Source organism: Lactuca saligna, chromosome 5 (assembly GCF_052625555.1).
Source record: "Lactuca saligna cultivar CGN05327 chromosome 5, ASM5262555v1, whole genome shotgun sequence".
NCBI lineage: Eukaryota > Viridiplantae > Streptophyta > Magnoliopsida > Asterales > Asteraceae > Lactuca > Lactuca saligna.
In genome coordinates, this window is record NC_136421.1 from 263,375,361 (window position 1) to 263,447,449 (window position 72,089).

At 36.7% G+C, this 72,089-nt stretch overlaps 2 protein-coding genes across 7 annotated transcripts; one reads left to right on the forward strand and one right to left on the reverse strand.

The window, feature by feature from the left end:
• Positions 1–19,653: 19,653 nt before the first annotated feature.
• LOC145047663 (serine/arginine-rich splicing factor SR30-like) lies at positions 19,654–23,156 on the forward strand. Of its 4 annotated transcripts, none has more exons than XR_013682320.1 (14): positions 19,654–19,698; positions 20,324–20,433; positions 20,525–20,590; positions 20,707–20,781; positions 20,872–20,971; positions 21,058–21,104; positions 21,195–21,252; positions 21,324–21,373; positions 21,466–21,522; positions 21,656–21,768; positions 21,961–22,014; positions 22,278–22,364; positions 22,605–22,638; positions 22,804–22,866. XR_013682320.1 is itself a non-coding variant. In XM_078995996.1 (14 exons), the coding sequence occupies exons 2-14, from the start codon at positions 20,350–20,352 to the stop codon at positions 22,972–22,974; spliced, it is 816 nt and encodes a 271-aa protein (XP_078852122.1). In that variant the 5' UTR covers positions 19,654–19,698; positions 20,324–20,349; the 3' UTR covers positions 22,975–23,156. The 4 variants fall into 4 exon arrangements, 3 of the variants coding, with proteins under 3 accessions (XP_078852122.1, XP_078852124.1, XP_078852123.1); XM_078995996.1 differs by lacking the exon at positions 22,278–22,364 and adding an exon at positions 22,960–23,156; XM_078995997.1 differs by lacking the exons at positions 19,654–19,698; positions 22,278–22,364 and adding exons at positions 19,731–19,867; positions 22,960–23,156.
• A 1,818-nt stretch (positions 23,157–24,974) lies between these two features.
• On the reverse strand, positions 24,975–29,628 carry LOC145047664 (sucrose nonfermenting 4-like protein). Of its 3 annotated transcripts, none has more exons than XM_078996000.1 (12): positions 29,525–29,628; positions 28,421–28,594; positions 28,195–28,302; positions 28,036–28,095; positions 27,192–27,281; positions 26,929–27,063; positions 26,621–26,756; positions 26,356–26,529; positions 26,175–26,238; positions 26,006–26,075; positions 25,557–25,674; positions 24,975–25,329 (listed from the first exon to the last, which is right to left on the reverse strand). In XM_078996000.1, exons 2-12 carry the CDS (start codon positions 28,502–28,504, stop codon positions 25,238–25,240), a joined length of 1,131 nt encoding a protein of 376 aa, XP_078852126.1. In that variant the 5' UTR covers positions 28,505–28,594; positions 29,525–29,628; the 3' UTR covers positions 24,975–25,237. The 3 variants fall into 3 exon arrangements, with proteins under 3 accessions (XP_078852126.1, XP_078852125.1, XP_078852127.1); XM_078995999.1 differs by having other exon boundaries at positions 29,328–29,593; XM_078996001.1 differs by lacking the exon at positions 29,525–29,628 and adding an exon at positions 29,075–29,272.
• Between the last annotated feature and the right edge of the window lie 42,461 nt (positions 29,629–72,089).

A 72,089-nucleotide genomic window follows, 5' to 3' on the forward strand; every position in this document is an offset into this window, starting at 1 on the left:
GAGAGCGACAAAGCAACAGAGGATAGAGCGAGATATATCTTGAACTCTTAAGCTTCATCCATGTATGTATATTCCTATACCAAAAGCAAGACAAGGGCATGATGAATATTTATTGGATATATTCTATTATACCCGCATATGCCTTGACAGTTTAAACATTTTAAATGTTAATAACTTGATTTTTTTGAGACCTTTAATCCATAAATTGGTTATTGAAAATGGTTGTTTACAAAATAATAAGAATTCATTATTCTTGAGACTATTTCAACTAGACCATCTAAGTGGTGTTTCATAAGATGACTTTCCTCATGGTACGAAATCATCCACAACAATGTAACGTCCCAAAAACCATGGCGAAATTTTTCAAATTTAAAGAGAGAAATAGAAGCCATTTTCATAAAAGTCAAACAACATAAAGACAATTGTTTCATAAAACGGAATCAATCAAAGTATAATTGATGGGTTTTCTATGTTATAAAACAAATCATGTGGCGGAAAAACACTTAAACCCTTAAGTTCATATGCAACCTAGAAATGATCTATGTTTTCTCTATTGATAGTAATAAACTATGAACATCAAGAAACCTAAGAGAGAGGCTATGAAAATCAAAATCAACATAAAAATTAGGGTTGCGTACCTTTTTATTATTATAGAAAATGATAAAATCAAATCATCTTGAAGTTCCTTTGGAAAACAAGCACCAAAAGGATGATGCCCTAATGACTCACGCCCAAAACCAGAAACCCTAGAATGAGGAGGAGAGAGGAGATATGAGGGGAATTTCGTTCATATGCCTTTAGGTAATGTGGTGAATGAAAATAGCAAGCCAATGAGTTGTATTTATAGTTTAATTAACTTGCAGGAAAAAAAACATTTGAATTAATTAAATAATAGATTTAATCCTAATTCATATCATTTTCTTATATACAACCAGGAGACTTCCAGAAACCCTAGAAAACCCTCTAGAACCGTTCACACCATTGAGAGTTCTAAATTTGTTTCTTTTATTCAACTATTGAACAATTACAATTCACCTCTTACACCTTCAGTTAAATCCAATTACTCCCGAATTAATTTCAAATTAATTTTGATTAATAATTAATCAATTTTAATTAATTTCACATTAATTTATTAATCATATAAATTAACAATTATTTAATAATTGATCTCATATTAATTTATTATTCACATAATAAATCAACAAATCAACTTTCTATTTCCAATTAATATATTCATCACATAATATATTAACAAATCATTTTCTTATAATTTCCAATTAGTTTATTAATCTTATAATAATCTAATAAATTATTCATCTCTTTGCTAATATCAATTCTAGCTATTTTTGGTCATGAGGGCAACCCAAAAAAACCTTTGTTTCTAATTCAAGAATATATTAATTTAGTTACTGGATTAGACACCTTAATCCAATTATAACAACATAACATCTCTCAAATCATGAAGTCTTCAGGATAGTATGTACAATCATGCCTTTACTTGCCCCTATCCCCAGAAGTACCGAAAACATTTAAATCAAAAACGGCAAGCAAAGCTTATTGAGTTTCCCAAAATACCCCACACAACAATACACATACAACACATGCACACAAGACCTTCCACATAAGGTTGGACTATCACCATGTGTAACAACCGAAGAAAACATGTCACCATCCACCGTTAGGAATTAGTTTAGACAAATAAATGTAATAGGGCAGCAATGTAAGTACTACATTATATTGATAAATATATTCAAATGCGCCCTTTCATATACTGTGTCATCTTAAGATCTGGTTAATATATTCAGGAAGTACACGGCGGCGTGATTTCAAAAATATAAACTTTGTAAAAATCCGACTTCATATGAAAAATTAATGGTATTCACTAGAAATAAAAACTAACCGCGTAATTAACTTTTACGACATAAAATTAGTACGAAGAGATTGGTTAGGTCTTGGCTAATGCCACAAAAAAGAAAGTCATAATATTCCTCGATGTAAGAACTTTGAGACGAAAAATGTCAAGATCGGAGCCCATACGGGAAAGTTATGATTTTTATAAAATCATTTATGGATACCCCCATTAGGCCAAAAGATGAAAATCAAAATTTGTCAAAACAACCTAAAGGAGAGTTGTAGTACTAGTCGAGAGAATCGAGTAGGTATAAACAGGGTAAAGATCAGAGCTCGCACGTGAGAGATATAAATTTTACAAAATCTTTTATGTGTGCGTGTCATGGCCACCATGTGTGGCGCGCACACTAACATTGGATTCGTGAAGATTGTGGAGGACGTGTGTAACACATGTTCAAGGTATTATTTAATTTATCAATTCTAGGGTTTTATGCATGGACTCGGCGGGTTGGGGAGCTCCAACTCGTCGAGTAGAAGTCATTATGTGGACGCAAATTTTAAATCCTACTCGACGAGGCGGAAGGCCCCGACTCGACGAGTAGGCGCTGTAAAGGAAAACCCTAATTTCTAGGGTTTGCACCCTATTTAAAGGACATAACCCGCCTCTTGTGACCTCCCTTACCACTTCATCAGCCAGAGAAAACCCTAGTTGAACCTTGCACCTCCTTGAGTGAGAGTGAGAGCCTTTGTGAGTAATTTTAGTGTGGTTGTAAAAGATTTTGGAGTTTGAAGAAGAAAGATCAAGGAGAGAAGCAGTATATCCAACATCTACTCTGTATTGGCAACCATCTAGAGGTATAAAGTCATTACCTTGTTCCTTAGTTGCTTAGATCCATTTTCTTTGAAGTAAATGACCATTTTTGGTGCAAAATGGAGTCATACTCGGAGTTGGACTTATCACAAGGAGATGGCTCCAGATATGGACCTCTCTAGGTCCCTAATGGCATAAAGTTGCTCAATTTATCCAGCTTAGGCCCTTTTCCATGCACTAAAACCTTGTAGGAAGCTTAGTTTTGATGTTTTAACCTTGTTAGGCCTTGCATGCATGTAAAGTTTGCAACTTTACGTGGTAAATGCACTATTGGAAGTTTGATTTGAAGTTTGGGACCTTAGATCCCACTGAAAAGGACCGGATATAAGAGGGACTAAAGGAACTCATCGAGTCCCTTAGTTGACTCGACGATTCGGGTAGGGTTTACTCGTTTTCGAGATTCGAAGTGTAGTGAAGGATTAGGGTTTTAGGACTGCATGAACTGTTAGTTTTCTGGACATCTGATGAACTCGATGAAGGGTTTTGAGCACTATAACAACCTTATGGTGCAAATGCAACCCTATATGCTTTGTATCTAAGTTTTTTCTAATTATACAAATCATAGGTAATTGAATAACAAAACTAGTTAGATAACTTACCTCTTGTTGTAGCTTGTTAACTTTGACCTTTAAGAGCCTAGCAACCCAAATGTGATGCCTCAAATGCTTCACAAAACACCACTAACATTGGAGGACTAGAGAGAAATGACTATCTATCACAAAATTGGCTATGACTCTTCTAAAGAACACATGGGGCCGATTTTGGAGTCTAGAGGGCTTTTTTTTTATACTGTGGCAAAACTAGGGCTACATCCATGTAAACCCTAATGCACATGGCCTTTCATATTACTTAGGCTCCATGGGTAAACCTCCATGGACTATCCATGGACTATCATATTGGTTTAGCTCAATCCTAAATAACTATTGACTCACATTATAAGAATCATTGATTTACTAAATCAGTCCCCTTATATTTAATCAGTCTCTTTTGATCACTAAATTAATTCTTGATCAATACTAATTAAATAATATGATTTCATATTAATATATTAGAACTTATAATATATTAATAAATCATAAATAACCTCTTCTTAAAAGTCCATCCTATCAGATTATTCCGGTGAAATGCAACCTAAAGGGACCATGCTATTTTCGGGTCAAGTACATACCAAATATAGTTATGGACTTAGACATCTTATCCAACAGTCTCCCACTAGGATAAGTCTAATAACTACAGTTGCAAGTACGACTTCAGGAACCGACTAGCAATCGTAGCTCTTAAAAGCCTCTGTCAAACTCTGACATACCGTTTAGATAAGGGATCATAGAATCCCCTGTTCTGAGGATATCAGTAGGACAATTACATGGAATGTAGTCATTCTTATTGTCCAACATTTGTTTCCTGATTTCCGATTTGTTTGACATAGAACTTAATCAAACACATCAATTAAGTTCTGGCCCGACTAGCACATAAGTCAAAACAAAATCATCGATGGGCCCAAGATATCGCTTTTAATCCTCCAGGGACTAAAAGGAATAGATAAACTTCAACTCATATGTTTGTACTAACTACTCGTTAAATTGTACACAATATCACGTTTTACAACATCAAGTTAGCGATGCGGTTCCACACTATCAATGTACAATCAACTCATATCTCTTGGTTTGAAGACTACATGATATTATCGTCTCATAATCACTCATTATAAATTCCATGAATTGATTCATGTGATTGTGGGTTTAATCCAATACTTAGACCTTATGAGCACTCATGAATGTTGTAGCAATCCTTTGTTAGTTCTAAACAATTCAGACATCTACAAGCCAAATTCATAACAGTCTTGCCTCAATACTTACTTCCATAGTATGATCGACTATAGATAATTTGACTAATTTAATTATTCTAGAGGTCAAAATATGCAAAATGAAACAATAGTAAATAATTGACACAAGACAGTAACTCTACTTATAAATAAAACACCCTTTATTTAATCATCAAATGTCAATTATAATTTATCTATTACAAGTTTCTAAACATGTATCTAATCATTAAAACTAATATCAGCCTTCAGCCCGATGCGCTTCGCATGTCGCAAGTTCTTAACCCTACTCAGTCCTTTCGTGAGGGGATCTATTGTGTTCCCCTCTAACAATACCCTCTTTGCTACGAGGAGCCCTTCTTTTGTCTGGTGTATTATGATGTGATATTTTCTGTCAATGTTCCTGGATCTGCCATGATCCTTGGTTCCTTGGCTAAGGAAACAGCACTCTACCTGTCACAGAAAATCTCCATATGGTCCTTTATAGCTGGTACAACTCCAAGGTCACCGATGAAGTTCTTTAGCCATATCGCCTCCTTCTCCGCTTCGCTTGCTGCTATGTACTCTGATTCGCGCGTTGAATTAGCTATAGTCTCATGCTTGGAACTTTTCCAAGTGATATCTCCTCCATTTAGGGTAAATACTCATTCCGAATGAGAGCGGAAATTATCTTTGTCGGTCTGAAAGTTAGCGTCACTATACCCCGCCACCCTCAAGTCATCACTCCCACAAAGGGTAAGGACCCAGTCCTTAGTCATCTGTAGGTACTTGAGAATGTTCTTTACCACATTCCAGTGAGCCTTACCAGGACTCCTTAATATTTTCTGACCATGCTCAAAGCGAAAGCCACACCAGGGCGAGTACAATTCATAGCATACATGATCAAGCCAACAGGGGAAGCATATGGTATTCGACTCATCTCAGCTATCCAAGCCTATGTACTCGGACTCTAAGTCTTACTCAGTTTGGTATTGCTTTGGATTGGTAAGTCACCTTTCTTTGGATCGGTACTTTGACTAAGTCCAATTAGTCTTTTACTCCTATCTCTCAATATCCTTATCCCCAGAATATAGACAACTTCTCTGAGGTCCTTCATAGAGAAACACTTCCTAAGCCAAGACTTAACCTCCTGCAAGGTTGGGATGTCATTTCCTATGAGAAGTATGTCATCCACATACAACACCAGAAAGCTAACTATACTCCCATTAGCCTTGATATACACACAAGACTCATCCTCACTTCTCGAAAATACAAACTCTTGGACTTTCTCATTGAAACAAAGATTCCATCTGCGACATGCTTATTTCAATCCATAAATGTATTTCTCAAGCTTACACACTCTGTTAGGGTACTTTGCATTGACAAAATCCTCTGTCTAACTCATGTTTACATCCTCAACCATCTTTTCAATAAAGAAAGCGGTTTTGACATCCATTTGACATATTTCATAATCATGAAATGCAGCTATGGCTAGCATAACCCTAATAGACTTAATATTCGCTACTGGCGAGAAGATCTCATCATAGACAACTCCAAGAGTTTGAGTAAAGCCCTTCACAACCAATCGCACCTTATATGTGTGTACTTTTCCATCCATGTCAGTCTTCTTCTTGAATATCCATTTGCACCCGACTATCTTATGACCCGGTACATTGTCAACCAAGTTCCAAACTTGATTTACATGGACTGAATCTCGTTGTCCATCGCCTCTTTCCATTTAGCAGACTCGAGGCTTGCCATGGCTTCCTTGTAGTTGTTAGGTTCATCCAAATTTACCAATGTGCTATCACTAATAAATGTATCACCTTCATATGTTATATGGAAACCATATAACACAGGTGGAACACTAACTCTACTGGAACGCCTCAGAGGTACAGACTCGTCAATCAACTCAACAGAAGATTCCTCCTCAGGTTGATCGCTTGTGTTTGCGGTTCCTTCACCACTTGACTCTTGAAGCTCTTCAAGTTCAATTTGCCTCCTACTGTCCCCTTGGCATATGAGCTCTCTCTCACGAAAGACTCATCTCCTCGCAACGAAGAAAACATTGTCACTCGGTTTGTAGAAGAGATATCCAAAGGGCTTCTGTGGGTAGCCGATAAAAATACAATGCTCACTGCAAGGTTCGAGCTTATCGTTAGTCTCACATCTTAAAAAAGTCTCGCAGGCCCAAACATTGATGTGTGCTAATGAGGAAACTTTCTTTGTCCACATCTCGTGAGGTGTTTTGACAACCTTTTTAGTTGGGACTAGATTAAGGATATGGACGATAGTCTCTAAGGCATACCCCCAGAATGAGATAAGTAATGAAGCTCGACTCATCATGTAACACCCAAAAATTTAAGCCAAATTTAAACTTTCAAAACACGTCGAATTCATCAAAACATTACAACTTTGTTTTCAAAATACATTTATATCAGAGTTTTCCCAAAAACATAAGGAGCTGTACGATCATGCCTTCGCCTTTCCGCGATCCCCAAAGGTACCTAAAACAATAAAATAAAACTGTAAGCCCGAGAGCTTAGTGAGTTACCCCCAAAATACCGATACACATACAGTCTACATAACCATGTCACACCATAACATATCATAACAAACTGAGCAGAACATCATATAACGGGTCCACAACTTTATAGACTGGAATACCCCTGGGCCCACAATGTGAGTCTGGAATGCCTAGTAGGCCCTTAACTCACATTTGGATTGCCACCGAGCCCTCAGTACGAGTCTGGAATACCTACCGGGCCCTCAGCTCGTATCTGGAATGCCCCCAAGTCCTCAGTATGAGTCTGGAATGCCTATCGGGCCATCAGCTCATAACTGGAATACTCAAGGGTTTGTTGGCTACCGCACGGAGCAGTACAACCTCAACCCATCCCACATAACATATCACATGTAACAAATAATGCACATACAGGAAATCAATTAGTATCACAGGTAGTCCTACAGACCTACCCTCAAGCGTATCAAACTAGCATGCATAACTAACTCATACTCGACATAATACAACTACTAGGATACCATATCCAATGGGCCGGCCTTGGTACCTTAGACCCCTTAGTATAGTGAGGATAACTCACCTCGCAACTGTCGTCGGAAATAAGAAAGCTCAACTCCCGGGTCCAACACGAACTCCACCACCTATATGTACCACACAACCTTTTTCATAAATCTCCCAATCCCAGAAACCAACAGAATTCAACTGGTCAACCCTTAGTCCAAGTCAAAGTCCACAGACAGAGTCAACAGTCTATGTTGACTCGACTCGCCGAGTGCAGGTCACCGACTTGCCGAGTTCTTCCTGAATTCAAGAAGTCGTGAAATCCTTGATTTGCTCGTCGAGGTCCCCTTTTAACTCGTCGAGTTCATATGCGGCCAAGATTGGGAAGAAGCCTTAGCCAACTCACCAAGTTTTCTAACAACTCATCAAGTTCAAGGCAATCTTCAATGAACTCGCCGAGTTGTTCATCCAACTCGCCGAGTTCATGGCTATCTTCAACGGACTCGCCGAGTTCCTCATTCAACTCGCCGAGTCCATGTAGTTCTTAATCCATGCAGATGATTTTTAAGCCATGACAAGGACCCAGATTACAGATCCAAGCTCCTAAGGCATGTTTATCACGTAAAGTTGCAATCTTTACGTACATGCAAAGCTCTAAAGGCCCTAAATGATCAATCTAAGCTCTTTAATGGAGGTTTACACCTTCGGAGAGTCTCATCCTTGTACAAGCTGGGAACTTTATGGATCTAGAGGTCATGGGAAGTCCAGATCTGAAGTTACAACTTCAAATCTTAGCTTAAACATGGAGAGCCCTTCAAAACACCCATCCAAGGGAGGTTCAAAGTGAAAAGAGCTTAAAGAACAACCTAATACCTTCCAGAGAGTGATGACTGATGCAATCACTTAGCTTCCCACGAGTTCATGGCCTTGTTTTTCCTTGCTTCTTCAAATGCTTCTTTTTCCAAGGTTACTCCTTCAACCTTGGACACACCAAAGAACACACACACACACGATTTAGGGTTTGAGAGGGACAAGAAGCAGTAAGGGGAGGCTGGTGGAGGCCAATGATCCTTTAAATAGGGTGTAAAAACCCCCAGAATTTAGGGTTTCATCTGTCAGCTCCTACTCGTCGAGTCCCTTGGTGGACTCGGCGAGTAGGGCAACCAATTCGCCGAGTAGGACATAAGACCAATTATTCTTTAATTAAATTCATACCTGGAATCGGGACGTTACAATTCTCCCCCACTTGAACTAGACTTCATCCTCGAAGTCTGCTGCGGTGAACAGTCCCGGATAATGTTCCCGCATTTCTGCCTCTGCCTCCTATGTCCATTCGGATCCCTTCCGATGCTCCTATTGTACCTTCACCAAACGTATTTCCTTGTTCCTTAGTATCTTCACCTTTTTCTCCAGTATGGCCACAGGCCTCTCCACATAGTTCAGGCGCTCATCGACCTGAATATCATCCAACGACACCACTGCCTCTTGATACATGATGCACTTTCGCAGCTGGGAAACGTGGAAAGTGTTGTGTATCCGACTAAGCTCCTCCGGCAGCTCTAGCCTGTAAGCCACCTTGCCAACCCTGGCAATGATCCTGAACGATGCGATATATCGGGGACCCAATTTTCCCATCTTCCTGAAGCGGATCACGCCCTTCCAGGGCGAGACCTTCAGGAGTACCATGTCCCTCACCTGAAATTCCAACTCGGATCGGCGTTTGTCGGCATAACTCTTATGTCGACTCTGAGCGGTCTGCAAGCGCTGTCTAACTTGCTGGATCTTTTCAGTAGTTTGCAAAACCACCTCCGTACTACCCATCACCCTGTGTCCAACTTCGCCCCAACAGACCGGGGTGCGACATCTCCGCCCGTACAACAGCTCGAATGGTGGGGCGCCTAGACTAGAATGATGGCTGTTGTTGTAGGCAAACTCCGCAAGCGGTAGGTGAGAGTCCCAGCTCCCACCGAAATCAATGACACATGCTCTCAACATGTCCTCGAGGTTCTGAATAGTCCGCTCGCTCTGGTCGTCGGTCTGCGGGTGGAATGTTGTGGTGAAGTGCAACCGCGTGCCCAACTCCATGTGAAACTTTTGCCAGAAGTGGGAGGTAAACCTGACATCCCGATCAGAGATAATGGAGACAGGAACCCCATGGCGAGACACGATCTCCCGAACATACAATTCGGCTAATTTCTCGGCCTATGAGCCCTCTCGTATAGCCAAGAAATGGGCGCTCTTGGTTAATCGATCCACGATGACCCATATAGCATCAAACCCCTTTGCCGTCTTCGACAATCCACTCCCTTCCTAGTCAGACGAGTGAGTGGCACTGCGATCTTGGAGAAGTCCCGTAAAAACCTCCGGTAGTACCCTGCCAATCCCAGAAAGCGCTTAATACCCGAGGGAGATTTCGGAACCTCCCACTGCATAACCGCCTCGATTTTGACCGGATCAACCAAAATCCCTTTCTGGTTAACGAGATGTCCGAGGAACTGGACCTCCCGTAACCAAAACTCACACTTCGAGAACTTGGCGTACAGTCGTTCCCGTTTCAGAACTCCCAACAGTTCCCGCAGATGCTACTCATGCTGCTCTCGGGTCTTAGAATACACCAAGATGTCATCTATAAATACTATGACCGAGCGATCAAGCATCGGTCTACAGACCCGATTCATCAGGTCCATGAACACCGTTGGCGCGTTGGTGAGCCCAAACGGCATCACCATGAACTCGTAATGTCCATAACGAGTTCGGAATGTGGTCTTCTCCACGCCCTCCTCTCTGACCCTGACTTGATGATACCCGGACCTCAATTCTATCTTGGAAAACCAAGATGTACCCTGCAGCTGGTCGAAGAGATCGTCTATCCTCGAGAGTGGGTAACGCTTCTTCACCGTCAACTTATTCAACTCCCGGTAGTCGATACACATCCGGTGCGAACCATCCTTTTTTCGGACGAAAAGTATCGGTGCTCCCCATGGAGAACTGCTAGGTCGAATGAACTGCTTGCCCAACAGTTCCTGCAGCTGCGATGACAGCTCTTGCATCTCTGGCGGTGCCAATCGGTACGACGCCTTAGCAATAGGGGCTGCACCTGGAACCAGGTCGATCCTGAACTCGACCTGCCCTTCCGGAGGTATCCCTGGTAACTCCTCCGGGAATACATCTGCGAACTCCCTGACCACCGGTACGTCGGAAACCAAAATCTGGTCCCTGGCTCGCGTATCTATCACATACGCTAGATAGCCTGTACACCCATGCTGAAGGTATTGTCGTGCCCTGGCAGCTGAACAAAACCCTGAACCCACTCTGGTGCCCTCGCCATATACAATCAGTTCTCCCCCACTTGGGGTTCGAACTACTACACGCTGCCCTTCACAGTCGATCATGGCACCGAATCGACTGAGCCAATCCATGCCTACAATCACGCATACCTCCCCCATGGGAATCAGAATCAAATCTATCGGAAATGACACCCCGAAAATCTCCAAGTCACACCCTCGATAAACTGAAGAAGCAGAAACCCCGTGTTCGTTGGCGATAGACACTCGCAACGGACACTCTAACTCGCCCACTGGTGCACTAAACCCCCTACTAAATATCTGAGATACGAAGGACCGACTCGCCCCCGAGTCAAATAAGACCAAAGCAGGTAAGGAGTTCACTAAAAACGTACCTAACCATAGGTGCAACAGATAAGAATGCAACAAATATAGAAAAAACGAGATAAGGATAGAAACATACCAACAACCACATCTGGTGCTACTCTGGCCTCCTCCGCTGTAAGCTGGAAGGCACGACCCCCAGCCTTTGGAGGCTCTGTCTTGACTGGTCTCCCATCTGTGATCCTCAAAGTAGCCGGTGCTGGAGCCTGCGCCGGCTTGGCGGCGAGTAACGGGCAGTTGGCCTTTAAATGGCCAACCTGATCATAGTGGTAACATAACCTCATACTCTGAACTGGAGCGGCATGGCGACAGTCCCTCGCGTAATGCCCCTCCTTGCCACACTTGTGGCATCCACTACCATCTCGACACACACCAGAATGAACCTTGCCACACTTCCCACATGTGCGGCTCTGCTGACCCCCAGTCCTAGTATCAGCGGTCTTAGACCGCTTCGGCGCCGGCTGAGAATGTGTCGGGGCCTGCCGCTGTTCTCTCAACTGTTGCTCAATCTCCAACTCACGCCGTCTGGCGGCCTCCAGCAACTCTTGTAGAGTATCACATCGCTGGGTAGACACAAACTGATGGATATCCGTCTTGAGCATGCTCAGATAACGGGTCATCTGAGCCTGCTCTGAAGCAAACTTCGGGCAAAACATCACCCTCTCAGTGAACATCCGAGTGATCTCCATCACCGATTCCCCATCCTGTCTCAAACTCAAAACTCCTGTGACAATCGCTCCCAATCAACCCGTGGAATGTAACGGGCATGAAATATATCCCTGAACTGCTCCTAAGTAACAGCAGCTCTCTGTTCATCAGAGTATCACCCAGTCGCAAGTCTCCACCAGTCCTTGGCTCCAGACCTAAGAAGGTTCAGAGCACACCTGACCTTTTGGTCAGCAGGAACACGAGCAGGTAAAGAAACACCCCTCCACATCTGAAATCCATCTCATAGCCTTGATGGGATCCTGCTCCCATCAAAAGTAGGGGGTTTCGTGTTATCGAAGTCCCTGTACTAAAAACCTCTACCAACTCCTCCTCCCGTCGCTGATACAGTTGATGCAGCTGTTGCGGCGGCTGCATAGCACTCATCAAAATACTCCACCATGGCGGTCTTGATCGATCCGAACATCTCCGGTAACTGAGCTCAGAATGTAGCAGCGACCTTATCATGCAGGATTTCCCGAATCCTGGCATCCAACTCCTCAGTACCCATCTGCACCACTAGCTCAGGTGTTGTCAGCCCCTCCTGGCCTCCATCCCCTGATCCTGATCCCGAACCGGATCCAGCCACGAAGCGTCTCGTCATCACCATTCTGAAACATATCACAAGATATTAGATAATTCATATAAATCTTTGGGAGCCAACTCCCTACTAACCATAGGGATTGCAACTTACTTGGCATGCGTATAGGTTATGTGCTCTCAGTAGCATGGGCCCCTACTACCTTCCACACCTACCCATATTCGTCCCAAGTATCCCCACAACACCCTAACAATATGCACAACATGGCGAGCGCTCAACCCTCACTCCTAGAGGGATGCTAAATATCTCATAACTGACCTCCCGGTCTCACTTAATCCCTCCTATCCATGAAACTTCCACCAACCCTGCAGCACTAATGTATGCTAGCCATACATAATGCTGGACCCTATAGACTTTCGAATATCCAATCCTACCCCAAGCTCCCAATCAAACAAGAACAGAACATAAGGCCAAATCAAACATTCTCATGCTATAAGATCTTAATTAGGTACAACTGCGATGCATACATTAGACAACTACAGTAATGATGTCAATCTCACATAAGGAACCCCTAGGCTATCAGGCATCATATCATCAGGCAATTCTATCATGCAATTCCTGAAAATCCCTAGCCTAGTACTAGAATTTTGTTCTAACATATCACGATATCAAATAACTGTATGGTATTTTGGGGTCTACATACTGGCTCCGGCTGATCGTACACCCTGTATCCTCCTTTACTTATTTTGAAAACCATTTAAATCATTTTGAAAATCTTTCCTTGATTTTAGATTGGATTCACACGAATGCTCCTCCAATTCACTCAAACCAAGGCTCTGATACCAACTTGTAACACCCAAAAATTTAAGCCAAATTTAAACTTTCAAAACACGTCGAATTCATCAAAACATTACAACTTTGTTTTCAAAATACATTTATATCAGAGTTTTCCCAAAAACATAACATAATAGGAGGAGCTGTACGATCATGCCTTGGCCTTGCCGCGATCCCCAAAGGTACCTAAAACAATAAACTAAAACTGTAAGCCCGAGAGCTTAGTGAGTTACCCCCAAAATATTGATACACATACAGTCTACATAACCATGTCACACCATAACATATCATAACAAACTGAGCAGAACATCACATAACGGGTCCACAACTTTATAGACTGGAATACCCCTGGGCCCACAATGTGAGTCTGGAATGCCTAGTAGGCCCTTAACTCACATTTGGATTGCCACCGAGCCCTCAGTACGAGTCTGGAATACCTACCGGGCCCTCAGCTCGTATCTGGAATGCCCCCAAGTCCTCAGTATGAGTCTGGAATGCCTATCGGGCCATCAGCTCATAACTGGAATACTCAAGGGTTTGTTGGCTACCGCACGGAGCAGTACAACCTCAACCCATCCCACATAACATATCACATGTAACAAATAATGCACATACAGGAAATCAATTAGTATCACAGGTAGTCCTACAGACCTACCCTCAAGCGTATCAAACTAGCATGCATAACTAACTCATACTCGACATAATACAACTACTAGGATACCATATCCAATGGGCCGGCCTTGGTGCCTTAGACCCCTTAGTATAGTGAGGATAACTCACCTCGCAACTATCGTCGGAAATAAGAAAGCTCAACTCCCGGGTCCAACACGAACTCCACCACCTATATGTACCACACAACCTTTTTCATAAATCTCCCAATCCCAGAAACCAACAGAATTAAACTAGTCAACCCTTAGTCCAAGTTAAAGTCCACAGTCAGAGTCAACAGTATATGTTGACTCGACTCACCGAGTGCATGTCACCGACTTGCCGAGTTCTTCCTGAATTCGAGAAGTCGTGAAATCCTTGATTTGCTCGTCGAGGTCCCCTTTTAACTCGTCGAGTTCATATGCGACCAAGATTTGGAAGAATCCCTAGCCAACTCGCCAAGTTCAAGGCAATCTTCAACGAACTTGTCGAGTTGTTCATCCAACTCGCCGAGTTCATGGCCATCTTCAACTGACTCGCTGAGTTCCTCATTCAACTCGCCGAGTCCATGCAGTTCTTAATCCATGCAGATGCTTTTTAAGCCATGGCAAGGACCCAGATTACAGATCCGAGCTCCTAAGGCATGTTTATCACGTAAAGTTGCAATCTTTACGTACATGCAAATCTCTAAAGTCCTTAAATGATCAATCTAAGCTCTTTAATGGAGGTTTACACCTTGGGAGAGTCTCATCCTTGTACAAGCTGGGAACTTTATGGATCTAGAGGTCAAGGGTAGTCCAGATTTGAAGTTACAACTTCAGATCTTAGCTTAAACATGGAGAGCCCTTCATAACACCCATCCAAGGGAGGTTCAAAGTGAAAAGAGCTTAAAGAACAACCTAATACCTTCCAGAGAGTGATGACTGATGAAATCCCTTAGCTTCCGATGAGCTCCTGGCCTTGTTTTTCCTTGCTTCTTCAAATGCTTCCTTCTCCAAGGTTACGCCTTCAAGCTTAGACACACCAAAGAACACACACACACACGATTTAGGGTTTAAGAGGGACAAGAAGCAGTAAGGGGAGGCTGGTGGAGGCCAATGATCCTTTAAATAGGGTGTAAAACCCCTAGAATTTAGGGTTTCATCTGCCAGCTCCTACTCGCCGAGTCCCTTGGTGGACTCGCCGAGTAGGTCACTAAACACGCGTTCCATTCCCACTGCTACTCGGCGAGTAGGGAAACCAATTCGCCGAGTAGGACATAAGACCAATTATTCTTTAATTAAATTCATACCTGGAATCGGGACGTTACACATCATGGAATGAACCATGTTCAACAAGGTTCAATGCGCCTCTCAGCCATACCATTAAGTTGTGGTATCCTAGGTGGCGTCAATTGTGAAAAAATTCCAAATTCCTTAAGATAGTCAAGGAACTTGATACTAAGATACTCACCACCCCGATCGGATCAGAGCATCTTTATCTTCCTGCCCAACTGATTCTCCACTTCCTGTTTAAACTCTTTGAACTTTTCAAAGGTTTTTTTTTTGACTTATTCTTGATTAAATAGATATATCCATATCTACTGTAATCATCAGTAAAAGTCACATAGAAGCGGTTAACATCCCTTATGGCAGTTCTGAAAGGTCCATACACATTTGTGTGTATGAGATCCAATAAACCCTCACCCCTCTCACAAGTACCGGTGAAGGGTGACTTGATCATTTTTCCAAGTAAACAAGATTCGCAAGTGTCATTCGACTTCAAGTCAAACGACTCCAAGACTCCAGCCTTTTGGAGTTGGCCTATGCGCTTCTTGTTGACATGTCCAAGACGACAATACCACAAGGATGCTTTATCCAAACTATTGGAAGAATCAATATGTAACACATTATTTCCTAAGTTGTCTACAACCATCACAGCTTCATATAAACCATTACAAGGTGATGCTTTAAAATAAAATACAACATTGACTGATACGCAATACCCCTGGCGTTTAGGGCCTCAGCTCTCCCTTGTCGACCATCCATTATCTGCAATGTCGTCGAGACCGGTGCTTACATTGGCCTAATAGCAAGCAGTGTACAGTTGACTTTCATATGGTTCACCTGATTACAATGATAACGAGAATCAGAGGTTATCGGAGACTTGTGTAATAAGAAGTTCCATTGAAACTGAATGGGGAATTTTATAGGGTAACTATTAGGACTTTTATGATAGATGGATGTGAATGTTGATAGAGTAGGTTGGCATCTTTATCAAAAAAAAATGTTATCTATTCTAATCGCTATTGTTGATACATGTTTCCTATTATATATGTTTCTTGCAATTTTGGGGATAGTCGTCTTGAAAAAGAATCTGAAACCAGATAAACGTCAAATTTTCAAGAAACCAAGTGTTGAAGTTGTTCAGAAAATCGATTGCATGCTTTCTTTCCATCTCTTTTTATTATTTCATTTCTTTCGGGTAAAGCAAAAGCTCATTTATACTTTATTTTCAAAAACCAACATTTTCATAAACCATCTTTTTTCATAAAACAAATGGAAAACCAAAATTTTAGAAGCCGAACATTAAAGATGCTCATAAATTTTCATAACCCAAAAGAAAAACATATCCTTAAATCAGATGAACATGTTCAAAAAACAAGCGAGGCTTTAAATGTTGGAGTTGTTTATAAAATCGACCTAATTAACACTCATTCTTGTACCCTAATTTCATCTGTATCTTATCCTTTTGATCGATTGCATAAACTCCAATGATTGGTGTTTTGAGAATGCATAAACATTGTTTTTTGTGAATTATAGAGACCAGCGACAGATGAGGAGCAGTGGGTGAGAGGGAAGAAGAAAAGAACAAGACGCATGAAAGACACACACACATAGGAGGGGGAGGGAGAGAGATACAAGCATATGGTTTAGTGGTGATCGATAAAGGAAAGGAGAATGAGACTGGAGGGTTTTCTTGGGGTTGACAAGAGAGAGAGAGAGAGAGAGAGAGAGAGAGAGAGAAAGAGAAAGAAAGAAGGGGAGATAAAGATAACGATAAAAAGAGGGGGATAAAGATAATGATAAAGAGAATGAGAAGGAGGGGGAGGTATTCTGATGGCCATGGTAGTTGTTGGAGACGATGAGGGAGGAGGTTCAGATCGATGGTAGATAAGTACGATTGAAAGTGTGAGTATAAAGGGGATTAGAGGTTGAAGGTGGATCTTACTTACCTTATAAAATAATAATAATAATAATAATAATAAAAAAAGAGTTAAATAGCTTTTTGGCATGTGATAGAAATAAAATATACAACAAAATGAAGTACCTTCCAAATTAAAAAAAAAAAAAAAAAGTTACAGACACGCAAATTACCAGAACATAGAGATCAATCATTCGTGTAATTTACTAAAAAATTAAAGTAAAAGGTATTTCTTGTTATCGATCGATAAATGGCTCTAATGTAAATAATCGGTAACATGAGGGGTTTTTTTGTGTAAAATCTCTCTCTCTCTCTCTCTCTCTCTATATATATATATATATATATATATATATATATATATATCCCTGAGGTTTGGCTCTATTAATGCAAACGACATCCCTGTTTTTTTTTAGTTAAGCCCAAAAAATCGGTAAATACTTGCAAAATAACCTTGTTCCAGGCTAATGCCGTTTTTTTTTAGCTGTAAGGATTTTTCTGAAAATAAACAACTAGATCTGACTTTTCGTTAATATGGTTAAAGTTTAAGGACTTTTATGAAAAAATTTCTCTTTATATATACTAAAATAATGAAGAAACTCGTATTTATTTACTTAAAAAAAATCAAAATAAAGATACCATATGCATTCTTTTACTAAAAAACTTATTTTTATTTATTGAAAAGCACAAAGATAATTTATATATCATTTTTGGGTTTTTTTTTGTGATTTCTTTAATAAATATCATAATTATATATAATTATTAACATATGTTTTTATAACTATTGTAACTCTTATAACGTTCTTTGCAACTATTTAACCATGTTGACATTTAAATTATGTATCGTATGAAATGCGTTTCTAAGTCACATGCTACTTTCATTGTTGAATATTTAGGTATTTGGTGTAAAAAAAAGTGACTTAGATGTAAAGAATGATAATGGAATGAGTTTTTGCTTTTTTAGATGTGACAAAATTAAGTTTAACTTGTTCTACGGTACATAGTTTAAATGTCAATATGGTTAAATAGTTGCAAAGAGTATTGTAAGAGCTATAATAATTATAAAAGCACATTCTAAAAATGATATATAGTTATGATATTTATTGAAGAAATTACAAAAAAAGAGTGATACATAAGTTATCATTATTGTGTTTTTTAGCAAATAGAAATAAGTTTTTTAGTTAAAATGATGTAGATGGTATCTTTATTTTGAGTTTTTTAATAATAAAAATGAGTTTCTTCATTAATTTAGTATATATAAAAAAATTTAGAAAAATCCTTATAAACTATAAGCCTATTAACGAAATAGTCCTCTATGATTGTTTATTTAAACCAAAATGAAATATAGCAATCATCATCGTGTACAACGATATAAACCAAAATCATGCTCCATATTAGGGCTTTTGCCTACCAAGTTTTGATGGAGAAATCATGCTTAATTTTGTTATAAACTACCAATTTGTAAACAATGGTGATGCCCAATTTCATTTCCAAGTTGCAGGTTTTACCGGAATTCATTGTTTCCGTTGTTAGAAATAGGAAAACACAACAACACTACTTCCAAAAAGACTAAACTCCTGAATTCCTGAATCTATCATCGTCGTATACCACTCAGAAAAGTCGGATTCAAAGTTTTTACACAATGGTGATATTCAAAGCTTTTACATGGTGGTGAGATGGGCTCGAAGCTTTTAAACATCGATGAGGTTAGTTGGAAGCTTTTAAGATGTTAGTTGGAAGCTTTTAAACATCGACGAGGTTGGTTCAAATCCTTTATCTGATAGGAATATGTTGAAGGCAGCAAGGGGCGTACGAAATCGTCGGCCACCACCATATTCAAATTCCAATATGGTTCTCAATCTGGTTTCTCCGCCATCACCATCAGATGTAAACTACGATATGGTTCCCTCTTCTCCCTTCCTCTGGTTCCAAATTCTCCCTTCCCTTCATTTCATCGAAGCCACCACCATGATTTTCTGGAAATAGGTTTTACGATTGTTCTTGATTTTGGTTTAATTTGGTGTTGATTACAAGTTTTGATTTTGATTATCCGGTTTATTTTGTTTTGATTCATCAGATTTTATTCTTGATTTTGGATTTGTTTTCAGGAATCTGACCATGGTTGTCGGTGACTAGTGTTGGATGGTGGTTGTTTTAGCATAGAATGAGGATGAGTTGGTGATAGTTAGTTGTAAATTATTTTAGTGGTGGTAGGTGAGTTTAATCCAGTAATGACATAAATAGTGGTAGTTTAATCATAAATATACAATAATAAATTAAGATACATACATAAATAATAAAATCAATTAGAAAACAAATTAATAATAATATAATAATCTTTTTAGATTAGACAGAGACCGGACGCATAACAAAAACAAATAAAAGATACATTTTGAATTAAAAAATTAAGTTAAAAGCCCAAAAATCACATGGATCATCGTGTAATGACTCTTTCATTTATTATTATTATTATTATTTATTTTTTATTTTTTAACAATATTTTCCCGTTTCTGTATTTATATCAACTTTTTCAAGGTTGTCTTGTTGTCCACCACTTCAAGGAACCCGAACCTTCCACAAGTACGTTTCGTTTATCTGCCACTCCTAGATTTCAGAAGGGATTTCCTTTTGCAATAGTAGCGCAGTCGATCGATTTCGGCCTAAATACCTTTTTAGATCAAATACTCTGCGTCTTTGATTTCCTTACATATTTATATGGATTAATCCGTTAATAGAGTTTGAAAATACGGTAAATCGCTGTTAGGGTTTTGCTTGCTCGATTGCTTTCCTCTTTGGATCATGCATATTACGATTTTGTTAGGTTGTTGATTCCTATGGCCTTTAGAACTAAATTTTATTATTATCATAATTTTTTTGAATATGGCAGTTTTTAATATTTTGTAGAAAATTATATTTGGGTTTTTAACCTCGAGCATCCTTTCTAGGTTCATTCATATGTTGTTGAATTAACTTCTACAGAACTATAATTTTTGGCTACTTTGTAAGGATTCGCTTTGAATATTGTGGTTGAATGATGTAAACTATCCAGACCAGAATTTAAATTAGATCTTTTAAAACTTGACAAGTATCTGTACTTAACTACATCTTAAGTTCATTATTGGTGATATAACTCGTAGTAATTTCCTCCTATATTCGATAGTTTTAATCTTTCAAATTATCTAAAATCAAGTTGTTATTGTATCAGATCATCACATTTTTTTGCTAAAAAACATGGGTCGCTCAAGTCGTACACTCTATGTGGGTAATCTTCCTGGTGATATTCGTGAAAGAGAAATCGAAGATTTGTTTTACAAGGTTCTCTCCGATCTCTCTTTGTAACACATTATTTACTTTGAAACCAAGATCTCTCCAATTTTTTATATTGATTTTATTTTTTTTCATACAGTATGGACCCATTGTTGAAATCGACCTGAAAATTCCTCCTAGACCCCCTGTTTTTGCCTTTGTAGAGGTAAAGTACATATCACATTAACCCATTCTCTTTCATTCTTCTTAAAACGATTATTCAACCATTTCTTTTCATGAATTCATCATCACATTACATCACGCCTTTTTTTTTCATTTCAGTTTGAAGATCCTCGTGATGCTGAAGATGCGATCCGTGGACGTGATGGCTATAAGTTTGATGGTCAACGCTTACGAGTTAGTCAACGAAACCAATCTTAATTCATCAATAACTTAGTTTCAATCATGTTTTTTGATTGGTTTCTTTTGTGTTTACTTGCATTGAAGGTTGAACTTGCACATGGTGGGAGATCTTCATCCTCCATAGATCGCCACAGCAGTGGAGGTGGTAGCCATGGTGGACTATCAAGGCGCACCGCCTATCGTGGTATGTTTATTCTCCTGCTTAGTTTAGTTTTTTGCTTCTTCTAATAATCTATCAAAAACATTTCAATTTTTCCTAATGATTTGCAGTTTATGTGACCGGATTACCATCTTCTGCTTCATGGCAAGATCTGAAGGTTGGTTTGGTTGACATTTTAGGTCAGATAGTTTTGTTCATGTGTTTCCTAACCCTAATTTGATTTTTTTTTTTTAAATTTCATTTTTAGGATCACATGCGTAAAGCTGGTGATGTTTGTTTCTCTCAAGTTTTCCGTGATCGTGATGGTAAGTAAGCTGTACTTGATCTTTCTGTGATTCAGAAAATTATAAATCGAGTCTGATTATAGTTTTTACAGGCATGAGGGGGATTGTGGACTATACAAACTATGATGATATGAAATATGCGGTTTGTTTTCTCTATATATTTGTTTGAGTATAGAGTTGTTTTAAACTTTTAATCTCATGCAGCTCTTTTATACGTGTTATTGTTTGTTGTAGGTAAGGAAGCTTGATGACTCACTTTTCCGGAACCACTTCTCCAAGGCCTACATACGGGTATGAATATGATGTGTAAAAACATTTAAGAAAATTTGTAAAAAGTTAAAGTCGCTATATTTGCAGCAAGTAAAACAACTTATCATGTGGATGCTATGATCAATAAATTGGTGGTTTGGTTTATTGACAACAGGTGGAGGAGTATGATAGAAGACACAATGAGTCTAGGAGCCGAAGCCCAACTCCATATTCTTCAAGAAGCAGAAGTCCAAGTCGCAGCTACACCTCTGACAGCAGAAGCAGAAGGTCTGTGATGATTTTTTGTAACTTACTAGGGCTGAGTTTGTTACACTGAACGCAACTAGGGAGATGAAAAGGGCATTTATGTCTTTTAACTTTTATCCCATTGACATCAGTCCCAGTCCAATTCATACCAAACACAGTACAACCTGTTCTGTTATGTCAGTTCATGTACAGTAACCGATTTTTTTTATGCAGTTATTCTCCTAAGGAGAAATACTCCCGCAGGTCTCGATCTAAATCTGCTTCAAGGTATTTTTGTTCTTTCTTTTTTTAGTGGTTACATATGATCCCATTTCTTTTGTTTTGTCTTCATTTCATATTTAATAATTTCACCATATAGTTGCTAAATAGCTACCACTTTATTTACCAAAACTTTCCCTCCCATATTAGTTACAAAGAGTGCTATGGAAAAGGTGGATGTGGGGTTTGATTGATTGTTAAAGGATTTAAAAGGATGCCCTTGGTTTTGGATGCCATGATTGTGAAGGGTTATCTTGTTTTTTAATTTTTAGATGTGGATTCCACGGCGTTCTTGTGGATTCTTGATGGAATTTTGGGCGCAAACTTCGCTTTTATCCACTAAACTTGATAAGAAAAAGGTAATTAACTGTGGTGGATAACAAGTGGGTGGATCTGGATATTATATGGTGGAAAATATTTATATAGAATAGGGGAATTAGTTTTGATGATGGTGAAAAGTGGTGAACTTTGTGTAACAATCCAAGACCATATGGAAAATATTGTTGTTGAATGTTTTGGATTCTGGATTTGGTGACTAATGAATTGGTTTTTTTTTTTTTTGTTTTTTTTTCTTTTATCTGTTATGGAAAATTTTGCAGATCTCCATCAAGATCGCCTACACCACCATCATCTGTAAGTTTTGGTTTACATGCAAGAAATAGCAACAAACTTCCATTTTGATTTCTTATTATTAAAACAAAGTAGTAAAGTACAATGCTACAATTGAAAGTATGTTGCTATTTCTGTGTTGTTACAAATAGAATCTATGTTTTGATGGTGGATCTAATTATTGAGCAGACTCATCGCCATGGTGGAGATAGGAGCCCAAGTCGAAGCATATCTGGTTCTCGTTCACCATCGGTATATTTATATATAATTAAAAAAAAAAGAATAAAATAAAATTGATGAAAAGGGTATCAGTATGTACTCAATACCATTATTGATTTATGGCAGGTGAGATCTGATTAGAAGTCAAAGGTGCAGGAGAAGATGCTTGAAGATGAAATGATGACGTGGCGTTATTTTGTGTGTTTACTTGCAAAATTAAAAGATGTAAACATATTTAAACTTTAAGAGCCAAATGTGGTTTACTTTGTGTGACGTGTGTTGTATCATGACAATCTACTATGACTAAAAGAGCATCTTGTGTATTAACGTCTACCAAAAAAAGTCCTAAAACAACCATCATGAAACTTGATAAGGCAATCAAGATCCGATTTAATCGGAGTTGAATGGGAATAATATAAAATTAAAATACTATTTAATTACATTATGAGTGCTATGAGTATGAAGATTCCTACCACAAAAGAAAACTTCAAAAAAAAAATGACGTGATTTTCACAGGTGAATTTTACTGTCATAGATCATACATGTGAAATCAATATTTAGTTTTACTATTGAGTTTTTCTTTTTAGTATTTTCTTGTGTATTTCCTTTTAGTATTTTCTTTACTGTCATTGATCATACATGTGAAATTACGATTTAATCGGAGTTGAATGGGAATAATATAAGTTTAAATTGGTTTTTCAACATTCCTATGTGAAAATGATCCACATTTTTAAAAAAGGTCTCTTTCTGGATTTTTGCAATTAAAATTGACTTTTTATAATGGTTAGTTAAAAAGATATTATTTTACCATATTTACAAAGGCTATTTAGTTTTTGAAGTATTTTTATTGATTGATAAATGGGGCACCCGTTATAATTATTTTTCTTCAAAACTTCGGCCATTTAGCCATTTTACAGGCCAAACATTAATTTTGGACGTCTAACCTACTAAATTAATGATTTACTCAGCATCGGTTTAATTTTTACTTAAATCTTAAAAAATGCTTAAGAGGATAAACCGAATTTGTCTTTATTTATTTATTTAAATTCGAGAAACCATAAATTTTGTTTAAATTAAGTAAACCACATTCAATTAGCCATATTTTACTAATTTTTTTTAAGTAAATTTTGTTTTCTAGTGTAATATTATTGTTTTATTAAAAATTAGAATATAATATAATACTCAATAATGATTTTAAATTTTGATTACATTAATTTTAATAAACAATTTGAAAAGATTGATAGATTTTATTGTAATCTTGTTTAAATTAAGTAAACCACATTCAAATGTATACAAGTGGCGACTTAATTTTCAATTAAAATAATATTTGATCATTTTGTAATATTTAAACACTTGTAAAACTATCTTCATATAATTAGCAAGTAATCAATGACCGAGAATGATGATGATGAGGATGTGCTAGTCTATTGAGTTTTCAAAAGTTTAACCGGTTTATAGAGTTGTCAGAAAATTGTATACGTGTTGATTTGATATATGTTTAAAATTTAGAAATTTGAATGTTCAATAGTTTGACTTTGGAGTTGGGAGATGGCAAGGAAGGAAGGGGCCATTTGTATGCTATTTGGAACATCAGGGGGTGTTTTGTAATAGTCATAATCTTCCCCAAACCAGCAAAAAGGAATTGCATAGCTTGTAAACTGTAATTAACACCTAAACTGGAACATGGTTGCATTAACCATATTTGATTGAAAAGGTCCATCTTTCTGAACTTTGTTGAAGGAACAACCATCATTCGACAAGAAGCAATTTGTTACATACATCAAGTTGTTGACGCCTAAATTGGAACCCAAAAAGCAACAAACTTTCAAGAAACATATACAAAGGGCAGCTAAATTTCTTCTTCAGAAGCTCAAAGACCTTCAATTGTGTATAATTTGTTTGCATATGATATGTAAATACAGTAAGCTTGAAATCTATATACTAAAATCCCTATATGTGTTTATCTATATATGTCATGTAAATAGGGGTATTCACATATGTGAAGTTTTCCACATATGGGAGTTACTCTTACTCATACCAGTTTCTTGCGATTTTAGTCCCACTGAGGTCAATCTCAAATATTTTTTGTCGCACCAAGTAAAGTCCAAGTTGAATGCATGCTAAACACAGTATAATGATAGTTCCTGTGTAAGAAATGGGCTTAAATACGTGGGAGTTGAGTTGAGTTGAGAATGATGCCTTACATTGATGTGTGGGCAAAAAAAACAAAAACATTGAGAATCCTCTTGAATTTACAGAAATTTCTTTTTAAACTCTAATACCATAATAAAAGAAAAAAGAAAAAAGAAAAGTTGAGAGCCAAAAAGCTGGAAACTTATACCAACCAAAGAGTCAACATACACATCTTTTAGTTGATATGATATTGAGGGGAGGAGGTGGAGGACTATCCAATCAAAAACCTGAATAAATCAGTTAATGAAATGATGCCCTCTACTCGCTTGCTTCCTGCTTCCACTATAACAAGCCTCCTAACTCCTGCATGCATTATATTATGCCACCCATGCAACTAAATTAACATCAATAACACATCTCATATTTTCATTTATTTGTTTACTAAACAATCCTACTTTCTGTTGCATACAATTTTGTAATTTCACTAGTTTTCATTTATTAAGGCATTGTATTGTAGATGTGAAATTTAGTTTGCAATTGGTAGATTTTTGAAAGTAGAATGTAGCATGAAAAGAAAGCAGATGAATTACCAGGAATAGCGAGCCTATCCATAACTTTATGCAGTGGATCAGATCCCAAACACATGTGACATCTTTGTCCATTAAAAAACCCATACGATGCACTTGCTTCTTGAGTCAGTTGTAATGCCTGTCATATTAAGATATTATGAATATCAACATCATACTCATAGATACATATAAAACAAAGCTTTCTATGACTATTACTGATGATCCGGATGAGGGCATTCATGTCTTTTACACAGACAACAAGAGAGTCAGTCACTGTCTGTCGCACATTGTTCCATGGTCTGTCGTATGTGACAAACAGGGCCCACAAGAGACATGTCAACATTTCCTTGAGTACATGATTTTCCTATTTTGTCATTATCTAAGGCTATTTTTGACATTGATTGATAATAACAATTACAATTTACAACAACTACAAATTGGGAATCAGATGACATGAAAATAAAACATACCTGATGAATGCTGAGTTCATTAAGGTGAATCTGGGCATATGCTCTGTCTTTGGCCAAAGCAGTGATATCACTGTCAAGGTCAAATGCCAAAAAAAAAAAAAAAAACATATTTTTTAGTTTTAACAAAAATACATGTATATTACAGTGAAGTAAGTAGAATTAAATTTACCTTCTGCAATATATATCCAGCAACGAGTCATTCTCATCCACAATAGGAACTGCACTCACTTCCGCTGTTGTGGAAAATAAGTAGTAAATCATAAAAACCAACAACACAAACACAATATCATGTATATTTTAATTTAATCATCACATTATTTATAACATAACTTTTTGTTTTTATTAATTACCTTGAACCAGTAAAGACAAGGCATCACTAAGAGAAGCATTGGCTCTCAACATTGCAAAAGGGCGACCATTTGATTCCCCAATCTTGGGGACCCACGTGCCCAAAGGAATCGAACAGATTGGTTGTTGAAGTATTGGCAATGAGGCAGGCGAATGTTTAAAATGTCTGCAGATGCCTGAAAGAAATTGGTAGCTTGCTTTTGTTAGAAAAAAAAAAAAAAAAAAGATTATAAAACATTAATTGGTCTAAAGGAAAAGTTTGCTTACATTTAAGAACTCCAGTTAGGGAAGCCAAATGTAGGAGCTGTGGGATTGATCCATCCTGTGAGATGATTGGAATTGTTGCAACCTTATTTTGTAACAGTTTCAAAGCAACATCTTTTAAAGAATCATGAGGCCCTGCCTGCATACATTAACACCACTCAAAAAACATTAAAACAACATAAAAATTGGTCTGATTCAAGAAAAGGAGAACATAATTTTTTTTTTTTAAAGATGATTAAATTTACATAAGTAAAAAAGTTGAGATTCCATCTGACTTAACAATGAATCATTAGAATAGAAAAGGGACTTACATCAATGAGACGCCTTGGATTCAATGGTCCATTAGTGTCAAATTTCCTTGTAAGCTGTAATTTTCCCTCTTTCCAGGCTGATATGGCATGGGTCTCAAGCTCCTCCTCAGTCAAGTCAGAACCATGATTCCCCAGCTGGAGTTTAATACAATTAAAACTAAATACAACTTCTTATTGCAATAAGATACTTACAATTCACATAAAATGGATATCATGTAATCAAAACATTTTATCTAAAACAGTAACTGAATTGCTATCTATACCTCTCTAAGAATCAAGATGAAGTCTAATGGACTCAGTATTCCAACAAATCGACCAACATTATGGTCCCAAAGAGGAGCAACTGAAATTCCCTGTCAATATTATAAACCCAAATTAGTTTAAAGCAAACAACTTAATGAAGGGTCACACAAAAAAGGTAGACTATGCTGTTCATGTATAAATTATAAAACAAGGGAGAAGGGCTAATTCAGTTAAGCAGAACAAGCTTTCGTCAACACAATGGCAAGATGCTCTTTCCTTGATAAATATTAAGCACAGGTGTATTGGTAAGAAGTTTGAGTGTGGTATTAAAAAATTCTTATGAATATGTTTATGTTTATGTGCTTTAGTATGCTTTAACAAGGCGTGTTAGGCATATAACTAACTCACCATGAAACAAAGTTTAGGAGCCATGTAAAAGACCACATCTTGACCTCAAGCTTGTGTAAGCTACATAGAGTGGTCCGAAGTTTCAAATTACATCTCTAATAACCAATGGTGAAATGAGATTTCGTATAATTATTTAGATTGCTAAGAAGTAATGTTCTACACAAATGCAACAAAATATGCAATCACATTTTTGTAACAATATACAGTTTCCTTGGAAACAAGTGCATGCTCATGAAACACATGCAAAATGTGCAATGCTATCTTCAAGAGGAACTCGTGGAAAAAGTAGGTCTTTACTTTACACCAAACACAAGAAAAGTAAATGAGGAGGTATCAAGATATTGATGCTATAAACTGGATCCAACCCATGAAACATTAACTTCAAAATAGAATGTACAACATGAAAAGTCACAAAGAGTATGTACATAACAAGAGAAATAACTCATGCAATGTTACCTGTTCATAGAGAATATGGAAAGCTTGCTTAACAGGTAGGGAAACATCCAAAGCAACAACCTACAAAATGCAAAAGGGTGAAAATAAACAAATAAGCATCATTATTCATTACCAATATGTAAAGATAATAGACATAAGAGAATTGTTCAAGCATCCAACCTTTCCAGATTCTGGAAGCAACTCATAGGCAGTATGTGTAGAAAGGAATACAGATATGCGATGGCGAGATAACTCCACATCAGCCTCAAGTATCTTTGGATTCGCATCCTGTAAAGTGTATGATAAGCATTTTAAGAAATATTGTGAAAAGAAATACATAGGGGCCACTGTTGACAAGTAGCTAATGAGAATTCACAGGAAGAAAGTTATAAAAAGATGATCTTACTGAGTGATGAAAGGGATCACCATCAATGTCCATACTATCTCCAGTAACACCAGGAGTTTCAGACACTGAAAACCTAGGGATCATATCAGATTCACTACCCACGAAGATTGTGCTCAATACAGCATCAAGGCCAGTTGTCCATTAATTTACCACCTCCATAACAAAGAAAATGAACTGCACAGAATTTGCAACATATATGAAAAGTGAAAACCTTAAAAGAAACATCAACTCATCATACATTTTCGATGATGTAGTTTCTGTATACATAAACAAAGCATTAAACGTCTATGAAAGACAGACAGTTGTATACTCCTTTTCACATTACAATAATCGAGTATATATGCATTGCAAGCACCAGAAAAAATTCACTATAGATTTTCAGCCAAACAAAACACTAGATGTTGGAAGTTTTTAAGCAGCTCCATTACAAAAGGTGAACTGCACCTAGACTCTTGAAATCAAACGGGTTTTTTCTTTTACTTTACAATTTATGTGCATCCTCGAATGTTTCAGGGAAAAAAAAGTGCAAACGGCATTAACCATTGTAACGAGAATTACAAAAACCAGATCAATTTAGCAGCCTGACAAGTTTTGGCATCATAAATCAGAACGGAAGGAGTAACACCATGTTAATTGTTATGTAACCATGATTACCCGCTTCATTATGAAATAATCTTCAATCGAGAATACAAGCCATAAGATTATCCTTAGCCCTTACACCCAATACGATTCAATCATTTGAAGAATAAACATTCAATTTGCTCGACAATCTCTAAACCCCCAAAAATGCCCTAAAATTTTCTCCTGTGCCCCTCTATCGTTACCCGTTCTTTCTAAAATTACAAATTGGAAACCAAAGTAGCGACAAAATTCAGACAAAATTAGAAACGGAAATGGGTTTTCTAACCGAAAATGGACCGAAGACGACTGTATCCCGGAATCAGCAACAAGCTTGGCAGGATAGGGAAAGCAGGATTTTAAGCCGTATAATCCCGAACCATTTATCTGGTTTGGCGATCCAAGAGTTGGAAAGAAAGCAGGGAAATTTTGATATTGAGGAAGATGGGGATTTGTAGTCGAGTGAGAGAAACAGGTGAGAGTTACCTTTTGATTCAGGGGTCGAACGTTCCTTGGTCCATTTAACAGTGCTTTGGATAATAATTATTCTCTCCGTCCATGACCTAATCACCCTTTCTATGATTGGACGTAGTTATAGTTTTTCAATCAAGCACAATGCTTATGTTGTACCCAAAAAAAAATACATATCTAAAATACAAAATCTAAACAAAAAGAAAAATACATATCTAAAAACAAAAACTATAACATGTTTTCATGATTTTAGTGAGCAACTGTTTCAACTTGGTTCTAATTTAAATCTTTATATGTTTTTGCTTAATCAAAAGTAGATAGTTGGACTTATTATGTATTAAATTGAGAATCATTTTCTTTAATGAGTAGATGTTTCTTATATATAATACTAGTTGTGAGAATTAGGTTCAAAGGAAAATGAATAACTAGAACAATATATTCTGAAACCAATAATCAAGTGACACATTTTTATTTTTTTATTCATATATAACTAGATTATAGCCCACGTTAAACGCGGGAAATACATAAAAAAAACATATAATCGTTTATAGATAGTGTATAATGATTATTAAAAATATATATGGTTATTGGTATTATTGAAATATGTAGAAAATACATTGAAAACGATAAATATATATAATCATTGAAAGATCTCTTTGTAGACATCATTTTTTTGTTTTATTAGTTGAACGATTTTCCTCGTCTTATATAGTTATAATATTTATATATTTATAAGCATTTTAATTAGACGTTCATTGCATAATAATATTAACTAATTTAAACATATATTGACAATCAATATACCGTTTTTCTATTGCATTAAATATTAACAACTATTTCATTTATTCAAATAAAGTTATGTAATATAATTTATAAAATGTTAAATGTTATATAGATTTAATTTTAGTATATCATCAATGGAGATTTTTTTCTAAATCATGATTGGTTTATTTTAAATTGATTATAAATATAAATGCTAGCTTTTATGTTTGTTCTTATTTATTTAGTGTTCGTAAAAATTTTGCATTAGTTTTGGCGCAACTTTAAATAATTTTAGTATATTAATTTAATTTGATATATCTGTCAATTATATGAAATATCAAATAATAACATTTCATTACTATTGTGATAATTTAGTTTATATATTGTATTTTCAGTAATCTTAACGCTCTTATTTTTTCTAATAACCGTAACGCTTTTACTAAATGTACTATTTACAAATCTCCTAATATCTTATAATTTTAATCTTACTTTATAATTTTTCATAACTATGTTATTTTCAAGATTGACTGCTTTAATAGTGTTTTTTTTAGTCTATTCACTTTTATATTTCATTGTACAACATTATCGTTTGTATGTATTCTGAAATTTCACTTTCAAAATGTTTAATGTTTACACCTTGATATTAATTTTTTTTAATAAACTCATGTAATAATTATGGAATATATATCTCATTTTAATTAACATTCACTTCCTTTATTATATCAAATTCCTCATTAAATGGATATACTTTTGGAAAATAATAATTATAATAAGGCAGCATTATCTAAAACGTAAATGTTTGATATACTTTTGGAGAAAAAAAAATCAGGATCATTAAAAAAAATTATATAAAGAAAATACAAATTTAAATTTGTTGAAATTATGGATGAAATTACTGACGAAAATTTATTTTGGAAGGAGTTGTATTCTGTAAGGTATAATAATATTACAAAATTTGAAATATCTATATTTGTTGTGTAAATTAATAAATTTTATTGTTACTATACGAAGATAAAAAGTAGGTTGATATGATGTATAAAAACATAATAATTTCAATGATATTTTAAAATCATGCCAAAATTAACCGGATTCTTATGACATAAAAATTAAAAAAAAAATCATAATCATCTCTAATATATAAAAGTAAAATTTTCGTAATTAATGTCACTTCCCAGGATAGTTAATTTTTGTTTTGTTAAAGGTACCTAATACCTTTTCATGTTTATTTGAAAAGTTTCAGAAAAGTAGTTAACTGATTTAATGTAATTTGTGACAAAGAAAATCGAAATATATGAATACATACATTTGATATAGGAGCAAAAAATGATCGAAAAAAATATAAAAAACGAAAGAAGGTACTGACCTTCTAACACACAAGAGCGAATGTTGATAGCAAAAAATGATGATGGAAGTTATAAGTAATATTAACGATGTTGTATGAGAATGTTTGAAGAAAAGAAACGATTGAAAATAAATGTGAGTCGCGGATTCAATGATGAATCGTATATGTATGTGATGATTTGAATATGATTTTTCGGTATAAATGATTTCCTAATAAAAAAAGATTTTATATTACTGGTTTACTAATATAAATGGATTTATATTAATGATTGATATTAAGGCCTTATTTGAAATGATTTGTTAGTAATATATTTTTAAAATTGATCATATTAAAATCTTCATAACTGAAAATTCAAGATGTAAAATATGGAAAGTTTTTATTGGAATTAAATACATTCCATTTCAACGAATGTAAGTTATTGATTGATGATTGAAAATCATTTATTGGAATTAAATACATTCCATATGGGGAAGATGATGTCAGCAATTTGATCTAAGGGTGGAAAAAATAAGATTGAAATACAATCAATGGTCCAGATTATTTAAGATGATGTCATAAAGTTTCTCTTTTAGTAATATTTAAGATGTATTTTAAAAGTTATTTATATAGTTACACTAAAGTGATATGTTGTTATATTTTTATTGGTTCCATCATGTGTTGCCATAATCATTCATTTTCCACATAACCCTACCCCCAATGTTTTAAAACCCGGGTTTTAGTTGACACGGTGTGATTACCGGTTCACGCGTTAACCGGTTGAACCATCGAGTCAACCCGGTTCATGATATTTTTATATTTTCATATATTTTTACTTTTGAACATAATGCATAGACATATAAAACCAATAATTTGATGTCCACAAAGTTTAAACATTGAAAAACATATCAAAACATGGTATAGATCAATCTAAACACAATAAACAACCACATAGAATACAAAAAACAAAACAAAACATAATTTTGGCGTTCGCTACTATTCCAAGCCCTATTAAAACGGGTCAATTCGTTTTTAACCGGTTTGACATACTGGTTCGACCGCGGTTTAGGGGAAACCCGACCGATTCAATCCGGTCCGTATTTTTACAAAAAAACCGTTCTCAATTAACCCGCCTTCTACCCCGGATCACAGTCCAACTGGTTGAACCGGTCGGGTCAACCCGGGTTTTAAAACATTTCATTCCCCTAAATAAATATCAAAATAAATAAAAGAAATAAGAAAAATAAATAAATATAAATATCAAAATATTTAAAAATTTTGAATTTATAAGAACTAAGAAAAATAATGAATTATTATATGAAAATGTTTTTTTTATCTTTTAAATGTAAACAAATAATTTAAATAAATAAAAGAAACTAGAGTAAATTACACGAATGATCCTTATGGTTTGGGGTAATTTGCATGTTTGGTTTCTAACTTATTTTTTTAACTCGGAAGGTCCATACAGTTTGTTTTTGTTGCGCGCTTGATCTCTGTCTTACCTAAATGTGCAACAATTAGGGACCAAAAGTGCAACAAAAACAAACAGTAGGGATCTTCCGGTTAAAAAATAAGTTAGGTACCAAACATGCAAATTACCCCAAACTATAGGGACCATTCGTGTAATTTACTCAAGAAACTAAGACGCTCTAATTTTGGGAATTTTGAAATTAAAATGTAAATTCATTAATGAAATTGATATCTATTTATTACTACATTTATTGTAATTATTACATAAAAATATTATGTGAAATTTAATAAAATAGAAAAACACATAAAATAATATGGAAAAACATTTCAAAATAATCAAAAAATGACATTTTGGAATATTTAATGAGAGTGCGACAAGTGACAATTTTTTTTTCATTTATTAGAGAGGGTAATTAAGTTTATATATATATATATATATATATATATATATATATATATATATATATATATATATATATATATATATATATATATATATATATAGACACACACACGATATACAACATATACGAATTATAAGATAATGTTTTCAACCATAATTAGATTACAAATAAAATATTACATAAATGGTCCATAATTGAAATATACTTGCACATATATAAAGATAGGGAAAATAACTCTTGAGGGTAACTAAATGTTGCGTTTGTTTTCATTTGGTTCCTTTCCTTTTTGTACTCAATATACCATCGGACTTATTGTTTGTGTTCACCATAACCTTTTGGACCAGCTTTTAACCTGTGATAGCCGGTTAATGGGTTATGGTGAACACAAACAACAAATTCGATGATATATAAAGTACAAAAAAAGGAAAATAACCAAATGAGTACAAACTCAACAGTTGGTTACCCTCCTGAGTCATTTCCCCCGAAAAGTTAAATGAAATTAAAGTTGAAAAATTATCAAAAATTGCAACATTATTTGGTCGTAATGTATATGAAGAGCATTTCAGAGGGGTAACTTTGTTAAAACATGGTCTATGTTATGCTTATTGTGGTTAGCTGTCAACACCTCTCTGTAAAAGGATATGACTATGTATGAGATGTATATTTATCAACATAAACGTTTACCTCAATGTATATTATTGTGATGTGTCTGCAATAGTTGCATGATATTGTACATATTGATGTTGTATCTTATCCCACAAATTCGATCATAAAACTAGGTAAACTCAAAAATCACAGCACTTGTGATTCCACTCGTTTGTAGACTTGTTTAGAATCCATGATATGATAAATCATTTGATTGGAAATGTAAATGTAGTCATGAAATGCACCTTTTTAGTTAAGATTCCACAAAATAAATATTGAAGTGTATTACAAAGTTGTACATGTATGATTAATGTTCTTTTGTGGGTTATGTTTTGAAGAGAAGCAAGAATGAATCTCATAACGTCATTAATATTAGTAGGAGATGACATGCGATTTGCTATAAATGAGTAAAGGGAAAATGAATCGGGAGGGTAACCAACTATTGCATTTGTTCTCATTTGGTCCATTTCCTTTTTTTGTACTCAATATACAATCGAACTTGTTGTTTGTGTTCACCATAACCCTTTGACCGACTATCACATGTTAAAATCTGGTCAAAAGGGTTATGGTGAACACAAACAACAAGTTCAATGGTATATTGAGTATAAAAAAAGGAAAGAGACCAAATGAGAACAACCAAAACAGTTAGTTACCCTTAAGAGTCATTTTCCATATAAGATATGAGCAAAGTCCATACAAGTCATTAAGTTTATACGAAAAATTAATTTTGACATTACATTATTTTTCGACTCAAATTGAACACTTCGTTTTCCAATTTATTATAATTCTGACCGCTTGACCGGTCAACCTGATTACATGTTGACGTGTCAATTTTGATGATATGACATCTTGATATTGCATGATGACGTCACACTTTTGGTGACATCATATTCTAGGTCTCGAAATTGGAAAAAAAATTAGAAAAAAAAAGTTGTGAAAATTTTCCAAAATATAGTGACTTTTGTGCAATTTTGTATAATTATATATTTTCCAAAATGTTTGAGGTTATTCTCCCCTTCCTTCTTAAAGTATATCCATGTGAAAAGCGTATAAGCATAATTATTCAAGTGGTACATGAAAAAACCTAATGCACAAGCACAATAAAGGTGCTTATTGTAATTGTAGCTTCAGGTACGACCTTATTTTTATAGTCTCGCATAGAAGAACATTGACAGGGTATCATTGTAGTTGGTGACTTCTAGATTGTCTTGAGAGTAACAACTGAGTTAGCACTTGTAGGACATAGGATTGATCCATTTGTTTCAGTGCTAACTGATATAGTTACCATGTTTGTTGCAATTAGTTGATCTTATGCTTGAACCATATGGATCTACATATGGGTTCTGCACAAATTCATAAAGTCCTTCAATATAATACAAGTATTTAGATACATACTTAATTAACTTTGTATTATATCAATTGATTTTGTTACATTCAATGACGTATATAAATAGACCCATGGAATACTTAATGTTTTAGTAACAAGAAAGTACCATTTATGTAGTAAATTAACCAAACAATAATTTTGTAAGTTAAATGAACTTAGTTTACCATATTTTTCAAAAAGAATGAATGTGTAAACTTACAACTGCTTGTTCAACTCTACCATTCCAACTAATAGCTGTATTGGAACTTCTGTAATAAGCCCACTCACTCGTGCTTGCTTTCCTAAATATAATTGTCCCTGATTCCCTCAACTTCTTCATTACACCAGCATCCAGAGGAACCCCCGACTTAAGAAGTGTGTATGATTCTGCAGTCGTGTTACGCTTATATTTGCTTGTAATGTTATCTTTAACTAAAATAGGGATACCATGCAATCAAAAATGCGACTTTGGGGGGGGGGGGGATTAGGTTTTCTCTCTTCATCGACTTTTTCAACTTCATGAAATGCATATGGGTTCACTTTGATGACTACTCTGCAGAGGAGATTTAGTTTTAATTCATAACTCGTAAATGTAAATTTTAACTAAATCTTTGGATGTAAGTTTTCCATGCCTAACAGTTGTTTGAATCTAGATCTGGAAAAGTCTGTTCACAAGAAATAGAAAATGAATCAATCCAAGTTTGAGGTGGTTATTAGAAAAAAATTTCGTCATACAGAATAAGGGAAACTACACAAAAGTCTCTTGATATAGGCATATTTAGTCATATATTTCATGAATATTTATAATATGTTTGGCTACTATTATGCTTATTTTGGGACATAAGGTACTTATTATGGTTGAAATCTATTTTGTAGTAGCAAAGACATGCTCAGGATGAAAATGAAGCAAACGGGGAGTTGAAAGCAGGAAAATGCAGGGCTAAGTAAAAAAGAAGACAAATAAGGCTTGAAGTTAGAAGACCACTACGTGGTAATCATCTACCGCGATGTGGCGAATGGAAGATTCTCGATTGTTGTGCTTGATATGTATTAGTAATAGCTATAAAGTCGATTTGAATGAGTCTTAACACATCAAAACCATAGACCTGGCCTCCTAGTATCCATTTTACACGTAAAGCTTCAAACTTGGTGTACATGCATGGGGCCTTTGGCTCAAAAAGCCATGAAAGAAGGTATATAAGATGCATGGGTTGTTTATGGCAACAAAGTTGGCATCTTTATGCCATAAAGACCCCCAATGGCCCGAGATCTGAAGTGCAAAACTCACTTCCACATTCAAACCCGTATACAACCTCACTAAGGCTTAGAAAAATGTAGAAAATGGTCTAAAATCAAGATCTAAGCAAGTAATAGCCAAGGTTTCAGCTTTATACCTCAAAGAAGCTGGAAATGTGTTCAAAACTCTGAATCTTCTTGTTTCCCCTTGATCTCACAAGCCTCCTTCTTCACTCCAAGCTTCAACCACACAAAATAACACCACAAGGCTCAAGAACACACAATAAATGGTTAGGGTTTCGAGTTAGGGTTTGCTCCGGACGATGGGGCCGAGTTGGGGCGATATAAGATGTTTAAATAGGGTGAAAACCCTCAATTTAGGGTTTCACTTAGCAGCACCTACTCACCGAGTCGGTCTTCCGACTCGTCGAGTAGACTACTTAAACTCCTCGAGGGTCACGATCCTACTCGACGAGTTGGGCCTCCAACTCGTCGAGTCCCAGAGAAAAATAAAGCTTCTTTAATTAAATGCATACCAGGAATCAGGTGTTACAAATCTCCCCCACTTATTTTAGACTTCTTCCTCGAAGTCTATTGCCGGGTCCTGAAAAACTCGGGGTAATGCTCCCTCATCTCGTCCTTTGGTTCCTAGATCCATTCCGAGCCCTTGCGGTGCTGCCACTGCACCTTTACCAGCTCCACTCTCTTGTTCCTCAGATCCTTCGACTTCCTGTCAAGGATCGCCACTAGTCGCTCCATGTAATTCAGGCTGTCATCCACCTGAATATCCTCTAATGGTACCACTGCCGAATCATCCACCAGACACTTCCGTAACTGAGAGACGTGAAAAGTGTTATGAATCTGGCAGATCCAGCCTATATGCCACCTTGCCCACCCGGGCTACAACCCTGAAGGGTCCGATATACATGGGGCCTAACTTCCCCCGCTTCCTGAATCGAATGACGCCGTTCCAAGGTGACACTTTCAGGAGCACCACATCCCCGACCCGGGTTTCCAGGTCCGATCAATGCTTGTCGGCATAGCTTTTCTGCTGACTCTGGGCAGTTTAAAGCCTGCTCTGAACCTACTGGATCCTCTCCGTAGTCTTGAGTACCACTTCGATACTCCCCATGACCCTCTAATGCCTATTCATATGTTAATTTGTTATGTGTATGTCAACATGTTATTGTTGGTTGGGTTGATGCGGTCATGCTTTGTGCTGAAGGCCAAGATACCCAGGACGGTCCGGATAGACTGTAGGCCCTGTGAGGCGGTCTAGTCAGGCCAAAGGCCCCACGAGCTGTTCAAATAGGTTGTAGGCCCTGCGAGGCGGTCCATTCATGCCGAAGGCTCGGGAGCGGTCCAGATTGGTTGTAGGCCCTGTGAGGTAGTCCATTTAAGCTGAATGCTCAGTTGTGCATGTTGTTGTTTTATATTTTTTATGTGGTGGTATTTTGGAGGAAACTTGTTATAATTTAGCTTGTGGTTTTAGTTTACTGTTTCAGGTACTTCTGATGATCGCAGGAAGGTGAATTCGTGATCATACACATCCTCATGTTTCATGGATTTATGCTTTTGGGATACTCTGATATTGATAAACATTTTGGAAACAATGATTTTTGTAAACATTTTATGAATCGGTTGTTTTGAAAAGTTTAAAACCGTTGTGATTTTTGAGATGTTACAACCTCTCTTTTATATTTCACGAGTTTTGAGGGATAATAAATGTGTATTTGTTGTTGTTTTGATGATCTTGAAGTTTTATTGAACTAAAATGCATACATATGATTTCATTTATAAATCTTGAAAGGTCATTTATAAAAAGACTATATCACGTTAAAATGCTCATATAAACATATGTAAATTGTTAAAATATGATATACTTAGGTATTATTATGAAAAACATGAATATACATATGTCTAAGAGATATTAAAAGATCAGAAATTATGTTGATATATACATGCAGTAAATAGAGAAAATTAATTTACGAAAAACTTGAATATATATATATATATATATATATATATATATATATATATATATATATATATATATATATATAGGAGTAGGATCAAATGAGAACACCTAAAAGGTTGAGAACGCGAGAACATATCTGGACCATTTAAATATCTAAATATAAGGCTAATTTCAAATGGGTTGTTTATGTACAAATCTTAAACTACTTGAAATAAAATGTAACTTTAAAATTGTCAAAAGGATATAATAGCAATTTCTACTTTAGCTGATTCCTAAAATTTCTCTCTCTCATCTATTTCCATTCATTTTGCCGTCTCTTTTTTCCTTTCGTGTATACCTAGGGCTTCATCAACAAAAACACATCCATCAACCATGCGTAACCAAGATCTGTTCATCATCATCATCTCACATTGCAACCACTATCAAGCCTCCTCCCAGGTCTAAATATTGTCGTTTACACTGTTGGTTCCCTCTTTGAATCTTAATCGATTCCAACTACAATAGGGTTTTGTTTGCTCTTAAAAATGCAAACAAAAGGGAGAGTGTGAAGTGGATTTAGAGACAGATCGAGAAGGGGGAGGGTGTAGCATCGGTTTTAGAGCCGATATTGGTGGTGTCGTGTAGTATTGGGTTGCCCAACGAGGCGACGACAGCCCTAGTGGTTGGAAGCTGTGATTATTATTGTGGTATGTACTATTATTTTTTTCGTGTTTGTGTTTCAATTTGCAGGTATTATTTTGATTATAATGTTTTGTTTTTCTTATATTGTTTTGATTATCTTTATGTAATAAGGGAAGCAAAGATATTTAGAAATCTACAAAAGACAAAATAAATTGAAATGTAAATTTTATCGGTGGATTTAATCAAAACAAAGATCCAAAAATAAATTTGTTTTGGTTTCTTTTTATTATGAATACTTGCAACTAAGTTCAAGCAGGGAAAGAAGCAACCAAGTTCAAACAAGGGAAGAAGCAACCAAGCTTAAGCAAGGGAAGAAGGAAAGGAAACCTGTGCTAATTTGTTTTGGGTCTTAAAGGCTGCAAATAGAAGAAAGTAAGGTCCTCACACAAAAAATCAAGGTATTTGTTTTTTTCTTACACATTTTTTATAGGTTTTTGTCAAAATTTTGTTCGCTTATTAATTATATTTGATGATTTCAATATTTGGAATTAGCTAAAGGTGAATCCATTTATTGTAGGGTGGTTTTACATCTTATAATTGTTTAATAAAAAAAATGGTTCGTTGTGTTTGTTATAATCATTTATGATTATAAATATTATTGTCCATATGATTAAAAGACACCGATAATAATAATTTATGATTATAACTATTGGCAACATAAACAATAAGTGGAACAGTTATAATCGTTTATGATTATAACAACATATGATTTTATACTAATCATTCATTTTAATATTTTTTTGATCATTTTTTTGTATTTACATGGTATTTTCATTTTGTAGAAATTGATCAACGAAAAATGAATGTTGAAATGTGTTTTATTCATACATGATTGAAAATATTCTGATGAATTATAAATTAAAAAAAATCGACTTTTTTGTTTGATCGAAAAAAATACAAATTATTTTTATCATTCATTAATAAAAAAAATGAAAAACAATTTGGTTAATCTTTGATTTTAGGTAAACGTAATCAATATTGCTAAATTTTAGGAAATTAATATTTGAATTTAATATTTTTTTTATTTAATTAAATATACAATTACTAATATACCCTTATAAAATGATTGGTCCAGAAGTGTTCTCGCATTCTCAGTGTTTTTGATGTTCTCATTTGATTATTACCTTATATATATATATATATATATATATATATATATATATATATATATATATATATATATATATATATATATATATATATAGGGCTAAGTTATAATGTGGATATACAACTATTATGCGGACATGTGGACAATGATATTTTATTAGAGTTACTAAAAGAATAAGTTATTTGTTAATATGAATACATGCAACCTTATACAATTATCGTCATTTTCATGTATTCTCACTAATTATTATTCATTTTTTTTTCTCACGCATCATTTTTTTACTCTTTTTCATTCTTATATAATAGATTCAATAAATATTCTGAGAACATTCTGACAGAATGAGAATATATATATATATATATATATATATAATAACTTTGTAGCCAATTTAATTAGTGAAAATGCATAATAATGACAATAGTTATATAAGATTAAACGTATTCACATTACTAAACAACATATTTTCTTTGTCATTCTCGCAGAATAGCATTTTCCATACGTCCGCACAACGGATGTCAATCCACATTTGAAAACATGAATTTAAAAAAAAAACTGCAATTTTTTTAAAAAAAAGACCAGTAATTAAAAAAAACTGGAATATTAAAAAAAACTACAACTTTTTTAACAAAAGAAAATCAACGTTTTAGGTGCATATATGCATAATTTTCAAATGCATATATCCATATTTCTTATACTATAATATTCGTAAGAAAATCATAAACCCATTTTTATTTACTAATCTATAAACACAATAGTATAATTATTTTATTCGATACAAAAAAATATATAAAAAAATGCTACAAAATTTCAATGCGTTTTCATGTCTTTGTGTCAAGATTTCCATAATTTCTTCGATTTATTACTTTTTCACATCTTCAATATTTTCCACAAATTCTTTCAAATCTACAAGAAAATTAAAAAAAAAATGATTAATGCAAGAACCCTCACAAAAATACTTATGTATATATCATGTAAGATTCTTACGTGACTATATCATATAAGATTCATATGTGAGTATATAATGTGATATTCACATGTGATTGTATCTTTTAAGATTTAAATGTGAGATTCACAAGAAAATAAAAAAATAAGTAACGAAGAACAATTACACAAAATACATATATGCATATTGATGCAATTTATATGTGATTCATTTGTGATTTACATGTTAAACAAATGTAATTCATATGTGACCAAATTGTGATTTACATGTTAATCACATTTGATTCATATGTGAATTGCATGTGATTTACATGTGAATCACGTGTAGTTGTGATTTACATGTGATTCATATGTGAATTACATGTGAATCACGTGTACTTGTGATTTATATGTAAATCATATGTGACCAACTTGTGATTTATATGTGAATTACATCTTATTCATATGTGAATTCATATGAATCACGTGTAATTGTGAATCACATGGTATTGTGAATTACATATGATTTATATGTAAATCACATGTAATTCATATGTGATTCACTTGTGATTTACATGTGAATCATATGTAATTCATATGTAATTCACTTGTGAATTACATGTGAATTACACGTGATTCGTATGTGAATTATATTTTATTTACATGTGAATCACATGTAATTAATATGTGATTCACTTTCGATTTATTGCCAAAAGGAAACAAATTAAAATAAACTATATAATTAGCAATATATATATATATATATATAATTAAGTTGATTTATATGTGAATTACATGTGATTTATATGTGAATCACATGTAATTCATATATGATTCACTTGTGATTTACATGTGAATCACATGTAATTCATATGTGACTCTCCTGTGAATTACATGTGTAACACTTGTTATTTCATGTAACAAAATCTATTTTTTTCCATTTAAAATGATTATCAAAGGATTTATGAATCTTTGGATACAAATTAATGAACACCAGACTGTGTGGACAAGTTGAATTAAGCCTTGAAAGCCCATAATTGGGGAAGAATGCCAAAGGCTCGACAAGCCATTTTGAACCCCACGATAATGTTCACAGTGTTCAGGGTGAAATCATCTGCAAAAAAGTCGTACTGATGCATGATATCATCAAATAAGTCAGTCATCAATAACTGCAACCCGACTTCAAAAATTGGGACCGAGACTCTGACTTTTCCTGATGATGGCCCCCTTTCTTGAAAACTGTACTCCATGATCCAACATGAGACCAAAGCGAAGTTATAGAGCCTCAAACTCTTCCAGTGTCGGCTCAATTCCAGATCATGGTGTTGCCATTATTTTCTTAGTGTAAACACGAGAAAGAAGAGAGAGTAAACAATGAGAAGTCAGAAGCAGTTGAGACCGAAAGAGAAAAAGAAAATTGTTCCTGGTAGGGAAGGTTTAAATTCCCATAATATCGAATCATCTCCATCAAGAAACCACCTATGACAATGACTCCATCACATCAACAAACTTCTTAACCATCTCCACAGAACACATGCCTTGATTAAGTATAGAACAACTCATCTATGCTACGCCTACTAGCCTAGGGGACATGTTAATGTATCCCTCTAGGAGTACATTAGAGACAACAGAACTGCTATCTTTAGGACGACCTAGTTAACGGTCGCTACCCGACCTAGTGCCTGACCCGGGCCCTCGCCCTCGTGGTCTCATGTTAGGACCTTGGTAATTGGCACTCTCGCATCCAAGTCTAATTCCAGATGATGATCACCAGTCTATAATAAGCTAAAACACGGTTTAACACTTCGCAGGGTGACAAGTGTAACTCTTAGAGCATTGTCCTTTGTTTCCTCTACACCAATAGCAGATGATCGCTAGTGGTGCACAATTCACAAATAGGACTCCTCCACGTCCTATCGGCATATACGAGTCAAAGGATATTGTTGGAATCATGCATAGAATAAGAGAGATATAAAGGGGATGCTTCTCCTCCAGGGGAAGGGATCACTTTCTTCTCACTAAAAACCTAATCTCCATATTCCCACACAATGACTCATACTAACTAGATTGTTGAAGCGTCGTCCCAAGTCCACCTCCCATACATTGACTGGTGTTACTTCTTCATAGCTGTGATTACAAGGCTCAAACCAGTTGGAACCATCACAAGACGGTGTTAAGCCTCGAGCCCATATCGCAACACGTAGTACCCCTCAAAATTATTGAAGGGATTGTTTTAGGAATCTTTTTGTGACATCCCCAAAATCACGGCCAGAAAAGATCGGTTTCATTTATGCTTTTAAAATAATTTCAGAGTAAATCCTTTTGATTTAAAAGAGTTGCAGAATTAGTTCCCAAAAAAACAAAGTATGATAAAATAATATTTACCAAAGCATTTCATAAAGAAATGTATTTTCATTATATAATCAAAACTCAGGATGTCATGTTCCAATACAGACACAAAAGCATAAACAACAAAAGATAGACCATACAACAGTTACATATAACAACTAGTCTAATAAGCAAAATAACTTGATGATTCATCCATCTTATGCCATCGCGCCACTACCTGTAATACAAATAAACTGAGTGAGTTAGGCTTGGGAGCCTGGTGAGCATATAGGGTTTTCAACCCACAATAAATAATTATATTTAATTTCACCAGCCAACAATAACCCGATTACCCATTCCAGTTATCCTCACTTTACGTCCCTAAAACAACATCTATTACCAGGGACATAATCTAGGATTTTCATCGGGACGGACATTACTGCAAGGGTTTTCCTCAACAATAGATGTCCTAAAGGCAACCACAAGGGGGATAGAGTACACTGGTGAAAACATCGTTCACAACACCTACAGGTTATGAACCTGTTAGCGTTCCACAGGATTGCCTAGAAAGAGTCTGTGGTCGTCATCCATACTCCGCTAGATGACCACGTCAACAAAAACATCAAGGCCTCTCATCAGTTTATCACACATCAACTATCTACCCAAGTTCTACCCAACATTTTGTAGATAACAATATACATATGCATACATATGCAACTTAAAAACTGATAAGATATTCATTTAATACTCGTTCCAAATATACAGATTCATTCCAAGTAACAGATAATATATATATATATATATCTATATACACATAACACGTATTCACTCGGAGATACTTTATATCTATGTGTTAGAAGAAAAGGAATATACACTCACTTGATCAGAAGATGATCGGACAACACTACAACTCTAAGAGTAGTATTCTTCGGTGAAACCGGGATCACTTCACACACCGGGCTTCTCGCGGGCAGAGCTTCGGCTCGGGAATTGTACTTCTCGGGATATTCGGGGCTTCGGGACTTGCTTCGGGGCTCTAGAATGATACTGGGGCTTCAGGGTATAAGTTACACGTAAATCAAGATGGGAGGGAGAGAGAGAGAAGAGATTTTGGCAAAAAGTTCGGCTGCCCTCGCATGCCCTTTTATAGAGGTTGAGCCTCGTACGTACGTTGGGCGTACGAAGCACTATGCTGATTGTAGTTCGGATAGGAAGGCCACGTGGCGAGGTTTTGGTGGCTGATCGTGGCTCTCTCTCGAACTGCATAAGACCGAGGTACGCTGGGCGTAACAGATAATATATATCTATATACACATAGCACGTATTCACTCGGAGATACTTTATATCTATGTGTTAGAAGAAAAGGAATATACACTCACTTGATCAGAAGATGATCGGACAACACTATGGCTCTAAGAGTAGTATTCTTCGGTGAAACCGGGATCACTTCACACACTGTGCTTCTTGCGGGCAGAGCTTCGGCTCGGGAATTGCACTTCTCGGGATATTCGGGGCTTCGGGACTTGCTTCGGGGCTCAGGAACGATACCGGGGCTTCGGGGTATAAGTTGCACGTAAATCAAGAAGACATGGGAGAGAGAGAGAGAGAAGAGATTTTGGCAAAAAGTTCGGTTGCCTCGCATGCCCTTTTATAGAGGCTGAGCCTCGTACGTACGTTGGGCGTACGAAGCACTACGCTGATTGTAGTTCGGATAGGAAGGCCACGTGGCGAGGTTTTGGTGGTTGATCGTGGCTCTCTCTCGGACCGCATAAGACCGAGGTACGTTGGGCGTACTTAAAGGTTACGCGGGGCGTACCCTTCGGATCAGATCAATGACTCCTTCGGATATTATCCGAATTAAAGATTAAATAAATAAATATTAATTATTTAAAAACTTCAGAAATTCATATCTTCCTCATACGAACTCCGTTTTCGACGTTCTTTATATCCACGCATAGGTGAGACTACGCTCCACAACTTTCGTTTAGACTTTTTCGGCTAATTTTGAATTTATTTTTATTATTTATTTTTAGTAGGTCGGGACAGTAAAACTCCGTTATAAATTCATAACTTCTTCGTCTGACATCCGTTTTCGTCTGTCTTTTTACCGTTGCACTACCGTTGACGAGATCTTCGATTCTCATTTAGATTGTGTCGGATAAAAACTGCTCTAACGTAAATTTCACTTTTTACATCATTCAGCGTTGCTGGTTCTGTTGCGAAACTTCGATAGGTCATAACTTCTTCGTTATAACTCGGATTTTGGCATTCTTTATATCTCCAGAATCCTTGTTTCAACCACCACAACATTATCTATAGATATCAGATTTATCTGATATTTCATTTTGATTCTTATTTTTATCTTTAATTCATTTAAGTCACACAAAACACATAATACTCAAATAATACATCTTTATTATTTCAAGACGGGTTACAAAGGTTAACCTAGACATTTACATCGCTATTAATGACAAGCACAAAAACACGGGCGTTACACTTTTAAATTCCCATAGGGATCACTATATCTCTAAGTTTCAAAATGTAGAAAGTACTTCTCTGATGGCACTACCACTACACCTCCAAAGTTTTGGATTTCAATGAGTACTTGTCTGATTGCACTACAACTACATCTCTAAAGTTATGGATTTCAACGAGTACCTGTCTCATGGCCGTATCACTACCTCTCATAACGGAATCCAAGTTAGTTCTAAATTCCACTTCGAAGAAGAATCGTACGAAGTCAGTTCACTCTCTATAAGTCAAAACCATGTTGTTATTCCTGATAGGTTTTATAGGTTACAAAAAAATGTAAGGGAAAAACATAATCATAAGTTCACATGCAACCTATTGGATCTAAGTTTTCACTATTGATTTGCAACAAACAATTAAATATCAAGAACCCTAGGTGTACTTCAATATTTTTTAAATTCATAAAGGGTTTTAGGGTTTACATATCTTTTGATTATTGTAGTAAATAATCAACAATCCCTTCTTGATCAAGCTTTAGAAAGAAAGCACCAAAAATCTCGTGCCTCTAATGGTTTGTACCCAACTAAGGACTGGTTCTTACCCTCAGTGGGAGTGATGAACTGAGAGTGGTGGGGTATAGTGACTCCAACTTTCAGGCCGACAGGGATAATTTCCGCTCTCAATCGGGCTGGGTCTTTACCCTGAATGGATGAGCAATAACTTGGAAAATTTCCAAGTATGAGACAGTAGCTGACTCAATTTGGGAATTAGAGTACATAGCAGCAAGCGAGGCGGCGAAGGAGACGATATGGCTGAAGAACTTCATCATAGACCTTGGATTTGTGCCATCTATAAAAGAGCCTATGGATATTTTATGTGAAAGCAAGAGTGAGTTGCCTTAGCCAAGGAACCAAGGGATCACGGCAGATCCAGACACATCGACAGAAAATATCACTTCATAAGACATCGAATAGAAGAAGGACTCATCGTGGAAAAGAGGGTATTATCAGAGGATAACCCATCAAATCCTCTCACAAAGGGACTGAGTAGGGTTAACCAGTTACAACATGAGAGGCACATCGGGCGGAAGGATGATATTAGTTTTAATGATTAGATAACTTTCGAAACTTGTAATAGTTGAAATGTAATTGACATTTGATCCTTAAATAAAAGGTGTTTTTTATTTACTAGTATGGCACTGTCTTGTGTCAATCATTTGCTATTGTTTCACTTTGCATGTTTTGACTTCAAGAATAATTATATTATATTATATTATATTATATTATATTATATTATATTATATTATATTATATTATATTATATTATCAAACTATCCACAATTTATTAAACTTTGGGAGTAGGTATTGATGCAAGATTGTCATGATTTTGGCTTGTAGATTTTTCTGAATGGTATTAGACATAACAAAGTTTGCTGCAAAATTCATGAGTACTCATAAGGTCTGAGTATTGGATTAAACATGCGCTCACTTTTTCACTTCATGGAATTTATCTCAAGTGACCTTCAGATGCTAATATCATATAAGTCTTCAAACAAAGAGATATGAGTTGTTGACTATGATTTGGTTGTGCATTGATAGTACGAAACCGCTTCAGTAACTTGATGCTATAAAACGTGTTGTTGTGTGTAATTTGATGAGTAGTTAGTACAAGCATATGAGCCAAAGTTTATTTGTTCCTTTTAGTTACTAAGATTGGGAATCTATAAACGGTTTAGTTACTATAATTCTCATTAAGTATAATGATAATTATAAAATAACTAAACCGTTTATAAATTCCCAATCTTAGTTACTTTAAGAAAATGTGAAATTGATGCTAATCCATGAAATTGCACTTTGCACCTTGCTAAGTCGTTAGTGGAGCGTGTGTAGTTAACACTAATATGGACTAGTAAGGGTCGCAAAGGGTAACTTGATGTTTATCATAGATCGGTGGAGCGAGTGTGGTTAACCGACACATCGAGTAGGTGATAAAATTAAGAGTACCAAGATAATTTGCATGGTTATTCACACCTTGTTTGTGATCCTCGGTATCCAGTCACAAACCTGAAGGGCATAGTCGAGATTTAAACACGTCATTGAATTGTTCAATGAATCTCAAAGGATCTAGGAGTTTCAATCTAATTAAAACTTAATAACTATTTCATTTTTCATGGTGGATATTGGCAAAATTGTCATTTACCTACCTTCAAATATTTTGCAAGTTGGATTACGGCATCCCTCTTCCAATTTGTAAAATATTGTGTTAGGTCCTAGCCTTAATATTTCATATTGGGTGTTATATTAAGGACTCTTTTTCTAATCTAAACTTTGTCCTTCTTGTCAGATGTCTTCCAACACTACTTCTGGCTTAAACCCTATTAGCTCCTTCTCTTTCATGAACCTTTGTGGGAGAGTCATCTTTGATGGTTCCAACTTCAATGATTGGATTAGGAACATCAGGATGGTCACTCGCTATGAGGACAAGGAATATGTCCTAGACAAGGAGCTTAAGGAAATCGATGAGTCTTCTACTACTCCTGAGGAGTTGGCTATAGATATCATTCTACACTCCTTACCTCCATGTTATGATTAGTTCCGCATGACCGATCATATGAACAAGGAGGAGGTCACACTTAGCAAGCTTCAAGGGCTTTTGAGGACCGCTGAAAGTGGTCTCAAAGGTAAAAATGTTATTTCTATTCCTACTGCAATTGCCCCTGTTCTGGAAATTGAACAAGGGAAAGGGAAGAAGAGGAAGTCTCCCTTAAAGAGCCGCAAGATAAAGTCTCTTGATGGGTCCTCTTCAAGTGGGACCAAGGTTGGTTCTGCTGCTCCCATTTCCATTCCTAAGGAAGCAGAGTGTTTCTACTGCCACGAAAAGGGCACTGGAAGCAAAGCTACCCCAAATACTTGCAGGATGTCAAGGATGGGAAGGTTAAACCCACCCATGCATGTATTTATGCTATTCTATCTAAAAACTCATCACATTCTAACTCTTGGGTTCTTGACACAGGTTGTGATTTTCACATTTGTTTTGATGTGCAAGGCCTAAAAGGAAGTAAGGATGTGGAGCACGGAAAGATAAACTTGATCATGAGGAATAGGAAGGTTTCACCTGTCACAAAGATTCGAGTTTACTCTTTATTGCTTACTAGTGGGTTAGAAATAGATTTGAATAATTGTTGCTACTCGTCAGAAATTGCGAGAAATATTATTTTCTTTCATGGTTCGTACAAACAAGGGTTTAGTTTTTCATTTGATAATGAAATTGGTGCTATTAATGCTTATTATAATGGTGTTTTTATTTTAAAGCATTACCTTGTAATGGTGTATATGAAACTAAGATGGTTGTAGACAATTTTGACTTTAATTTTAATATATTATTAATATATTATTTTTAGTAGGTCGGGATAGGAAAACTCCGTTCGAAATTCATAACTCCTTCGTCTAAACTCTGTTTTCGTTTGTCTTTTTATCATTGGACTACTATTGATGAGATATTCAATTCTCATTTAGAAAGTTTTGGATAAATATCGCTCGATGTCATATTCGAACTTCAGGCTGTACACTACTAAGCCGAAACTTCGAAAAATCATAACTTCCTCATACAAAGTCAGATTTGGGCGTTCTTTTCATGCACGCTCTCGGTTTAACGTATTCTACGACTTTCATTTAGATTGATAAGGCCAAATATCACTCTAACGTAAATTCACTATTTATGTCGCGTTGTGTCGTGCCGGTTCTGTCGCGAAACTTCAACAGGTCATAACTTTTTCGTTATAACTCGGATTTCAACGTTCTTTATATGTACGTAATCCTTGTAACATATACTACAAATTAGTTAATATTATTCATTCTAAATAATCTTCTATCAAAAAGTCATCTTTGATGCTTAACGTCTCTAAATTGACTAGCTCGGATCTACGGGCGTTACAGCTAAGAGGCGCAATCAAACTTAGTTGGACATGGTTCGTTCCATGATGAGTCGAGCTTTGTTACGCATCTCATTTTGGGGGTATTCCTTAGAGACTGCCGCCTATATCCTTAATCTAGTCGCTCCAAAGAAGGTTACCAAAACACCTCACGAGATGTGGACTGGGAAGGCTCCCACATTGGACCACATCAAGGTTTGGGGCTGCGAGGTTTTCTTGAGACACGATACTCATGAAAAGCTCGAACCTCGAAGTGAACGGTGTATTTTCATCAGCTACCCATAGAAATCCTTTGGTTATCTCTTATATAGACCGAGTGACAATGTTGTCTTCATTGCGAGGAAAGGAGTCTTTCACGAGAGAGAGCTCATAGGCCAAGGAGACAGTGGGAGGAAAATTAACCTTGAAAAAATTCAAGAGTCAAGCGATGAAGGAACCTCAAACACTAGCGATCAACCTGAGGAGGAAACTCCTGTTGATCCGATTGACGAGTCTATACCTTTGAGGCGTTCCGGTAGAGTTAGTGTTCCACCTGAGTTCTATGGTTTCCTTATTTCTATGGTTTCCTTATTACTACAGAAGGTGATACGTTTATCAGAGATAACATACTGGTAAATTTGGAGGAACCTAACAAATACAAGGAAGCCTTGGCAGTCCCCGAGTCTGCTAAATGGAAAGAGGCTATGGATAGTGAGATTTAGTCCATGTATGAAGTCAAGTTTGGAACTTGATTGACAATGTATTGGGTCGTAAGATAGTTGGGTGCAAATGGATCTTCAAGAAGAAGTCTAGCATGGGTGGGAAAGTACACACTTATAAGTTGCAACTGGTTGCGAAGGGATTTACTCAAAATTTGGGAGTTGACTATGATGAGACATTCTCACCTGTAGCGAAGATTAAGTCTATTAGGGTTATGCTAGCCATTGCTGCATTTCATGATTATGAAAGATGCCAAATAGATGTCAAAATCTCTTTCGTTAATGTAAAGTTGGCTGAGGATGTTTACTTGAGTCATCCAGAGGGTTTTGTTGATGCAAAGTACCCTAATAGAGTGTGTAAGCTTGAGAAATCCATTTATGGATTGAAAAAAGAATCTCGTAGATGGAATATTTGTTTCGATGAGAAAGTCAAAGAGTTTGGTTTTCCGAGAAGCGGGGATGAGTCTTGTGTATATGTCAAAGCTAGTGGGAGCATAGTTAGCTTTTGGTATTGTATGTGGATGACATATTACTCATAGGAAATGACATCCCAAACTTGTTGGAGGTTAAGTCCTGGGTTGGGAAGTGTTTTGCTATGAAGGACCTCAGAGAAGCTATCGATATTCTTGTGATAAGGATATTGAGAGCTAGGATTAAGAGACTAATTGGACTTAGTCAACGTACCTACTTAGATAAGGTGTTGAAAAAATTCAGCATGCATGATTCCAAGAAAGGTGACTTATTGATGCAGAGCAATGCCAAACTGAGTAAAGCTCAGAGTCTGAGTATAGAGGCTGAGATAGCTGAGATGAATCGAATACCATATGCTTCCGCTTTTGGCTGGATCATCCCTTTGCTTTGAGCATGGTCAACAGGTATCAAGGGAATCCTGGAAAGGTTCACTAGACTACAGTAAAGAACATTCTCAAGTACCTGCGGAGGACTAAGGACTGGGTTCTCACCCTCAGTGGGAGTGATGAACTGAGAGTGGTGGGGTATATTGATGCCAACTTTCAGGTTAACAGGGATAATTTTCGCTCTCAGTCGGGCTGGGTCTTTACCTTGAACGGAGGAGCAATAACTTGGAAAATTTCCAAGTAGGAGACAGTAGCTGATTCAATGTGGGAATCAGAGTACATAGCAGCAAGCGAGGCGGCGAAGGAGGCAATATGACTGAAGAAATTCATCATATACCTTGGATTTGTGCTAGCTATAAAAGAGCCTATGGATATTTTTTGTGAAAGAAATAGTGAGTTGCCTTAGCCAAGGAACCAAGGGATCACACAGATCCATACACATCGACAAAAAATATCACTTCATAAGACATCGAATAGAAGAAGGACTCATCGTGGAAAAGAGGGTATTATCAAAGGAGAACCCATCATATCCCCTCACGAAGGGACTGAGTAGGGTTAACCAGTTACAACATGAGAGGCGTATCGGGATGAAGGATGATATTAGTTGTAATGATTAGATAACTTTCGAAACTTGTAATAGTTGAAATGTAATTGACATTTGATCCTTAAATAAAAGGTGTTTTTTATTTACTAGTATGGCACTGTCTTGTGTCAATCATTTGTTATTGTTTCACTTTGCATGTTTTGACTTCAAGAATAATTATATTATATTATATTATATTATATTATATTATATTATATTATATTATATTATATTATATTATATTATATTAGTCAAACTATCAACAGTTTATTAAACTTTGGAAGTAGGTATTGAAGCAAGACTGTCATGAATTTGGCTTGTAACAAAGTTTGTTGCAACATTCATGAGTGCTCATAAGGTATGAGTATTGGATTAAACCCACGCTTACTTGTATCACTTCATGGAATTTATCTCAAGTGACCTTGAGACACTGATATCATATCAATCTTCAAATTAAGAGATATGAGTTGTTGACTATGATTTGGTTGTGCATTGATAGTACGAAACCGCTTCAGTAACTTGATGCTATAAAACGTGTTGTTGTGTTCTATTTCATGAGTAGTTAGTACAAGCATATGAGTCGAAGTTTATCTGTTCCTTTTAGTCCTTGGAGGATTAAAAGCGATATCTTGGGACCCTCGATGATTTTGTTTTAACTTATGTGTCAGGCCCGGTCAGAACTAAAATTGATGTGTTCGATTAAGTTCTGTGTCAAGCAAATCGGAAATAGGGAAACAAACTGATGGACAATAAGTATGACGTTGGTCCATATATTTTTCCGACTGATATCTTGAGAATAGAGGATTATATGATCACTTATCTAAAATGGAACGTCTTAATTTGACAGAGACTTTTAAGAGCTACAATTGCTAGCCGGTGTTTTAAGTCTTACTTCCATTTATAATTATTAGACTTATCCAAGTGGGAGATTTTTGGATTTAGTGTCTAACCCATAACTGTAATTGGTATGTACTTGAACCGAGAGTAGCATGGTCCATTTGGGTTGTATGGCACCGGAACAATTTGTAAGGATAAACTTATGAGGATAGTATATTTATGATTTATTAATATATTATAAGTTCAAATATATTAATATAAAATCATATTATTTAGGCAGTATTGATCGTGAATTAATTTGTAATTAATTTCGTGATCAAAGAGACTAATTAAATATATGAGGATTGATTGTATAAATCATTCATTCGTATAAAGTGGGCTTATGATCCATAGTTCTTTATGTTGGGCTAAACCCATGTGGCGAACCATGAATACTCCGTGGAGGTTAAAACCTATAGAGCCAAAGGAATGTGGAAAGTCATCCATATTAGGGTTTACATGGTGTAACCCTAGTTGTTTCACACTATATAAGGAACTGTTGGATAAGGTGTCTAAGTCCATAACTTATTTGGTATATACTTGACCCGACCCGACATGGTCCATTTGGGTTGCACTTCACCCAAACTATTTATGGATAATTTTATGAGAATTGTATACTACGATTTATTAATATATTATAAGTTATAATTTATTAATATAAAGTCATGATATTTAATTAGTTTTAATTTTGAAATTAATTATGAATTAATTTAGTGATTAAAAGGAAGATTAATTAAATTATGGGCTATTGCATTTATATGGTGTTGTCTAATACTCATTTGTTAATGGGCTAAGCTTATATGGAAGTCCATGGATGATCCATGGAGCTTTAACCCATGGATCCTTGGAAGAGGAAAAGACATGGGTTATTATGGTTTCACTCTAACCATGCACACTATATAAACAAGCTTATGTTGCATGAAAAATAACCCTAGTGTGTGTGTAATAGTGGTGGCCGAATTCTAAGAGTTACTATACTCTCTCATATATTTTCCAAGTTTGTGGTGATTTGTGATTTCCACTTGAGGCATTCACATTATTGGTGTTTGGCTCTCAAACTCCAAGGAATCAACAATCAACAAAAGGTATGTAATTCATCTAGATCTTTTATGTTTAAAAGTACCCCATGCCATGCTAGATAGGTTATAAACCTTGGAAAATAATATTTTGCATGTACCTTAGACAAACATAGATCCAAGGTTTATTAGGGTTTCATGTACACTTAGGAAGTGTTAGAATGCTCAAAACCCAACAGGAACCTCATGGCTACCAAAATCAGCACCTAAGTGAGCTTAGAAGAGTGCTAGCCGATTTTGTGAAGCAATGAACCCTCTCTCAAGTCCTCCTTTGTTAGTGGTGTTATGTGAAGCATTTGAGGCATCACACTTGGGGTACTAGGCTCTTAAAGGTCCAAGGAATCAAGCTACAAGAAAAGGTATGTAATTCAACTAGATTTTTGTATTGTCTATACTTTATAATATGCTAGTTTGGATGATACCTTGGAAAATTGAAAGTTTGCATGTATAATAGAGAAACCATAGATCCAAGGTATCTAGGGTTGCATGCACACCATAAGAGTGTTAGAATTCTCAAAACCCTTCACATTTCTCTCCCAAAAATCATGCTATCAATTGCTAGATTTATGGGCAACCAAAAAGGACTCTTCTTTTAATTCAAGTATATACCAATTTAGTTATTGGATTAGACACCTAATCCAAAAGTCTACCACTTGGATAAGTCTATAAATATAGTTGCAAGTATAACTTCTAAATAAACAACAAAGGGGAGCTTTCCAAAGTAACTCCAATCTCTTATCTGATTAGACATCGGTCATAAGATAAGCGATCAGATATTCCTTCCTTTGACAAGATATTATATGGACATGGGACATGGATTATTATCAATCTCTTATCCAAAATTATGTTTCCTGATTTCCCCATTTGTGATGAGTTCATAAGGGTTACTACTTGGACACATCAATTTAGTCCTGGCTGAGCCCAACATTATAATGTTAACACCAAATCATCGAAGGACCCAAAGATATCATTTTTCCTGTTAGGGCAAAAGGAATTATTAAATCTTGACTCATATGATTGTATCTTTTACTCACCAAATAATTCATAACACTACGTTTTATAACATCATGTTACTGATGCATTTACATGACACCTATGCACAACCAACTTGTAAATTACAACTCACATATCTCCAATTTAAGAATATAAGATATTATTGTCTGAAAATTGCTTGTGATATAATCCGTGAAGTAATTCTCTGAGCGTGGGTTTATCTAATACTCACAATCTCGATTTTTCTAAGTACTCATGAATATTGTAGCAACCATTGCAATGTCTAGTATCCATAGACAATCTACACTCTATTCACAACTGTTTTGGTCAAAATTTGACCAAGTGGTATTCCAATGCAATGTCTAGTCTCCATCGACAATCTACACTCTATTCATGAATGTTTTGGTCAAGTAGTATTCAACCAAATGTGGTGTTTAAGGTGATGCAAGTATTGAATATTGATCAAAATGAGACAAGTGAGTTAGCAGGAAAGCCCTTGACACTTTATAGGATCTCTAGCATAAAACATTGGGAGGTGACAATGATCACATGCCTTGTTGTTTTTATTGATTTAAATGTAGGATTACATATATGGTGATGATAATACAAATACAAATGTATTAGTAAGCTAATCGTGTTTGTAGTGTGTATTACATGTGAATTTATAGTCTAGACTAAACAACAATAAGTTTGATATTTATGAGATCCTCTTGAATGAGCATATGCGCGTAGTTTGACTTGGTATTCTCGGGTCTTAGGCCTGGGTGAAGTGATTATTCATTGAGAATGAGTCTTATGTTGACCATTTTTACACATATGAGAAAAATAAATATAAATATATCTATTAAAAGTGTCAGGGAATAATAACAACAATGGTCGGGATCCTGAGAAGTGTTCAGGATCCTGAAAGATATTGAAGATCCAGGATCCTAAATAGGGTTGAGGATCTTGACCCTAACAATTTCCGCCAAACTATACATGTGAAATATCAAGGTTAATTTCAAATAGTCAAAGGTAAAAGTTAAAAAAAAAGGGAGAAGTAAATATTATGAAGTTTAAAAGATAAGGTAATTTGAATTTGTGACAACCCGGAATTTTCATTCGGTCAAACCCTAGAAGTCAATCACTTCTCATTATAAGTTAATGTCATTATTTCTTATTTGAACAAATTTAGAGTTCGTTCGATTATTTTAATATTATTTGCTTAAACGAACGGGTGAAAGAAAGTGCCGTCTCGGGTTTTGAAATTTAAAAACCGCAAACACCTCGTGTCTTAGAAGTTCACAGCCAAACTTTTATGTTTGGGTCAGAAAAACTTCCAAAAATAACCTAGTTTATGTAAAAAAAACTTTGGTCTAATTTCCTATATTTGTAAATCTTAGACCTATTAGGTCTTGATCCAGTCATAGTTCTGTCAAATGTTTTCAAATCATTTTCCATCAAAGTGTCCCAAAAATCATAACGTAAGGATGAGGAGCGATACGATCATGCCTTCGCCTTTCCACGATCTCCTAAAGTACCTAAAACAATAAACTGAAAACTGTAAGCCCGAGGGCTTAGTGAGCTACCCCCAACATTCAAATACCACACTGACAATACCACAACACTAATAATCAATTCAATCAACATGCATACTGGGCCATCGGCCTGAATGGACCGCCCTACGGGGCCTACAGTCTGTCTGAATTCATCCCGAGCCTTTGGTATGACTGGTCCGCCACGTGGGCCTACAGTCTCCCCGAATCGCTCATAAGGTATATTGGCCTTCAGCACAAAGCAGGACCGCTTCAACCCAACCACAAGCAAATAACCATGTGTGCATACTATCATATACAGACATATATAAACATCAAACATATCTATCACACTGATCATCAATCATAGAATTCTCCTGTAACTAGAGTACCGACCTAGCAGGTCACTAACACACGAATCCCTATGGATCATAAGAGGATAACATACTGTCTACCTCGATTCCGAACTAACAGATCATAACCACATGCAACATACCATAATAATAACAACTAAAGGGGCCGGCCTTGGTGCCGTAGACCCTATCGATATAGTGAGGATAAATCACCTTGAAGATGTTGATTCGAAAGGTAAACTCCAACTCTTGGTTCACTTGACACAGGCCCCACCACCTATCGTCATAGCACAACATACTCGTAAGTCCTTAACCTTATAAGGTGCTCCATAACCCACTAGTCAACCTCTGGTCAAATTCAAAGTCCTCAGTCAAGGTCAACAGTCCATGTTGACCTTAACTCGCCGAGTACCCTTGGGTACTCGCCGAGTTCTCTGAAGTACATTCCAACTCGCCGAGTCATCGGAGTGACTCGTCGAGTTCCTTTGATTCTCAATCAAACTTAAGGTCACCCGTCGAGTTCCCTCCTTGCAACTCGACGTGTACACACTCATACATATCCAAGAGAAAACTCATCCGACTCGCCAAGTTTTTCTTCAAATCGTCGAGTCTTATGGTGATCTTCATCGGACTCGCCGAGTTGTTCATCAACTCGTCGAGTTCACGGCCATCTTCATGTGACTCGTCGAGTTAACCTTGCGACTCGCTGAGTCCATTCAGTCCTTTTTCCATACAGACTTGTTTTGAGCCATGCAACGGCTCTAACTTACAGATCCAAGCTTCTAGGGCATGCTTATCACGTAAAGTTGCAAACTTTACGTGCATGCATGCCCATAAATGCTCTAAATGTCTATTCTAAGTTCTTAATGGAACTTCATGCTCAAGAGGGACCTTAATCATAACCAAGACTGTGACTTTATGCTTCTAGAATCAAAGGAGGGTCCAGATCTGAAGTTACAACTTCAGATCTAGCCCATAGCTCATCATACCAACTTGAAAATCCATAAAAGCCCTGGAAACTCAACAAAAGGGAAAAAGGGAAGTAAAAATGGCACTTTGATTCCTCCAAAGGATGCTAGTTGAGGTAAATCCGAATTCCCACTCCTTCCTTGCTTCAATTTCCTTTGCACTTTTAGCTTTCTTCCTCCAAGATCCTCTTTTCCAAGCTTCAACACCACACCAAGGCACACATACACGAATTAGGGTTTTAAGGGGCTCTCAAAGACTGTAAAGAGACCAAAGGAGGCTAAGGCTCCTTTAAATAGAGGTGCAAACCCCGTGATTTAGGGTTTCCACTGCCAGCTCCTACTCGCCGAGTCCCAACATGGACTCGTCGAGTAGGTTACTTAAAACACGATCCCACCCTGTTGCTACTCGACGAGTAGGTCAACCAACTCGTTGTGACATCCCCAAAATCTCGGCCAGAAAAGACCGATTTCATTTATGCTTTTTAAAATAATTTTCAGAGTAAATCCTTTTAATTTTAAAAGAGATGCGGAATTTGTTCCCAAAAACAAAACATGATAAAATAGATATTTATCAAAACATTTCATAAGACATATGATTTCATTTCATATTCAAAAGTCGGGATGTCATGTTCCGATACAGATCATAAAGCATAAACGATAGCATTACAAGTCATTCAACAAATATATACATATACAGACTTGTAAACAAAACAACTTGATGTTCGCCCATCTTAAGCTCTTGCGCCACTTCCTGTAAAATAAATCAACTGAGTGGGTCAGGCTTGGGAGCCTGGTGAGCATATAGGGTTTTCAACCCACAATAATTATATTTAATTTCAACAATCAACAATAAACCCGATTACCCATTCCCGTTATCCTCACCTTACGTTCCTAAAAATAACGTCTATTACAAGGAACCTATTTCAGGATTTTTCATCGGGACGGACATCACTGCAGAGGGGCTTCCTCAACAATAAGTGTCCTAAAGGCAACCATGTGGGGGATAGAGTACACCGGTGAACACGTCGTTCACAACACCTACAGGTAATGAGCCTGCTAGTGTTCCACAGGACAATCTAGAATAGTCCGTGGTCGTCATCCATACTCTGCTGAATGACTAGAATAACACCAATAACACCGAGGCCTCTCATCTGTTTATTACACACCAATTATCTACCCATGTTCTACCCAACATATTAGTAGATAAAAATATACGTTTTTATACATAGTTAAAAAACCTGTATAACATGTTTTAATCAACACATATTCCACATAACAGATGAAACATACACACATAACACGTATTTCATAGAGAATACATCAGATCTATAAGATAGAAGAGAGTGAATATACACTCACACGTATAACAACCAAATATATACACATAACACGTATTTTATAGGAAATACTTCATAATATTGCGTTGGAATGAAAATAACTACACACTCACTTGATCAGAAGATGATCGGGCAGCACTACGACTTGCAGAAGAGGTGTTTCTCCGTAGATCTGGAAGATCTTCACAAAACCGGGCTCCTCACGGGCAGCGTTTCGGCTTGGGAATAACGCTCTTCGGGATCCTCGGGGCTTCGGATCTTACTTCGGGGCTCGGGAATATTACCGGGGCTTTGGGGTATAAACGACACGCAAATCGAGGCAAAACTTAGAGAGAGGGAAGAGTTTGAACAAGAGAAAATGGCTGAATTCGAGTTCTATTTATAGGCTGCTGGGTCTGGGATTACGCGGGGCGTACTCAGTACCCGGGGCGTACTTGGGTTACGCGGGGCGTACTTTGACGTCACTGCGTGCGTCGACTGGTGGCACTCGAGTATTGGTCAGACAAGTTGCATCCGACTGAGTACGCGGGGCGTACTCAAATTACGCGGGGCGTAATTGACTTGTCAAACTTCTAAATTGCGTAACTTTCGCATACGAGCTCCGTTTTCGACGTTCTTTATATCCACGCGAAGGTCAGACCATACTCTACAACTTTCATTTAGACTCCGTTGGCTAATTTTGACTTTTATTTTTATTATTTATTTTTAGAAGGCCGGGACAGAAAAATTTCGTTATAAATTCATAACTTCTTCGTCTGACGTCCGTTCTCGCCTAACTTTTCATTGCTTCGCTACTAACAACAAGATCTTCGATTCTCATTTAGATTGTTTCGGCTAAAAACCGCTCGATCTCAAATCGAGTATTCGGGCTGCATACTGCTAAGTCGAAACTTCATAAAATCATAACTTCCTCACACGAAGTCAGATTTGGGCGTTCCTTTTATGCACGCTCTCGGTTTAACGAAATCTACGACTTTCGTTTAGATTGCTAAGGCTAAATATCGCTCTATCTTAAATTCATATTTTACGTCACTCGGCGTCGTGTCGGTTCTGTCGCGAAACTTCGACAGGTCATAACTTCTTCGTTATAACTCGGATTTTGGCATTCCTTATATCTCCGGAATCCTTGTTTCGACCACTACAACTTTATGCAAAGATGTTGGGCTTATCTCACACTTAAATTTTGACGCTTATTTTATTCTTAATTCATTAAATTATAAAAATTAAGAAAATACACACATAAATCACATAATTCAAATAATTCACAAATAATACATTCTTATTATTTCAAGTTGAGTTACAAGGTTAACCTAGACTATTACATTGCTAAAAATGGCAAGCCTAGAAACACGGGCATTACAATTCTCTCCACCTTAGAATGATTCCGTCCCCGGAATCACACACTAGCAAACAAATGCGGATAGCGACTCATCATGTCACTCTCCGTCTCCCAGGTGAGATTTGGCCCATTCGTGTGTTTCCATCGGACAAGCACTAACTCCACCATCTTACGTCGCAATTTCTTAGTCTTTCGGTCAACAATTGCCTCCGGTTCCTCAATCAACCTTTTGTTCTCATCGATCCTCAACTCTGAAAGTGGAATTATGTCGGGAACTTCTCCCGTGAACTTCCTCAAATAACACACATGGAAAGTGTTATGAATTCCATTCAGTTCTTCTGGTAGTTCGAGCTTGTAAGCTTGGTTCCCAATCCTCTGAAGAACTTTAAACGGTCCAATAAACCTTGGACTTAACTTTCCCCTTTTTCCAAATCTTATAAGTCCCTTCCACGGCGAGACTTTAAGCAAAACCGAATCTCCAACTTCAAAAGTCATCGGTCTTCGCTTTTTGTCAGCATAACTCTTTTGACGATCCTGAGCTGCTAACATTCTCTCCCTAATTATTTTCAACTTTTCAGCAGTTTGATGGACTATCTCCGGCCCCATAAACTGCTTTTCCCCAGCCTCAAGCCAACAAGACGGCGTACGACACTTCTGTCCATACAAAGCTTGATAAGGTGCCATCTTTATGCTCGAGTGAAAACTATTATTATAAGAAAATTCTACCAAAGGTAAATGTTCATCCCAATTACCTAGGAATTCCAAGGTACATGCTCTCAGCATATCTTCAAGTGTTTGTATCGTCCGTTCGCTCTGACCATCAGTCTGCGGATGGTAGGCTGTACTTAAACACAACTTGGTACCTAATTCCTCTTGTAGACTTTTCCAAAATCTTGAGGTGAAACGACTATCACGATCCGACACAATTGTTAGCGGAACACCGTGAAGTCTCACAATTTCCTTCACATAAGAATTCGCAAGCTTTTCCATAGACCATTTCTCATTGGCTGCTATGAAATGCGCACTCTTAGTGAATCGATCGACGACCACCCAAATCATGTCGTGACCATTCTTTGTTCTGGGCAGTTTAGTGACAAAATCCATAGTAATGTCTTCCCACTTACCCATAGGCACAGGCAATGGTTCTAAACTCCCGTACGGTTTCTGATGTTGTGCCTTGACTCTTGCACAAGTCACACACTCGGCCACATACTTCGCAATGTCGAGCTTCATCGTCGGCCACCAATAATAGGGTTTCAAGTCCCTATACATTTTAGTGCTACTGGGATGAATTGAGTACATGGTCTTGTGAGCTTCTTCCATCAGAAGATCTCTGACTCCTCCTGTCTTAGGTATCCAAATCCGATCTTGGAACACCTTCAGTCCGTGACTGTTTACACCGAACACCAACGTTTTGCCCAAACGTTCTTCCTTCCGGTCATTCTTCTCCGAAGCTTCCTCTTGAGCTTTCTTTATACTTTCTAAAATGGTTGAGACAACTTCAATTCTCAACGCTCTTGGCCTTCTCTTTTCAAGATTGACTTTCCGACTGAGAGCATCAGCGACAACATTGGCTTTACCGGGGTGGTAAAGTATCTCACAGTCGTAGTCTTTAAGTAGTTCCAGCCAGCGTCGTTGCCTCATATTCAATTCTTTCTGACTAAAGAGATATTGGAGACTCTTATGATCAGTGAAAAGTTTGCACTTCGTGCCATAGAGGTAATGCCTCCATATTTTTAAAGCGAAAACTACCGCTGCCAACTCCAAATCATGAGTCGGGTAGTTCTTTTCATGCTCTTTCAGCTGTCGAGATGCATATGCGATCACCTTATCTCTTTGGGTCAAAACACAACCCAATCCAACACCAGACGGATCGCTATAAACAGCGAAGTCTTCAACTCCATCGGGTAGAGAAAGTATCGGTGCCTCGCATAGTTTCTTCTTTAGCTTCTCGAATGCTTCTTTATGCTTATCACTCCAAGCATAAGTAGCTCCTTTGTGGGTCAAAGCTGTTAATGGATTAGCAATCGAAGAAAAGCCTTGGATAAACCTTCGGTAATATCCGGCTAATCCTAAAAAGCTTCGAATCTCCGTGGGACTTTTTGGTTGTTCCCACTTCATTACAGCTTCAATCTTTGCTGGATCAACCATTATACCTTCTTGGTTGACCACGTGACCCAAGAATTGGACTTCTCGAATCCAAAAATCACATTTGGAGAACTTCGCATATAGCTTCTCCTTCTTCAAGACTTCCAAAACTTCTCGCAAGTGTCTGCCATGCTCCTCTTGGCTTTTTGAATAAATCAGAATGTCATCTATGAACACTATCACAGATTTATCAAGGAACGGGTTACAAACTCTGTTCATTAAATCCATGAATGCTGCGGGAGCATTGGTTAGTCCAAACGACATAACCAAAAACTCATAGTGTCCATATCGGGTTCTGAATGCGGTCTTCTCTATATCCTGCTCTCTTACTTTTAGCTGATGATATCCTGACCTCAAGTCGATCTTTGAGAAATAACTTGAACCTTGTAGCTAATCGAATAGGTCATCAATCCTCGGCAACAGATATCTATTCTTTATTGTTGCCTTATTCAGCTCTCGGTAATCAATGCACATCCTCATGCTTCCATCTTTCTTTTTTACGAATAACACCGGAGCTCCCCAGGGTGATGAACTAGGTCTAATGAAACCTTTGTCCAATAACTCCTGAAGTTGCATCATTAGCTCCTTCATCTCCGTCGGTGCTAATCGATAAGGTGTTTTTGCAATTGGCGTTGTTCCGGGCAACAAGTCAATACGAAATTCTACTTGTCGATCGGGCGGTAATCCAGGAAGATCTTCGGGAAATACTTCCGGATAATCACACACAACAGGAATATTTTGCATCACCTTCTTTTCCTTCTTAGCATCGATCACGAATGCTAAGTATGATGTACATCCCTTGGTCAAACACTTTCTGGCTTTCATTAGAGAAATGATTCCAGAATTTACTCTGCGTTTATCTCCATACACCATAAACGATTCTTTTCCAGGCGGATTCACTTTCACTATTTTCTTCTTGCATAAAATTTCGGCATCATTGGCACTAAGCCAATCCATTCCCAAAACGATGTCGAAACCATTAAGTTCTATAGGTAATAATTCCTCGTGGAACTTATTCCCATTCAAATCAATTAAAATGTTTTTCATACGATGGCTAACAGGTACAATCTTTCCACTAGCAACTTCGACTAATAAAGCATTATCTAGTCTCACAATAGGCAAAGCTAGTTTTCTACCAAATTCATGCGATATAAAGGAGTAGTTGGCTCCAGAATCAAATAAAATTTGGGCAGGCAATTTGTTAACGAGAAAGGTACCTGAAGCGACATCAGCTTCATCTTTAGCAGCTTCCAGTGTCATCTGGAATGCTCTCGCCTTTGGCTTTGGCGGAATGTTGGGTCTTGCTGCCTCCTTCTTCTTCGGACAATCCCTTGAGATGTGCCCCTCCTCACCGCAACCATAACAATCATTCTTGGTGAAGGTGCATTCGTTGGCATAATGCCCTGGCTTTCCACATTTGTAGCATGTGGTTTCCCCGCCACACTTCCCATGATGCTTCTTCTTGCACTTGTCGCACCATTTCGCCTCTACCTTTCCTCCACTTCCTCTCGAACTAGACTTCGAGAATTTACTTTTCTTGCTGGACCCTGAAAATCCATCGATTTTCCTTTTCTCACCAACTTCTGACCTTTCTAGACCTTTTTCCCTGATCTGGGTCTCAACATTTCTAGCAGCCCAGATGGCGGCTTTCAATGTGGTTGCTTGCTTAACCATTGGACCATAGTCCGCTGGTAGTCCAAGGGCAAACTTGTTGACCTTAGAGAGTTCTATAGGCACCAAATATGGGATAAACTTCATCTTTTCCGTGAAACTTGTAGCGTATTCAGTAACGCTCAATTTCCCTTTCTTCAAATTCTGAAACTCATTACTGATTTCCAGAAGGTCCTACTCGGAGCAGTATTGCAGTTTTAGTTGTTCCAGAAAGTCTTCCCAAGACATTTTGCTTGCTTCTCCCTTGGGCATAGAGTCAGCTAACAGCTTCCACCAACTCAACACGCCAGATTTTAGCAGAGGGATCGCAAGAGCGGTCTTCTGCCTGTTGCTGCATTCGCAACTTTCAAACATAGTCTCCATTTCAGAGACCCGGTCCATAACTTGTACCGGCGTCGGGCTTCCGGATAGGCATGGTGGTTTGGATGCCATGAAATCCTTATACTTGCACCCACGACCATCATTTCCTCCATACTGGTTATTGCGTCTAACCACTGGTTGTTCGTCTTGACCAATGATCCCACTAAAGTTTTCTCCTTCAGATTGCCCTCCATTCTCCTCGGGCTCTTCCGCTTGAATTGACGGTTCTTCACGATTTTGCCTAAGCAGGCGTCTTGTTTCTTCCATCTGACGATCTAACATCATTTGAATCATCATTTGTACACCAGCCATTGTTATCGGCTCAGGTGCAGCAGCTACGACAGGTACTTGCTCGATTACAGGCGGTTGATTCCTGTTTTCATTAGCATTTCCAACTCCGCTTCTTGTTCTCACCATTTTGATCTATACACCGAATAATTTCACCTTATTACTCCAAACGATTACATGCTAGTTCTAATATCGTATACATACGCTTAGAATCCTAAACACATAAACCTTCAGATCCGGTTGGCAACAAACCATAGATCCGAACAAATAATATCATATATGGCAACATATAACATTTAGCACATAAAAGCATTTTAGGCAACTTTCCTAAAATAAACTAGTGCTTGTGTCTAAAATTTATTAGACACACACCCCACAATCTCCACTTAGAATGCTAAGTTTAAGTTTAGAAATCCTACAAATTCCTAGTTCGCTTAAACTAATGCTCTGATACCAACTGTGACATCCCCAAAATCTCGGCCAGAAAAGACCGATTTCATTTATGCTTTTTAAAATAATTTTCAGAGTAAATCCTTTTAATTTTAAAAGAGATGCGGAATTTGTTCCCAAAAACAAAACATGATAAAATAGATATTTATCAAAACATTTCATAAGACATATGATTTCATTTCATATTCAAAAGTCGGGATGTCATGTTCCGATACAGATCATAAATCATAAACGATAGCATTACAAGTCATTCAACAAATATATACATATACAGACTTGTAAACAAAACAACTTGATGTTCGCCCATCTTAAGCTCTTGCGCCACTTCCTGTAAAATAAATCAACTGAGTGGGTCAGGCTTGGGAGCCTGGTGAGCATATAGGGTTTTCAACCCACAATAATTATATTTAATTTCAACAATCAACAATAAACCCGATTACCCATTCCCGTTATCCTCACCTTACGTTCCTAAAAATAACGTCTATTATAAGGAACCTATTTCAGGATTTTTCATCGGGACGGACATCACTGCAGAGGGGCTTCCTCAACAATAAGTGTCCTAAAGGCAACCATGTGGGGGATAGAGTACACCGGTGAACACGTCGTTCACAACACCTATAGGTAATGAGCCTGCTAGTGTTCCACAGGACAGTCTAGAATAGTCCGTGGTCATCATCCATACTCTGCTGAATGACTAGAATAACACCAATAACACCGAGGCCTTTCATCTGTTTATTACACACCAATTATCTACCCATGTTCTACCCAACATATTAGTAGATAAAAATATACGTTTTTATACATAGTTTAAAAACCTGTATAACATGTTTTAATCAACACATATTCCACATAACAGATGAGACATACACACATAACACGTATTTCATAGAAAATACATCAGATCTATAAGATAGAAGAGAGTGAATATACACTCACACGTATAACAACCAAATATATACACATAACACGTATTTTATAGGAAATACTTCATAATATTGCGTTGGAATGAAAATAACTACACACTCACTTGATCAGAAGATGATCGGGCAGCACTACGACTTGCAGAAGAGGTGTTTCTCCGTAGATCTGGAAGATCTTCACAAAACCGGGCTCCTCACGGGCAGCGTTTCGGCTCGGGAATAACGCTCTTCGGGATCCTCGGGGCTTCGGATCTTACTTCGGGGCTCGGGAATATTACCGGGGCTTTGGGGTATAAATGACACGCAAATCGAGGCAAAACTTAGAGAGAGGGAAGAGTTTGAACAAGAGAAAATGGCTGAATTCGAGTTCTATTTATAGGCTGCTGGGTCTGGGATTACGCGGGGCGTACTCAAATTACGCGGGGCGTACTTGGGTTACGCGGGGCGTACTTTGACGTCACTGCGTGCATCGACTGGTGGCACTCGAGTATTGGTCAGACAAGTTGCATCCGACTGAGTACGCGGGGCGTACTCAAATTACGCGGGGCGTAATTAACTTGTCAAACTTCTAAATTGCGTAACTTTCGCATACGAGCTCTGTTTTTGACGTTCTTTATATCCATGCGAAGGTCAGACCATACTCTACAACTTTCATTTAGACTCCGTCGGCTAATTTTGACTTTTATTTTTATTATTTATTTTTAGAAGGCCGGGACAGAAAAGTTTCGTTATAAATTCATAACTTCTTCGTCTGACGTCCGTTCTCGCCTAAATTTTCATTGCTTCGCTACTAACAACAAGATCTTCGATTCTCATTTAGATTGTTTCGGCTAAAAACCGCTCGATCTCAAATCGAGTATTCGGGCTGCATACTGCTAAGTCGAAACTTCATAAAATCACAACTTCCTCATACGAAGTCAGATTTGGGCGTTCCTTTTATGCACGTTCTCGGTTTAACGAAATCTACGACTTTCGTTTAGATTGCTAAGGCTAAATATCGCTCTATCTTAAATTCATATTTTACGTCACTCGGCGTCGTGTCGGTTCTGTCGCGAAACTTCGACAGGTCATAACTTCTTCGTTATAACTCGGATTTTGGCATTCCTTATATCTCCGGAATCCTTGTTTCGACCACTACAACTTTATGCAAAGATGTTGGGCTTATCTCACACTTAAATTTTGACGCTTATTTTATTCTTAATTCATTAAATTATAAAAATTAAGAAAATACACACATAAATCACATAATTCAAATAATTCACAAATAATACATTCTTATTATTTCAAGTTGAGTTACAAGGTTAACCTATACTATTACATTGCTAAAAATGGCAAGCCTAGAAACACGGGCATTACACTCGTCGAGTAGAGCTGAACCCAATAAATCTTATTTAAGCAATACCTGAGAATCGTGGCGTTACAAAAAGAAAATGACATGGGAAGATGCCTATCAGGGAAGATCCCACAATAATTGGGGAAAATCCTATTTTAGATAATGACTAGGGAAATCCAAACTTTAGATAATAACCGAGGAAAATCGCATTTCAGATAATAACTGGGGAAAATCCCAAATTTAGATAATAACTGGGGAAATCCCAATTTAGATAATGACTAGGGAAAATACCAAATTTAGATAGTAACTGGGGAAAACCCTATTTCAGATAATAACTAGGGAAAATCCCAACTCATAAGATAATAACTGAGGAAAATCCCATTTCAGATAATGAATGGGGAAAATCTCAACTTTAAATAATAAATGGAGAAAATCCCATTTTAGATAATGACTGGGGAAAATCCCAACTTTAAATAATAATTGAGGAAAATCACATTTCAGATAATAACTAGGGAAAATCCAATGACTCGTAAGATAACATGATAATTTTACAAACCTTAAAAATTTACCGGGGAGGATCCTAACATAGGATAATATGATAATGTTATAAACCTTAGATTTAATCTTTAGGATCTTAACATATGTTCAAAAATAAGAGGGTTGCCAAGTCACTAAAGCGTGAAATGATCCCCTTGTTTACATCCCATAGTTAGATATTGTGCATCCAAGCGAGGTGTAGAAACCTTAACTCGTGAGAAAGAGGTTAGTAACTCTTTAAACCTTAGAGGGTATTGAGCAACCTTAATCGCAAGAGAGATAATCAGTCTCTATTCATGGTTATTAGGATCCTTATATTCTCGCATGTTGCTAACATTAGCTTGGGGTGGGCGTTAGCTTGGAAAACGCCCCTCCGATGCTTAAGTTAGTAATGGTATTTAAAAAATTAAACGAAAGAATTAGATAAAGTAGGGGTAAATAGTGTGCCTTGAGCTTATTGAAAAATGATTAATACCACTTAAAAGTAACGGGTAGCTAGCCAATACACCCCCTTTCATGCTTATGAGTCAATAAGATATGTTCCTTCCCATTTAGGTGCTAATTTTCATGAAATGGGATCCTTGGTATTTTGGAATGTCTTCCTAAGGACCAAGTCACCTGTTTGGAATCTTCTTACTTTAATGTTCTTATTGTATGCTTTAGTGATCCTTTGTTGATGGAGGAAATGCATATCCTAGCAAGATCCCTGAGTTCATCAATAGTGTCAAGATCCTAGGCTAGAATACTATCATTGTTCTCTTGATCTTGTAATTGGTATCTTTTCATTACGATCACCACTTCAGTTGGGATCACGGCTTCTGTTCCAAACACCAATGAGTATGGAGTTTGGCCAGTGGCCATTTTTGATGTGATCCTATGTACCCATAGGACGAAAGGGAGTTCCTATAACCGTCTTCCTTTCTTTTTGTTTAATACTTTCTAAAAAATTGTTGATTATAATTTTGTTGTTGGATTTAGCTTGACGATTAGCTCGAGGATGAATAGGAATGGACATTATCAATTTAATTCCCCAACTTGTGCAAAAGTATCTAGTCCATTTGCTTATGAAGTGGGATCCATTGTCGCATATGATCTCGGCAGGGATCCCGAACCCGGTCAAGATATTATGTTTGATAAATGAGACTACCTCCTTGTCTCGTATTTGAATAAAGGCTTCAACCTCTATCCATTTTGAGAAATATTTTGTCATTACTAGCATGAATACCTTTCCACCTGGAGCTTTTGGTAACTTGCCAACTATATCCATTCCTCATTTCATAAATGGTCAAGGGGAGATGATAGGATGTAAAGGTTCTTATTGGTGATGGAGTATGTTGTTATGCCTTTGACAAACATCACATCTTTGTGCATGTAAGAAGGCATATTTCTTCATTGTTGTCCAGTAGTACCCTATCCTAAACACTTTGGAGCATAAGGATCTGCCCCTGACATGATTTCCACAATCTACTTCATGTATATCCTTCAATATTTTGGTAGCTTCATAACTTTATAAGCATCTCAACTATGGACTAGCCATGGATGTCTTGTATAATTTCCCTTGAATCATCACAAATCGTGAGACCCTTATCCAGAATGCTCTATTGCTTTTCCATTCTTTTGAAATCGTGTCATTCTGTAGATACTCCAAAAGGGCTAGATCCAAGATCTTAAGTTTTGTAGAGGATCGTGGATGTTGGGATCCTAACAATTAGGATCTTGAAGAAGTGATTAAGGATCATGATCTTTGATCGTTGCTACATTGGTTGTTTAACAATGGTTATCAGGATTGTATGGTTTCTTGGTGACATATTCTATTGTTAGGATTAGTGTACGGGTTATAGGGATCCTAATTTCTGGCGGGATCCCAAGGGAATATCCTAGGTTGGCAAATGCATCTGCCTCAACGTTTCTTATCTGGGAACTTGACTTAGGTTGAAAGCATTGAATTCAGAGGCTATTTTTTTGAGGATCTGGAGGTATAGTGCTAGTCTTTCACCTTTTACTGCATAGGATCCATTAAAATGGTTAGTTAATAATAAAAAATTAAATACCTAAAGATCCTTGATTTGGAGATATTTAGACAACTTTAATCCCATGATTAGTGCTTAGTATTCAGCCTCATTGTTGGTTGCATTGAATTCAAAAATGACTGCATGGGGGTAGGATGTCCCCCTGCGGCAATTTTAGTATGATCCCATGGCTGATTCCTTTTTAGTTGGATGCCCCGTCTGTGAAGAGTGTCCATATTCCCATGCTTTCTTCTTATTGGAGTTCCTTGCTTTCCAATTATGCTTCAGGTTGTAGATCATCACTGAAATCAGCCACAAAGTCTGCTAGTACTTGTGATTTCAGTGTTGATCTTGGTTCATAATTGATGTCATATATGCGTAGCTTTATGGACCACTTTTCCATCCTTCCTGACATCTCTGATTTTTTCATAACATTCTTAACCGGTTAATTTTTCATTACATGTATATTATGTGTTTCAAAATAGTGCCTTAATTTTGTGGAAACAGTTACTAATGTAAGTATTAGTTTTTCAAGGTGGGAATATCTAGTCTCAGGATCCAAGAAACATTTACTTACATAGTAGATGAGATGTTAGTCCCCATTAAGATCGTTGGCTAAAACTACACTTACAACATTAGAGGATACTGAAAGGTAGAGAAGGAGTGGTTCCCCACCTAATGGTTTCACTAACAATGGTGTTGAACTTAAATAATTTTTAAGTTCCTGAAAAGAATCTTCGTGCTCTTTAGTCCATTCAAACCTTTTGTTCTTCTTCAAGATTCCATAGAAAGGTTTACACCTCTCTGAGGATCTAGAGAGGAACCTATTTAGGGTTGCTAATCTTCCTGTTAGTCTTTGAATATCCTTTATTGATGATGGGGATCTTAAATAAATGATGTTATGATGACCTATATTTGGTTCAGACTTGCTTTTATTCCTCTTTTAGTTACCATGTATCTGAGGAACTTGCAAGATGTCATTCCAAAATGACAGTTGGAAGGATTCAGTATCATGTTGTATTCGTATAGTATGTTGAAAGTGTAACATCCCAAAAATTACAAGGTAAAAAATTCATTCTTATTCAACCACAAACACCAATTTTCCTTTTTCCAATCACTAAAAAATGTATCATAATAAAAACAGTTATCAGAGTACAATCCCAAAATTATCAAGCTATGGAAGCATGGGTGGATGCGCTGTGATTAAGGCGGACCCTTCCCTTTCGGACCGGAAGTACCTGAGACCATAACTATAAAACCATAAGAATAAAGCTTAGTGAGTTCCCCAAGTGGGCCTAGCCCTCATATTTGGCCCAACCCACCATAATAGGCCAAACCCAATATACACATGTAAGAATCACAGAGACAATTAGCATCCTACATAACATACAATGGGCTTAGCCCTTCTTGATCCATAGACCAAACCAAACATAAGCATATGCGTAGCCCATCATACAATAGGCCTAGCCAAACATACCATGAAAGGGTCACAAAAGAACTAGCATAACACGAGTCAGCATTGGTGCATTTGATCCATGAGTACAGTGAGGAGACTCACCTTAATCCAAGCTAACAAAACACACTCACTACTCCTACCGAAATTATGAACACAACCAAAATATTACTAACCAATAATTAAGGTTATTTCCTAAA

Bases quoted from the DNA above. Each gene is read 5' to 3' on its own strand.
- LOC145047664 (XM_078996000.1), bottom strand. From the start codon at position 28,504: ATGATCCCTAGGTTTTCAGTGTCTGAAACTCCTGGTGTTACTGGAGAT. The intron at 28,096-28,194 runs GTTGGATGCTTG...TGCATTTTGTAG, and splicing joins TGCTTCCAGAATCTGGAAAG to GTTGTTGCTTTGGATGTTTC. The intron at 25,330-25,556 runs GTAATTCATCTG...TAATGCATGCAG, and splicing joins GGATAGGCTCGCTATTCCTG to GAGTTAGGAGGCTTGTTATA.
- LOC145047663 (XM_078995996.1), top strand. From the start codon at position 20,350: ATGGGTCGCTCAAGTCGTACACTCTATGTGGGTAATCTTCCTGGTGAT. The intron at 21,769-21,960 runs GTCTGTGATGAT...TTTTTTATGCAG, and splicing joins TCTGACAGCAGAAGCAGAAG to TTATTCTCCTAAGGAGAAAT. The intron at 22,015-22,604 runs GTATTTTTGTTC...AAAATTTTGCAG, and splicing joins CGATCTAAATCTGCTTCAAG to ATCTCCATCAAGATCGCCTA.